The following is a 61,013-nucleotide window of genomic DNA, read 5'->3' on the forward strand; positions in this document are numbered from 1 at the left end:
ATTTGCTCTGCTCACCTCAATGGAGGAAGGGGCTAGAAAAGTGCCCCAAACATAGCCTGCTTCACCTCACCCTGGCCAGCACACCACGGCTGGCGGGGATCCTACTCAGTGGTAGAAATACAACAAAAAGATAGTGAAGGTACTCAAACTTGGCACGTGGAACATCGACATGTGGGTGTACCTTCAAAGCCCGGATTGGCCTCATCAGTTGTCTCCGGTCCCACAACCGCCACCCACCAAATTGAAGTCATGGCCATCTTCGACCCCGAAGGACGAACATGATCATCATCAACTGTACACTTTGATCAAGAGTATTTGATTCACGATGGTGTTCATGTGCCTGAAATGACTCTTGTTTTATTTCTATCAAATAAACAAAGCAAAACAGTGTGCATTTTTGGCTGAATAAATCCAAATAAATTAAATGATCAACTTAAACATAATGAGCTCTGTAGCAGAAATAGAACCCCAAACTCAGCTAAAATGCCCAAATTCTGCAGATTATTTCTCAGGCAACGTAGATCACAGAGGTGTGAAGATGGTGATGTTTGTAAGTACCAAACAACTATTTTTACATGGTTGTATAACTGCATAAATTATAATGAACGCTGGTTGTTTCATTCCAGAGCGATCGGTTGCTTCACAGGTGCAGATGATTTGTAGTAATAACCTGGGAATCTCATAGGCTCTGCATGAAAGAACAGAATTATGTGAGCAGCGTGCCCTCTATATATTTTAACTCTAGGATGTGCAGAAGGGCAGCACGGTGGTGTAGTGGTTAGCACTGTCGCCTCACAGCAAGAAGATCCGGGTTCGAGCCCCGTGGCCGGCGAGGGCCTTTCTGTGTGGAGTTTGCATGTTCTCCCCGTGTCCGCGTGGGTTTCCTCCGGGTGCTCCGGTTTCCCCCACAGTCCAAAGACATGCAGGTTAGGTTAATTGGAGACTCTAAATTGACCGTGAATGTGAATGGTTGTTTGTCTCTATGTGTCGGCCCTCCAATGATCAGCCCTGTAATGACTTGGTGACTTGTCCAGGGTGTACCCCACCTCTCGCCCATAGTCAGCTGGGATAGGCTCCAGCCTGCCTGCGACCCTGTGTAGGATAAGCGGTTATGGATAATGGATGAAATGCAGAATGTGACCTCTGGTGTTCAAATAGTGCAATTGCATTACATGCATAAGTAATGGAATGCTCATATGGCACATTTTCATGATGCACATTGTGATGCGTCATGTCATGATGTATAGTTACACCTCTACTACTTAAGCTATAGGCAAATCTGAGGAAGTATTGTAAGAAAACAAGTTGCCATTACTGCGGTGGCACCTCCCAAAATATGTGTGTGTGTGAATGCAAGCTGTCCTCAGATGGGTACAATTTTATTTTACCTTTACTTTCTGTGTAACATTACTTTCAACAATGATGTCTAGGAAATCAAGAAGAACCTGTGCAGTTCTCAGCTGCTCCAACAGTAGTGGCAAAATTCAACTTTGGAAAGATTGAATGTGAAATATACAAGCTTTTACTTCATAAAGAGTGCCCCCTGTACAACACCATACACTTTACATATCTGGGTGTTAAGAGGACCAAGATATTCTCCAGGTGATGAATGAAAATCTTGAATACCTATAAAAAAAACCTTTTTTGACAAATGTAACTGGTCTGTAATGGTTAAATGCAACTCATGAATGATTATGCTAGCTAGCTAGTTGACCTTCAGTGATGTTAGTATAGTATATTACACTTCATCACTTCAAATGTGGCCAAGTAGTCAATTTTTTCTCCATTTCTCCATCCTCTTTTTCTGGCTATTGTTATAACCAATGTCTAAATAATATGTAAATTTTGAATAACATTAAGATCGCCATCTGTATAAGGTACTTTCATCAGTAACTGAGGACCACTGCCTAACGTCGTCAATCCAACTGCCTCTGCTGCTGTTATTTTCAACTGCTGTTAGCAATCTGCCATGACTTACCACTGCAGTAATGGTGACACCACTAGATGGTGGAACACACAAATCATTCATCGGATTCATCTACAACCCTGATTCCAAAAGAGTTGGGACAAAGTACAAATTGTAAATAAAAACAGAATGCAATAATTTACAAATCTCAAAAACTGATATTGTATTCACAATAGAACATAGACAACATATCAAATGTCAAAAGTGAGACATTTTGAAATTTCATGTCAAATATTGGCTCATTTGAAATTTCATGACAGCAACACATCTCAAAAAAGTTGGGACAGGGGCAATAAGTGGCTGGAAAAGTTAAAGGTACAAAAAAGGAACAGCTGGAGGACCAAATTGCAACTCATTAGGTCAACTGGCAATAGGTCATTCACATGACTGGGTATAAAAAGAGCATCTTGGAGTGGCAGCGGCTCTTGGAAGTAAAGATGGGAAGAGGATCACCAATCCCCCTAATTCTGCATGAACAAATAGTGGAGCAATATCAGAAAGGAGTTCAACAGTGTAAAATTGCAAAGAGTTTGAACATATCATCATCTACAGTGCATAATATCATCAAAAGATTCAGAGAATCTGGAAGAATCTCTGTGCGTAAGGGTCAAGGCCAAAAAACCATACTGGGTGCCCGTGATCTTTGGGCCCTTAGACGGCACTGCATCACATACAGGCATGCTTCTGTATTGGAAATCACAAAATGGGCTCAGGAATATTTCCAGAGAACATTATCTGTGAACACAATTCACCGTGCCATCCGCCGTTGCCAGCTAAAACTCTATAGTTCAAAGAAGAAGCCATATCTAAACATGATCCAGAAGCGCAGATGTCTTCTCTGGGCCAAGGCTCATTTAAAATGGACTGTGGCAAAGTGGAAAACTGTTCTGTGGTCAGACGAATCGAAATTTGAAGTTCTTCATGGAAATCAGGGAAGCCGTGTGATTCGGACTAAAGAGGAGAAGGACGACCCAAGTTTTTATCAGCGCTCAGTTCAGAAGCCTGCATCTCTGATGGTATGGGGTTGCATTAGTGCGTGTGGCATGGGCAGCTTACACATCTGGAAAGACACCATCGATGCTGAAAGGTATATCCAGGTTCTAGAGCAACATATGCTCCCATCCATATGACGTCTCTTTCAGGGAAGACCTTGCATTTTCCAACATGACAATGCAAAACCACATACTGCATCAATTACAGCATCATGGCTGCGTAGAAGAAGGGTCCGGGTACTGAACTGGCCAGCCTGCAGTCCAGATCCTTCACCCATAGAAAACATTTGGTGCATCATAAAACGGAAGATACGACAAAAAAGACCTAAGACAGTTGAGCAACTAGAATCCTACATTAGACAAGAATGGGTTAACATTCCTATCCCTAAACTTGAGCAACTTGTCTCCTCAGTCCCAGACGTTTACAGACTGTTGTAAAGAGAAAAGGGGATGTCTCACAGTGGTAAACATGGCCTTGTCCCAACTTTTTTGAGGTGTGTTGTTGTCATGAAATTTAAAATCACCTAATTTTTCTCTTTAAATGATACATTTTCTCAGTTTAAACATTTGATATGTCATCTATGTTCTATTCTGAATAAAATATGGAATTTTGAAACTTCCACATCATTGCATTCTGTTTTTATTTACAATTTGTACTTTGTCCCAACTTTTTTGGAATCGGGGTTGTATAGTAATATTATATTTTCCAATAAAAGTATATAGCCATATTTGACTTAGACTTTTTAATTGTCATTCAGATTTGCATTAAACAATACACATCAGAACGAGATTTCGTTGCTTTGGCTCAGTGTAGTGCAGAATGAAACAGCAGCAAGTATATTACCTGAAAAAAAATTATATATGAGAAAAACTGTGTATAAAGTCCTATATACAATATAAAGTGTATTGCCTGAATATAAACTATATTGCCTACAGTAGGTGGTGATGGTGGGGGGGTTAATTCAGTTCAACAGTCTTATGGCATGTGGGAAAAAGCTGTTGTAGAACCTGGCTGTTCTACTCTGGAGGCTGCATAGCCTCTTTCCAGAAACCAGCAGCGAGAACAGTCCATGGTGGGGGTGGGAGTTGTCTCTGCTGATGTTGCGAGCCCTGGTCAGGCAGCGTTTTTCTGCAATATCCTGTATTGGAGGAAGTGAAGCCCCGATGATTTTCTACGCTGTCTTCACCACCCTCTGCAGGGACTTCCAGTCAGAGGCCCTGCAGGCTCCTGACCAGACAGAGATGCAGCAAGTCAGTATGCTCTCTATAGTGCCTCTGTAGAAAGTGGTGAGAACTGGAGGGGGGAGATGTGCCTTCTTCATCCGGCGCAGAAAGTGCATGTGCTTCTGAGCCCTCTTTACAAGGGCCCTGGTGTGATGGAACCAGGTCAGAGTGTCCGTTATCTGCATCCCCAGGAACTTTGTGCTACTGACTCTCTCCACTGCTGTGTCGTTGATTATGAGTGGTGTGTGAGTGGGCCAGCTCCTCCTGAAGTAGACGATGATCTCCTTGGTTTTGGTGACATTCAGGACCAGGTTGTTGATCTTGCACCAGTCTACTAGGTGTATCGTTTGGCTTCAAAAGCAAAATCAGTGGAGCTTGTACCCTAGTCATTATTCACAGATATTGGCTCTATTTTGCTTGTTTTACTTTATATGTTAGACTTGAAGGAGATAAAGAATATATGGTTATCCTTGAAAAAATATCTAAGCTTTTCTAAGCTAATTTCTTCAATTTGCACAATATTTGCTGCAGATTTGTGGCATTTGTGCTGTGTTTGGTGTTATTTTACAGAAACCTCAACTCACTCTAAATTTGTGTTGTTCCCTCCGACACCTCCTCGTCACAACATGCCTCGTATTAGGCAGGTGATCCATCACACTCCATCTATCTCACTCCTGCACTCAGACAAAGCCTGAGCCTGTCGCCTTGCCTTGCCAGTCCAATGTTAACACATAGACTTGAGAGCAGCAGCTGGGAGAGAAGTGTTCCCTTGTCAATTTAACGGCATTATGGAGGGTGCAGGCTTAACGGCTGTCAGGAACACTTCACACTCACTCCTGCTTTCAGATAAAGCAGCTCTGTATCCAACAATGTGGACAAAAACTATGGCAAAAAAAGAGCAACAGACTAAAATGATAGCAAAACATTGTTAATCAAAGTAGTAGAGCAGCCCAGATTTAATTGTCTGTAAATCATCATTTTAATGATAATGACAGAAGTCAGAGAGGGAAAAAAAAGGTGTTGCTTACATATTATATAACCTTGTTTACCCTGAATGTATATACCCAAATGGACAGTTTATGTTTAAAGAAAGCATGTTTCAATACTGAATATTCTGATTAACATGAATAAATGCTACAGTTATAATGTTATCATATTTTACAAATTTAATATTACATTGTATTAGAAAATAATTACTACAACTGCTAACGCATCCTGGCGGGCTGTAATACTAGCCTCACTCAAGGCTGATACACCTGGCAACACAAACAGGCACTACGGTGTCTTGCAGCAGTGTTGGAAAGACAGCAAACAAGCATCAACACCCTTCCTCTCCCATCACCCCTCTGTCCGGCAACAGCATTTGGCCGGGAAGGTGAGGGACAAACCTGGCTCATGACATCAAGACCAGACACTAGGCAGCTAGGCAGAGCATATGACTGGAAGCTGGTGACAGACTCAGGCCAGAGGCTCTTCTTCCCAGCTGAAATGCCGGCAAAAATCTCAGACCAGAACTTGTGCTATGGCCAGTTCAGTTGAGCTTGTTTACATCATTGAGCTCACAGTACCCCAGGAGGATGCAGTGGAGAAGGCCTACAAGACCTCCATAAATGGCCACAGCAAAGCAGAAGAATGCCCACTCATTTTTTATCTCACAGAGTCTACATGTTGAAGGAGCGATTTCACTGGGGAACAGTCAAACAGTGATTTCACCATCTCAAAGAGTCTAGGCAGCATACCTTTAAGGGATATTAACATCTAGTCGCATACAGCAGATCACATCATCTGGTGAACCAGGGTCTGCTGTGAAAGAACAGGTGACAACTAGGGAAAGACCTAAAGACAGCATTGAAAGACAGCTGGCAGGAGGGAACAGACCCCACAGAGGCTTCAGTGGGCTAGCTACCTGTGGTAGCAGGATCTAGCATGTAAAAGTGCTTGGGTCCAGCCACCCCTGACTATGAACCCTGTAAGAAGAAAATACTCCCTGAGTCAGGGAGAGTGGAGATGGAAGATGACTCATCAGCAGACAACCTGGCAATTGATACAGGAACAGAATAGACAACAGGACGGTTGATCTGCATACCTGAGGCTGCAACAGCAGCAGGCCACAAGTTTCAGAGTTGCATACGTGTATACAATTTGATACCCTTCCACATCTCATGTGGCCACCAACCCTATATGAAGCTCCAATGTCAAAGGTGGAAAAGCTGGAGAGACTGATCAGCTCATACATAAGAACACCTCAGCTTGGGCTTCCCAGGTGCCTCAGCAACATAGTGCTCTATGGCAACTGTGTCCTAGAGCTACCCATTCTCTCAGAAGAGAACAAGTGTACCAAACTAAGACTAGACATGATGGTAACAGATTTGAGTGATACATTTGTAATCTAAGCTGCCCCCATTTTGAATACGGGGAGAAAACAGATGCCATCATAAACAACCAAGCAGACAAAAACAGCACTCATGAACATTGTAGGCTGAATCCAAGAAGGGAGGAGTGGTCTTGGCCTTGAAGCCAGCACACCAGTCTGGAACAAGGCTTCTCAGGCTCCAACGTAGGCTTGAGCTGCAAGAGATATGTCAGTAGGAGGAGGCAGCAAGGTGCACAAAGGCCATGAATCAGGCAAAGCAAGGGCAATGGATAAGATGAGAAGGAGTGGAGAAAAGAAAGGTCTCCTGGAAAGAGCTGTGGGAGATGGAAACAGACTATGGTGTTCTACCATCTTCCAAGAATCTCAGTTAATAGTACAGAGAGGACCCCATGTGCTCCCTCTGCCCAACTCCAACAACACAAACATCCTAGTGGGCTGTAAGACCAGCCTCATTCAAGGCCGATGCATCTGGTGACACAACCAGATACTACACTGTATTGGAGCAGCACTGGAAAGTGAGCAGATGATCATCAACAACCTTCCTCGCCATCACCATGCAACAGCGTTTGTCGGAGAACATGAGGGTAAAGCCAGACTTGCCACATCAATACCAGACACTGGGTGGTTAGGTGGGGCATGTGACAGGAATATGGTGGCAGACTTAGATCAGAGGTTCTCCCAGTTGAAATCACAGCAAACAACCTCAGATCAGACCTTGTGCTAAGATTGGGCTCACTCCAGTTCATTTATAGCATCAATCTCACAGTGGGAGGATGCAGTGGAGGAGGCCTATGAGTGCAGGAATCTGAGGTATGCTGAACTTGGAGCCGATGCACAACAACCTGTTTGGATAGCAAAGGTCTGACCTTTGGTTGTCAAGGGTTTGTAGCCACATCAACATCAAGGCTCCTCCTGGTGTAGAAGGCTCACCAGCAAGTGGTCAAAGACCTCTCCAGAGCTGCTGAAAGGGGTAGTCAGTGGCTCTGGATGAAGACAAGGGAGTCCACCTATATTTTCATCTATCTATATGTTGAAGTGCACTGTGGAATTAGAAATGCTGTTGATTGGATCATCCAAGGCCACGGCAAAACAGAAGACCTTTAGTGATTGCATCATAAACAGCCACAGCAAAGCAGAACTATGTCCACTCATGACCAGATTCTAGGCAGCATGTTTTAGGTATATATTTAAGAGATATTATCATCTAGGCCTACATAACAGATCTGCGTTGGAGAAGTCTATCTGAGAGTTCTGTCCATGCAGCCTTCAAATTTAGGCAAAACAATTCACCTTAAATTACACCATTCTTTATGTTGCTGCAGTTATCTCTGAGCTCTCAATACCAATTTGCACAATTTCCAAATTAACTCTTCAGTACACCTGTAATTCAGGATAAACCTTATCACTTGTTGACACATCCCTGGTTTATACCCTCATTAGTCAAGATATTGTATTTAATGTAACTTAAGTCTGTAAAGTGATCACTTTATTCTTATAACACAAATATACTGATCTTTATGCAGAGTGCTAACCAAAAGTGCTCATATAATGACAGTATTAGGGTCCGGTTCACAAGATCTTTTATTTTTGCATTTTTGAATTATGCCTCCCTTTATGGCAGAGATTAATGCAAAGATTGATGCAAGACTTCAGCTGCTCAACAGTCCATGGTCACCACTGTCTGATTCTCCTCTTCATGATGCACCATATATTCAAAATAGGAGACAGATCTGGACTGGCAACAGGCCAGTCAAGCACACACACTCTGTGTCTACAAGACCTCTCTGTTGTAGCCCATGTAGAATGAGGTCTTGCATTGTCCTGCTGAAATAAGCATGGAGTTACCGGGAAGAGACGTCACCTTGATGGCAACATATGTCTCTCTAAAATTCCAGTATATGCCACCACATATACACATGCAACTCACCCATGCTGTGTGCACTGATGCCCTCCATACCATCACAGATGCTGGCTTTTGAACCTTTCTCTGATGACAAACTAGTCGGTTGTGTTCACTTTTGGTATGAAGAAATCGACGTCCAGTTTTCCCAAAAACAAACTGAAATGTGGATTAATCTTACCACAGCACAAATTTCCACTGTCTTTTGGTCCATCTCAGATGAGTTCATGCTCAGAGAAATTGGTGGCATTTCTGCATAGAATTGTTGAATGGCTTCCTTGCAGAATACAGTTTCAGGTTGCATTTCTGGATGCAGCGGTGGACTGTGTTAAGTGACAATGGTTTTCTGAAGCACTCCTGAGCCATGTGGCTATATTTGTCACATTAGCATGACAGTTTCTCAGGCAGTGCCACCTGAGGGCTTGAAGGTCAAACACATTCAACAGTGGTTTCCCACCTTGCCCTTTATGCACCGAGAGGTCTCCAAATCCCCTGACTCTTTTTCAATATTATATACTGTAGGTTTTGAAAGACCAAAAGTGAAATGTTCTTTTTGAATTGACTAACAATTCTCTCACAAATTTTGACACAAAGGGGTGAGCCACGACCCATCCTTGCTTGCAAAGACTGAGCCTTTGGTGCATGCTCCTTTTATACCAAATCATGTTACCAGTGAGCTTGCTTATTGTGGAATCTTCCAAAATGATCTTACTTGAATATCCTATAAACTATTCAGTCTTATTTTGCCTCTGTCCCGCTTTTTTTTTTTTTTTGAGTGGCTTGCAGGCATCAAATACTAACTTAATCGTATTCTGTAAATATAAACAAAGTTGGTCAGTAAATCATTTCTTTGTACTTCTGTCAGTTAAATAAAGGTAAACATGAATTAACAAATCACAGATTTTTGTTGATTGCATTTTGGAAAGTTTCTCAATTTTTCTGGAAATGGGGTTTGTATTTTATCTCGATAGGCCCCTTTTAAAGCATTTTTCAGAGGCCTGAGTAACTAAAGCTTAACTTTTGTAAAGAGCATCACATTCACATGTTTAAACCTATTAATAGAGAATTTATTTTGTCAGCTGAAGTTTTTATTTGATCAGGTTAGAAAATGCTGCTCATTGCACATGGTAATGATGGCTGTGTATACCTTCAGACTCTGGTCTATGGTTCCACCTGGTGGATGATCACAACGCTGCAGCTCAAAGCCACCATCATAACACTTGGGTGCACCTTCTAAATTAAAGTTTTAAATAAATTTATCCTTCATTATAATAAAAAATAAGTAACACTAGTAGCTTGAAATTTCTGAACTCGGAACCAAAAGACAGCAAATCCAATTTTCAAGGGTGACATACTATTGCTGTTTGGATCCTTTAGCAAGGCTCGAGGACAAGTGTCTCAAATGTATGGCACATGGGTTTGGCCCTGGCTGATGAAGGTTCTAATCCAACCCATGAGGTTAGAATTGTATTTGTTATCATTTTTGCACTGTCTTGAGCAACTAGCACAAGATATTCCTTCAGGATCAATAAAATTTCTTATTCAATTAGAGGCAATTAACTCAGCTACAGACAAAATGTGTTAATTTCACTCAGTACCTATGTCCTTTTTCAATTGAACCAATTTAGGGGTTTCACGGGGGGGGGGGGGGGGGACTACTTATTTGATCTTTATTAAATTGCAGTAATTTTTTGGAAACAATATTGATTTGTTTTGTTTTAATAAATGGACAAATTTAAAAGGATGTTTCTGTCAGGCCCATTAGACTAAATGTAATGTGGCCTGTTACCTAAAATGAGTTTCACATTTTGCCAAAACCTTCAGCTGACTGGTTATATTCTTAAATTCTGCCTCATTTTTTAGAGGCCTTGTAGATGCTGAAAGTATGAGAATAACCATATTTCAAAACAAAAGAGCAAACACAAGGCACAAATTAAGCAGTCATACTATTGTTCCTTTAATGTAAGAAATTAAATTTGATTATAAAACTGACCTGACTTTAAAAGAAACTAATACCTACCATATGTCTTTATTTTCTTTATTTTTATTAATTAAAAGACAATATGTCTTAAAGTAATGCTGAACTGTCATTCCTCTTTACTTAGTTGAATGGTTCTTGACATAACATGGATTACTACAGTTCTGGAATAAGGCTAGTTACTGTATTTTATTCTTCATCCTTTTATCTCCTTGTGGAGTATAAGGCGAGGCACAGATCTTACTATATTTTTTATTATTTACTAATTGATGATCTCAAGCACATTAAAAACGCAAGAAATTCCAGTAATTAACTTTTGCATACCTGTTAATTTAAAAGCATTCCAGGTGACTCACGGGGTGATGTAGTGGTTAGCACTGTTGCCTCACAGCAAGAAGGTTCTGGGTTCAAGCCCAATGGCTGACGGGGGGCCTTTCTGTGTGGAGTTTGCATGTTCTCCCCGTTTCTGTGTGGGTTTCCTCTGGGTGTGCCGGTTTCCCCCACAGAGACATGCAGGTTAGGCTAATTGGTGGCTCTAAATTGACCGTAGATGTAAGTGTGAATGGTTGTTTGTCCTTATGTGTCAGCCCTGCAATGACCTGGCAACCTGTCCAGGGTGTACCCCACCTCTCGCCCATAGCCAGCTGGGATAGGCTCCAGCTTGCCTGCAACCCTACACAGGATAAGCGGTTATGGATAATGGATGGATGTAATATAGTTTATGTCTGCCTTTAGGTTTTTTAAATCTAAATGAAAGTACTTCAGGGATGGTTGTAACAAGGCAAGTTCAGTCTCTGTACCAGAGAACCTGAAGCTCGCTTGGAAAACTACAAAGCAATGATTCGAAGTTTGTACTGAAATGCCAAAGTCATATGATCAAGTGACGAGCGAAGCTTCGTTCTGTACACAGCCACATGACTGTCCCTGTGTCCGAAATCACTCACACATTCACTACTCCCTACTCACTATATCGGGAATTACTATATAGAGGACTATATAGTGAACTCATTGGTAAAATGAAAAAAACACTTTCAGACACTACTCCGTCATGCTGTTATTTACTGCATGTCATTACCATCGCACAAGTAAAACGTGCCAGATCAGTCGGCTGGTGGGGTTTCAAAATAATAAATACATGCATGTATTTTTGTGATAAATACACATTATGCTGAGCGTATTTGCCACATTAATAAATGCAAAGTACTTTGTGTCTGCTGCATCTTTCAGTTCTTTTAAATCAAGGCTAAATGCTTTCTTCTTTGCCACTGCCTTTTATTAAATCAAATTTGAGGCTTTTGATTATTTCCTTGCTCCACACTGTAACTTTTATCTTTTATTTTATCTGTCTTATTGTATTTTAGCTTATTTTCTATTCTCTTACTATTTTTAATTGTACTTGAATGTCCATTTATGTGTTTCTTCCTCCGTCCATTCACCCCAACACACTTTTTTTTTCAGTATGACCGCAATGCATGATGGGATATATTGCTTGGTTAATGACCATTGGTTGTACACTACTTTGCATGATGCATTGTGGAATACTTTGAGTGCAGTATATACTGTAGGGTGTAATAATTCAAACTATACATTTGGGCAGCACTACAAAATGGTGGGCTCACTATATAGTGAGTAGTGGGTGATTTCGGACACAGGGTGTGTCTTCAATGGTTCAGAAGCAGTTAAAACTGGTTCAAACCACTACGTGGTGGTTTTACGCATGCGAGCATACCAGTAGTATCGAGTGCTTTAGTTTTATGACAGTTTTATTGATACAATTACAATAAACAGTTGGGTTGTGTGTCCGTGCTCTCTCCTGCTTGCAGCATCAGTCCTTTACAAAGGTTACATTTTGTTGATTGAAATAAGTGTCTCATTGATACATTTGTGAACAAAGAAAGAACTTAAAGAATGTTATCTTCTTTTCTTGAATATACAGAATTGATAAACATTGGTTTATGAATGAACTGTATATGTTTTTCATACTGTAGATGCACACAATGACAATGACATCAAGCCTCATTTTAAATATATAATTGAGCCAAGTGAATATTTGATTTTCACTTCCTTATTAATATGATGCTTTCCATGTGGACGTTTCCAGGTACTCTGAAAACCATTCTTTAAGTTGAGTTAGCACGTTGTACTTTTGAAGCATTTTGCTCTGCTCATCTGGCAATGAAAGCCATACAGTTTGCTGGTTTTCTGGCAAAATAACCTTCATAAATTGTCTATTTTCTTCCAGACCTGCAACATTGTCATACATTTTCTTTATACGTTCCCCAATATTTCTTTTCAACTCATTTTTCTTTTTCAGCTTGCAAATCATTTCTCTGTACTCCAGATTACTTTTGTCTAAGGTTTTTAGGTCTTCTTGATATTCCTGAATATGCTTCTTGAAGGTGTTGAGGCTTTTCTGCATTTCATGTCGCTCTTTCCTGATTGTTGCGTCTTTCTCCTTTCTTTCGCTTTCCATATGTCTCATCATCTCACAAATCTCACTTGTATTTTTGTGCTGTTCCACAATCTTCTCTATCTTCTCCAGCAGCTCTGAGACCTGAGAACCATCTCCCCTCTCCTTAATGTTAAGACAGTGAGACCTGTTTCTGCATTTCCGTACAAACTTCCGAAATGCCCGGTTTCCTGTTTGGATAAATTCCTCAATGTTCTGCTTCTGAAGTTCATCAGTAACAGTGAAGAGGGTCATGATGTTTCCCCAAAATCTCTTCCCAAAAATCTTTTCCATCTTCAACAGTGTCTCTTCGACTTCCAGTTCTATACGAACTTCCGAATGCTTTACAGGTATGACCAGGAGAAAGACGAGGGGTGCTGAAGCAGATAGATGGGCACAGTGTTCCACATCCTGTTTCAGCTCCTCCAGAGAGAGTTCAGGAGAGAACCAGTCAGGAGTGTCCACCACAATCACCCTTCTCCCAGCCACCTCCCCCTGTGTGCTCTCACTTTGCTGGGTGGATGGAGGTGCAGCAGCCTGGTTCCTCTCCTCTCTGCCCAGGATGATGTTCAGTGCTGCAGTCTTTCCAGATCCAGTCCTCCCCAACAACACCAGCCTCAGTTCAGTTGCAAGAATTAACTCAGAAAAATCTACAACAAAGGAAGAAATGTCATTTCTATTTTTGTTATCAATTCTGACTTTCAGTCAGAGGGGAATGTTCACTGGAGATTGGACTTAAGAAAAAAATACCCCGATATCTGCATTTAAACAAACGACAAACAAATTTGAATTTCATTGTCATATTCGTATCAAAACTGAAAGTGAACGTTAGTTGCTTCGATGGACATTTCCCCAAAGGCTGTGCTGTCCACTGAAAACAGTTCACATTAAAATGTATAAACAGTGTTGTATTGCACTGAGATGAATATTTGATATTGTGATTCATTAAGAAATTGAAATTCAGCTTGAGTGATGAATAATATAGATTATAACTGTTTCCATGAGTAAACATTTAATTTGCCACATTTTAATGAAATTTTAGCAGAGGATGAGCTTTCCATGTAGTCTTAAAAATATCACCTGTGGATCCCTCATGTGTGTGTAGCAATAAAACACCTTCCAGTAAAGTCTGACCACTTACCTGCATTCAGAAGTGATTTTATTTTATTTTCAACTTCTTCTTTTTCAAACATTTCCAGTTGTGTAATCTCCCAGTCAAGTTTTTCTGTAGGTAAAAAAGGCATGCACATTTTGAAAACTTAAATCCAGCTTATGGATTGAGATTTAATAAGTTTTCATGAAACGCCTAAACTGTACAATACTGAATGCATCTTGTAAGGTATAGAATTTAGTGCTCTATAACCATGACTTCTAAGGCTGTATTATTCTGTCATTATAGACATGAGTGTTTTTATAATATCAACAATCTCGTGTCCATATAATATATTTTTTTAAATACCCCACTCGTCCCTCCTTTGGGTGGTCTTTTCCCCTCAAGCTCAGTTGATAACATCACTGACTTAGTGCACTCTGGTGCAGGAAGTCATGGGTTCACACCCCGGTTGAGGCAACTCCAGTGAGGGCCTGTATGCAAGGCCCTTAATGCTATCTGCCTACCTCATCAATGATAAACAAAAAACAAGAGTCATACTGGCTTGGACGTCGCCCGGTCTAGCAAGATTCACGTCAAGTGTTGAGGAACCAGGGCAACCTGATGAGAAATGGGCTACTGGAGCAAGATCAAGACACTCATATTCAAGAGCTGAGGACAATGGACTGTTGGAATGCTACTACACAAGTAACCCCAGTGAGAGGGATTACATGTGAAGGATGTGGGGACCAATGGATGCTTTGATACCCAACACCTACAGTAACACTGAAACAACTAGTAAGTCAATATTCCAATATCTGCAAGCAGCAACTGCTATCACAACTACAGATTGATGAGATGCATCAAATGCTATGATGAGATGCATGATAAATGCTATGGCAAGAAGGAGCCAGAACACCAGGCCGGGAGGGGTCATCAAGTCAAGTCAAGTTTATTTGTATAGTGCTTTTAACAATAGACATTGTCGCAAAGCAGCTTTACAGAAAATTAAAGGCTTTAAACATGAGCTAATTTTATCCATAATTTATCCCCAATGAGCAAGTCTGTGGTGATGATGGCAAGGAAAAACTCCCTCAAACAACACAAGGAAGAAACTTTGAGAGGAACCAGACTCAAAAGGGAATCCATCCTCATTTGGGTGATAATAGATAGCATGATTATAAATAACTCACTTCTATAACTGTGTCCTATGGAGTCACAAAGTACAACTGTGAAAACAGGAAAATCATTATAGTTTTAACATTAAGTCTGTTTTGTTGAAGTTATAAACTGTTCATTGATGGAAACTTGAGTGCAAAACTGTTCATGGTAACCACAGTCCTAAAGTTAGCAAATCAACTGTAGTCTTCAGACATAAATGTATTCCTGTAAGTGTCCAGAGCCATCATCCAAGTGCGACTTTTGACTGTCCATATGGGGTCGTCCTCCACAGGAGCAATGTGATGAGACTCCAGCCAGATGTAGGGCAGGTCCGAGGAGCAGAAGAGGTCAGCATCTTACTGGTGTCTCAGGATCAACATGTAACTCGGGGGGGTGGGGGGGGAAGGTTCATCATCATCGCCACACTCCGAGATTGAGACTGAGAACCCCCCAGCAACAAACCCTTGCAAGCAAGAGCTTAATAGACAAGCAGCTGACCTGAAGTTGAAGATAGTAACAAAGCTGAACACCTGGAACCACTGTGCCTGACTACCCAGACTGAGTGAGGTACCTCCTAAAAGTCTCCTGGAAGATGTAAATGCAGCAGTATGAATGATCCCTACTATGACCATCACTGAGACCAGCAAGCTGATATACATCACAGCAATAGTGATCCTGGAAATGCTTGGCTATAACTGGACACTAACCATAAGGTGCAATATCCACCATGGAAGAGAAGGTTGGAGGCTAAGATCAAGGTGACCAGGAGAGAAGTTAGTCAGCTATCAGAACTCCAGAAAGGTGTGACAAGGAAAGGGGTACCTAAGAAATATAACAAGTTGTCCATACCTGAGGCTCTAGAGACTGTCAAACAAATACTCACAGCCCTGGGTACTCATCTAAGGAGATACACAAGTGAAGCTGAAGCCAGGAGAATAAATCGGATGTTCTCCACTCAACCATCAAATGTGTACTCCCAGTGGCAGGGTTCCAGATCCACCAAGGCTGGAGACTGAACAATATTGGAAAAGGATATGGGAGAAGGAAAAAAAATCACATAATGACAGTGTTCAGTGGCTAATAGACCTGAGAGCCAACCACAGCAATCTCCCTGAAAAGACCCAGTAACCATCACCATGGCAGACATCCAAGTAAGAATCTTGAAAATGAGGAACTGGACAGCACCAGACCCAGATATAGCTCAAGCCTACTGGCTAAAGAAGCTAATCTCATGATATGAGCACTTGGCAGCATGGATGAACCAGCTGTTAGTGGATGGGACTCACCCAGAAGGGCTGACTGAGGGTCAGACAGTCCTGATCCTGAAGGACCCACAGAAGGGAGCAGGCCCATCCAACTACCACCCGATAACCTGCTTCTGCACAACATGGAAGCTGCTGTCAGGCATCATAGTGGATAAGATGAATAAGCACATGACTCAATACATGAGCGAGGCCCAGAAAGGAATTGGTAGGAACACCAGAGGAGCAAAACATCATCTACTGGTAGGCAGTGCAGTAGCTCGAGACTGCAGAACCAGACATACCAATCTGTGCACCACCTGGATTGACTGCAAGAAAGCCTATTACTCGATGCCCCACACATGGATCCTGGAATGCTTGAAACTGTACAACATCAACAGGACTCTCAGAACCTTCATCAAGAACTCAGTGAGGCTGTGGAAAACAACCCTAGAGGCCAACTTCAAGCAAATAACACAGGTCACCATCAAGTGCATCATACACCAAGGAGATGCCCTGTCCCTGCTGCTGTTCTGCATAGGACTGAACCACCTCAGCCCAATCATCACCAAAGAGTGGCTATAGATACAGACTATGAAATGGAGCAACCATCAGCCACCTCCTCTATATGGATGACGTCTCGTTTTGACATGGCATACAACTTGATATTGATTCACTGATCCACACCACCAGGATCTACAGCAACAACATTGGAATGTCATTCGGACTAGATAAGTGTGCCCAGATGGTAACGAGGAGAGGGAAGGCAGTCAGAACTGAGGGGGTGGTGCTACCAGCCAGCATAATAGGAGATGTGGAAGACAACTACAAGTACCTTGGAATCCCACAGGCAAATGGCAACCATAAAGAGGCTGCTAGGAAAGCAGCAACAGCCAAATACCTACAGAGGGTAAGGCAAGTCCTGAGAAGTCAGCTGAATGGGAAGAACAAGGTCCAGACCATCAAAACCTATGCCCTGCCAGTCATCAAATACCCTGCTGGCATAATACGCTGGCTGTAGGAGGAGATAGAGGCCATCAACATCAGGACAAGAAAACTCCTGACAATGCACAGAGGGTTTCACCCCAAGCCTAGCACCCTGAGGCTGTACACTAAGAGGAATGAAGGAGGCCAAGGAGTAGTGAGTATCAGAGCCATTATGCAGGATGAAACAACAAATATCTACAAGTACAGGGAAGATGGCCCCAAATGATGAAGTTCTTAGTGAATACCTGAGACAGTAGAAACCCAAGAAGGAAGTGCAAGAGGAACCATTATGGAAAGACAAACCACTGCACGGGATATACCACCAGCAGATAGAAGAAGTGGCTGATATTGAAAAATCCTACCAGTGGCTGGATAAAGCTGGACTGAAAGACAGCACAGAGGCAATAATCATAGCTGCACAGAAACAGGCCCTACGCACAAGATCGATAGAGGCCCAGGTCTACCACATGAGGTAGAACCCCAGGTGCAGACTGTGCAAAGATGCCCCTGAGACAATCCAGCATATAACAGTAGGGTGTAAGATGCTAGCAGGAAGAGCATACATGGAACACCATAACCAAGTGGTTGGCATAGTGTACAGAAACATCTGTGCCAAGTATGGACCGGAAGTCCCAAGGTCAAAGTGGACACACCTCTGAAGGTGGTGGAGAATGACACCAAGCTAAGATCCTGTGGGACTTCCAGATACAGATGGACAAACTGGTAATGGCTAACCAACCGGACATAGTAGTGGTGGACAAATGGGAGAACAAGGATTGGGGTGATACATGTGACAATAACATCGGGAAAAATACACTTGAGAAGCTCAAGAAGTATTAAGGGCTGAAAGAAGTGCTAGAAAAGATGTGGAAGATGAAGACAACAGTGGTCCCTGTGGTGATAGGAGCTCTCAGTGCAATGACCCCCAAACTGGGAGAGTGGCTCCAACAGATCCTCTCGGATGTTTTTCTCAGTGGATCTGTTGGAGCCACTCTCCCAGTGGCTCCAACAGTACCTTGACGACATCATTATTTATAGTAATGACTGGCCGCGGCACCTACAACACCTGAGGGCTGTCCTTAGGTCGCTGAGGTGGGCGGGTCTCACAGCCAACCCGAAGAAGTGTGCGATTGGGCAGGTGGAAGTACGGTATCTGGGCTTCCACTTGGGCAATGGGCAGGTGTGTCCCCAAATTAATAAGACAGCAGCAATTGTGGCCTGCCCAAGGCCCAAGACCAAAAAGAGGGTGAGACAGTTCCTGGGGCTGGCTGGCTACTATCGTAGGTTTATACCTAATTATTCGGACGTCACCAGCCCGCTGACTGATCTGACTAAAAAGTGGGCACCAGATCCGGTCCAGTGGACGGAGCAATACCAGCAGGCTTTCTCTGAGGTGAAGGCTGCACTGTGCAGGGGGCCACTGTTACACTCCCCTCACTTTTCTCTCCCCTTTACGTTGCAGACAGACACGTCGGACAGAGGGCTGGGGGCCGTTCTGTCCCAGGAGGTGGAGGGGGAGGACCGCCCCATCCTGTATATAAGCAGGAAGCTGTCAGTGCATGAGGGGCGCTATAGCACCATCGAAAAGGAGTGCCTGGCGATCAAGTGGGTGGTCCTCGCCCTCCGCTACTACCTCCTGGGGTGCTCTTTCACCCTCTGTTCAGACCACCTGCCCCTCCAGTGGCTCCACCGCATGAAGGATGCCAATGCACGGATCACCCGTTGGTATCTGGCACTCCAGCCCTTTAATTTCAAGGTGGTCCACAGGCCGGGGGCGCAGATGGTCGTGGCGGACTTCCTCTCCCGTCAAGGGGGGGGGGAGTCAGCTGCAGGCCGGACGGCTGCCCGGTCTGAGTCGGACGGTGGGGGTATGTGGCAGCGGGGCGTGGTCAAGCGTCGGTCTGTGACCGGAGGGCGGAGTCAGGGAAGGTAAGTGGCAGAATCACTGCACCTGATGTTGGTTAATCTGTGTTTGTGTGTCTTCCCCAGTGACCGCGCCCTATATGAAGAGAGAGAGAGCAGAGGAAGGAAGCTCTCTCCCCAACCAGACGACTGGTGTGTGCGTGTGCGCGCGTGCGTGCATGACTAGAGAGTAGAACGTCTGAAAAGACTAAAAATAAAGAGTTTGTGCAAACTCTGCCGTCTTTCTGTGCTCCACCCATGCAAACTGTTACAATATTATATGGACACAAGTGTTTTACTGGGAGATACACCACTCATATTTTCCAGACAAGCTACATCCAGGACATGGAGAACCATAACTGCGACATAAATCTCTATATGTCACTTGTGAGGAAATTTTTTTTGTTTGTGAATGTGTCTATATAATAAAAAGAACATCACACATTGGCTTGAAGATATGAAGTTTATCTTCTTGTACTAAAAAACTTGCATTTTTCATGTGAAATACATCACGCCTCTGAGTGACATATTTTCCGATATTTCAGTCTGATGACGTCACTCCCAGTGTGTTCCCACTGACTAGATGTGCATTGTCAAAATGAGAAACCAGTTCAAAATAAAAATTCTTTTTTAAAAAACTTGTGTAATTTTTTGTGGATATGTCCAGTAATATAAAAAACAATTTGATGGTTTAGGAAGTTTATCTTCTCAGGTTGAAAATATTTTCACTTGTTCACATCACTCTCTCATGAATATGTTCACCACTTGAAGATAAACTTCATAAACCATGTACTAACACACACATACAGTATACATACATACATACATACATACATACATACATACATACATACACATTATATATATATATATATATATATATATATATATATATATATATATATATATATATATATATATACACACACACACACACACACACACACACACACACACACATATATATCTCATCTCATTATCTCTAGCTGCTTTATCCTTCTACAGGGTCGCAAGCAAGCTGGAGCCTATCTCAGCTGACTATGGGCGAAAGGCGGGGTATACCCTGGACAAGTCGCCAGGTCATCACAGGGCCGACACATAGACACAGACAACCATTCACACTCACATTCACACCTACGGTCAATTTAGAGTCACCAGTTAACCTAACCTGCATGTCTTTGGACTGTGGGGGAAGCCGGAGCACCCGGAGGAAACGCACGCGGACATGGGGAGAACATGCAAACTCCGCACAGAAAGGCCCTCACCGGCCACGTGGCTCAAACCCGGACCTTATATATATATATATATATATATATATATATATATATATACACACACAGGAGGTGTGGACAGCACACCTAACCACGCCTCCTTATAATATATTCATTCAAACCCTACCCGTTTTTACAACGACACTGTCTAAGCCACATAATCCCCTGTTACCAACTGTCACAAAAATACCAAGAATATACAACATTGTAGACTTATGCCTTATTGGTGAATATGTACTATGGTCATGAAAGTAGATCACCTGTAGTGCTTATTCAGTGTTTATGCTCTAAATAATGCTAGCTAAACTGTTGTATATTGCTTTGTTTAATTTTTACAGTTGTTTTACATCAGAGTTCAAACACTTACCAGAAGCACTTTTATATTCAGGTGTCTTCTGATTGGCCTGACGTTCACATGGGTCATATAGCTGTTGACACAATGGTTATTTTTAATGAATGTTCTATAATGCATCATATATCTAATAGGAGATTTAATAAAACACATTTTGTTAAATACGGTCTACTACATGGCCAAAAATATGCAGACAACTGAACACACCCATACGGTATATGGTTCTTCAACAAATTGTTGTTGGAAGCACACAATTGCAGAGATTACTTGTTCTGTTTGTTCTTGTCTGTTCCAGCATGACAATGCCCCTGTGCACAAAGCAATCTCCATGAAGACATGATTTGTCAAGATTGGAGTGCCTGACCTCACTAATGCTCTTGTAGCTGAATGAGCACAAATCCCCCACTCCAAAATCTAGTGGAAAGCCTTCCCAGAAGAGTAGAGGTTATTATAACAGAAAGGGTGACTAAATCTGGAATGGGGTAATGGCTTCCAAAAAAATAAAAAATAAAAGAAATTAATTAATTAAAACCAGCACATATGTACTCAGAGATAAAAATATAAAATCTCACTGAAACAAATGATTTTGCCTCAAAGGAATCTAGTAAATGAGTATAGTGGACCACGTATATTGATTGCTAATTGACTGAGTTCACTGATCTACATTTCTTTTCTGGAGAAAAAAAAAGACCAATAAACAACTGTCAACACAGATCCAGAGAGAGGAGGACAGGAAACAGAGTAATAAAAATGTGACCATGTTTTGTTACTGTAAGTAACCTGTGTGTTTTCATACTCACCTGGGAGGAATGTCCTTGTTCATGACTATCATTTCTGTGAAACAATCCTAAAAAGTAAAATGAGGTCGATTAACTGTTTTCCATTCATAATAATAACCTTAATGATTGAAAAAATTATTTTAGATATATTACAGACATTTAGCAGACACTCTTATCCAGAGTGAAGTCCAAGAAGTTCAAAATTTCTGCACGTCTTTGAAGTGAGAGGAAACCCACACAGAAAACATGCAAAATCCACACATAAAGGCCCCTGTCAGTTGTGAAGCTTGAACCTGGAACCTTCTAGCTGCGAGGCAACAGTGCAAACCACTGCACTACTTTGCTGCCATGTGCTATATTATATCACAAAGCACTACTCGTTTGCCTATTGTCACTCAAAATCTTGTCCTGGATTTGGAGAAAATTGTGAAGACATGGTCCATTTTTCATGCATAATTTGTTACATGCTAATAGCAGTCACTGCAAGACTTGTCCAGTGTTAATTACCTTGCGTTTTGGATCTTTATGCAACATTAAATCTGTTCAAGAAGTCAGCAATGTTCACTTGCCGCTTTGACATATTGGCTGTCATGAGCTAAACATGTGCGGTTGTTTTCGTTTTCTGTAGAATTTTACCCACACAACAAAACTTCAATACTTTTATTATGGGACCACTGTGGAAGTTTATACATTTCTGGTGCTATCCTAGGTGGTGTAGTGGTTAGCACTGTTGCCTCACAGCAAGAAGGATCTGGGTTTGAGCCCAGTGGCTTACGGGGGCCTTTCCGTGTGGAGTTTGCCTGTTCTCCCCGTGTCTGCATGGGTTTCCTCTGGGGGCTCCAGTTTCCCCCAAAGACATGTAGGTTAGGCTAATTGGTGGCTCTAAATTGACTGTAGGTGTGAATGGTTGTTTGTCTCTACAGTATGTGTTAGCCCTGTGAGGATTTGGTGACCTGTCCAGGTTGTACCCTGCCTCTCAACCATAGTCAGCTGGCATAGGCTCCAGCTTGCCTGCACAGGATGAGCGGTTGTGGATGGTGTTATCCTGTTGTCACTTTTGACTTGTACATCATTAATGACAATAAAGATCTCAATCAAACCAAGCATGTAAGGTTTTTTTTCTGTCAACAAATATGGAACTCGAAAGATTTCACTTTGATGAAGTGTAAATCTCATTTGGCGAGATAACGCATGCACAGTACTGACACAGATATGAGCAAACCGTGGTTGCTATCAGAGCACAAATACAATTCTTGCTGTGTAAAAAAGATAGCTTTTCTTAGTGAATAAAAACAAACAAAGCATGTCACATAAAATACAAAGATTTTTTTTAAACAACAACAACAACAAAAAATGTACACTGTAAAAAAAATCCGTTGTTTTTATGGAAAAATACTGGCAGCTGTGGTTGCCAGAATAATCCTGTTAAAAATACAGTGAAATGTAAACAACATTACAGAATAACTTGTACATTTCACTGGGATTCCATGTACAATTAATGATAACTAAATGTAAATTTTACACGTATTCAATGTACAATAATCAATACATAACTGTTAATTTTACAGATATTCATTGTACAATAAACAATGATTCAAAATGGTTACAAGCAATGATCTACTAGACAGATATTTTTGGGGGGCTTTTTTCACCTTTATTGGATAGGACAGTGTAGAGAGAGGAAATGAGCTGGAGAGAGATCGGGAAATGACCTTGGGTCGGAATCGAACCCGGGTCCCTGGATTCATGGTATGGCGACTTAGTCGACTAAGCCACGATGGTGGCCATTTTTTAATTTTTTTAACAGGGTAATAATGTAATTTTATCTATCACATTCTGTTTTAGTATTACAGTTTGTCTGTGTTTAAACTACAACAATTTGTAAATTCTACAAAAAAATATGATCAATTCAACATATTCTTACTGTTAAATTAACAGTGGCATTTGGTTAGGAGTTTTACAGTATATTGATGTAAATTACACACTGCTTCATTGTTTTTGTATTTACAGTTTTTTTATGTCATGATTTTACATAAATTCACTTAATTCTACGGACATTTTTTACAGTGTAGTCAGTGATGGAGCATTTCTAGGTGGTAAAATCGCTGGCTGCCAGCAGTTACTGACAGTATACTGACTCAGCCATAAAATTAAAACCACTGACAGGTAAAATGGATAAAATTGATTAAGTTGTTACAGTGGCACCTGTCAATAGGTGGGATATATATTTAAAAAAATCCTTGTATTTTATGTGACATGCTTTGTTTGTTTTTATTCACTAAGAAAAGCTATCTTTTTTTACACAGCAAGAGAAGAGTCCGTTCTTTAAGTTGATATGTTGGAAGCAGGAAAAATGGGCAAGTGTAAGGATCTGAGCGACTTTGACCAGGGCCAAATTGTGATGGCTAGATGGCTGGGTCTGAGCATTTCCAAAATGGCACATCTTGTGTTGTGTTCCCAGTATGCAGTGGTTAGTACCTACAAAAAGTGGTCCAAGGAAAGACAACAGTAAACTGGCTACAGGGTCATGGGTGTCGAAAGCTCAGTGATTCGCATGGGCCACAAAGGCTGGCCCATATGGTCCAATCCCACAGAAGAGCTACTGTAGCACAAACTGCTAAAAATGTTAATGCTGACACCTTTCTGTTTTAGCCAGCATTAACTTTTTCACCAGTTTGTGCTACAGTAGCTCTTCTGTGGGATTGGATTAGTGTTTATACTCTAAATAATGTTAGCTGAGTTGTTGTATGTATATTACTTACATAGTTTAAGTGTTACAGTTTTTATGTCAGAGTTTATCCACTTACCAGAAAAACTTTCATATCCCGATGTCTTCTGCTTGACCTGACTTAAAAATGGGATGCGTAACTGTTGACATAATAGTTATTTTAATGACTGTTCGATAGTAATAGACCATGCATCTAATAGAAGTTTTAAATTAAATACATTCCGTTTCAATAAATATCCTACATGGCCAAAAATATGCAGACATCTGACCATGCCCATATGTGGGTCTTCGCCAAACTGCTGCTAGAAGCACACAGTTGTATAAATTATTTGTCTGTTCCAGCATGACAATGCCTCTGTGTACAAAGCAATCTCCATGAAGACATGGTTTGCCAAGATTGGAGTGGAAGACCTCAAGTGGCCTGCACAGCTCTGACCTCAACCTCACTAAACACCTTTGGGATGAACTGGAACACTGACTGCACCCCAGGCCTCCTCACCCAACATCAGTGTCTGACCTCACTAATACTCTTGTAGATGAATGAGCACAAATCCTCCACTCCAAAATCTAGTGGAAAGCCTTCCTATATGATTGAAGGTTTATTACTTGTCAACACAGATTCAGAGAGAGGAGGACAGGAGATAGAGTAATAAAATGTGACCACGTTTTCTTCTTGTACATAACCTGTGTGTTTTCATACTCACCTGGGAGGAATGTCCTTGCTCATGACTACTGTCTCTGATGCGCCATCCTAAAAAGCAAAATCAAGTCGATTAACTGTTTTCAATTCATAATAATAACCCTAATTTTTAAAACAAAATTATATATGATAAAAGTAGAAATATCTACAAAGAACTGAAACAAAACCCTGGATTTGCTGGAGTCAGTCCACACCACGGGCGATTGCTCTAAGACAACGAGGGAGGCTCAGCCTCCTCTAAAAATGACGAACATCGTGTAGGATGAATTGCGCTAGGCTTATGTTATAGCCGACCTTATAACATTGCTATTTCAGATCCAGAATCATAGAAATATATGTGCTCAACCCAACTACAGTACAGTGCGAAATCATTCCGTTATAACTTTCCCCAGTTCGCCTAATGTGTGCGTGAGTTTTTCCCCCTCGTGACAGCGCGATGCAGCCCAGCCTCAGTGGACTTCAATGGCATTTGGGAGCTATGCGCTTTCAATATCAAAATGCAAGACAATTATTGGAAAAATACTGCGAAAACGCCCGCCCACGGAGTCCCACGGACTCCCAGCCTCAGTGGACTTCAATGGCATTTGGGAGCTATGCGCTTTTCAATATCAAAATGCAAGACAGTTATTGGACAAATACGGCGAAAACGCACGCCCCACGGACTCCCAGCCTCACAGTGGGAGGGACATGGCAGTTTCCGCGAGGAGACTGGTGATTGGTGAAAGCGGCCGGATATTTTCTTTGATTGACAGCTCGTTTCAAATATAGACAGGCAGCAGTGAATTTCAGTTCAGTCCCATGCGGATTCGCAAGTGCTGTGGTGTATTGTAAGAGATCAGCTTACATTTCGATTTCATTCATTACATATGGTTTCTACCAGCTTTTTTAGCTTGTATATATTTTCATTGTAAATAAAGTGTAAATATAGTGTTGTCAAGTTTGCTATCTTAGTTCCAGAAATTTCATTTATTTGAGTGACTGAACTTGAACTTGAGGGGGCTAGTCAGCTAACAAGAAAGCTGCGCACGGATGCCAAGCATTGCTGATTTAATTTTGGCGAAGCCATTTGCCAGTCTTCCTTTCGAGGAATAAATTAAAATTAAAGAGCAGGGTAGACCAACGCCTCAAATTGACTTGGTGAAAAAGGTAGGGAATAATACTCGTTCCTTTCAGCTCTCCTGGTACAAGAAAGTGAATTGGCTAACAGCAAGTGACCCACATCAACAACAGTAAAAAGGCTACTTTAGTAATATGTCATGGATGGACCAAAAATATAGAATCTATTTAAAATGTTTATGCTGAGTATATTATATTGGAATATATATTTTTCTGGATATGAATTAAACACAGCTACAATTTGGAAAACATTTTTAAACAAAAACACAGCTGAGAACATTTCACACTACAGACCTGGATTAAAAGTGAAGGGTTATCAAAATTGTCAATAAAACATTTCTCAGTCAAAATAAGTAAAATATAGGGAAAGTGTCATTGAATGAAATGTGTGGCACCCAGCTCTATGTTTGGCTCCCCAAGGTCAGTGCTTGTGCCTATTCCAGAACACTCTGCTGTTACTGCTGAGGTTCCTGACAAAGAGCTGCTTTCAATAATGATCAATTTTTAAACAACATGCCACAATTTTAAAATATAAAATGTTAAAATATACCCCCCCAACACCACCATCATGTATACTGGACAGTAGGCTAATGGGCCAAAAGAACTTGTTATTTCACAGTTTGTGACCCTGCCAACAATCAGCCAGATCAGAGGCAAGAGTATGGGCAAAACTGATGTGTTTTTTCTTTTTTCTTTTAAAATCTGGAAATATCGTAACCGACCAGCCTCCCCTGTTTGAAAGACTACCAGCCGCCACTGGTCCACACCTACCAACTTAAGACAATTCAGCACATTCATGGTCTTTTGCTAAATTCAGGTTCATGTTATTATTACAGCTTGCTGTATACTTACCAACCACGTTCTGGGTGAATTCACTTTTAGGTTTCCTCAGTTTCTTCTTCCTTTTAACCACAGTGTGTTCAGTTGTAACAGTGATTGCATCACTTTCGACTGTGTAGTCAAGTTTCCCGACTGCTCCATATTTTATTTCATAAGCAGTGCCTTGCTGAAGATCTGTCAGTGTAACTTTATCATCTTGATGGACAGTGCAAGATTTCCAGTTTGTTTCTTCTTTCGTTTTGTACAATACTTTCCTTTCCAGTGTAGCAGAACATGAGGGGCTCAACTTTACTGTTATGCTGTTATCTGTGACACCTTCAGTGTTTGGATATGTTGGCTTTGATGGAGGAACAAAACAGATCGGTTCATTACATCCATTTTCATACACGAGAATGCAAGAACTTGGATACTTTGACGTTGGAGGCACACTTTGAACAATAAATTTGGTGGATTGACTCTTATTTGAGGTGATCAAGTTCTTAAAAGTTCTCAAATGATTCTTCATACATATGAAATCATCAGAGGTTGACATTTTTTCCTGAAAATCTACATCAAGTGGATTTTCACTTATCCTTTTCATCTTTGAGGGGTTCAGGTAGATGCCTTGTTTGGTCATGAGGCAATCTGGGTGCTGAAGACAGGTAAAAGCATAAGAAACCAAATTCTCCACATTCAGGTCCAGTAGATATTTGTCTCTGTCTTCATCCACTTTTGCTCCAAGTTCATGGAGCTGTGTTAGCAGTGCTTTTACTTGGTTGGATTTTTTTTCCTTCACTGTTATCCACTGCTGAAGATCCCTGCTATTAAAAGGAGATTTCTCATGGGCTTCTAGAAGTTCATGCACAGCACTTATATCTGATTGACCACCACGGATTTCTGGCAGGAGGAACCCTAGTTTTGTCATGAAATCTCGCTTGTACTCGAAGCAGAATTTATGAAAATACTGAACCTGGCTGTGAAATGTGCTGAATGATTTTGCCACTGTGTCTTGCAACAAGTCACCACATTTCATCTCTGTGACATTCAAATCCTCTATTACTGACTCCATAGCTCGAATGAGATCTCTAGTGATCATTTTTTGAAGTTTGGCTGCTCTTGAGTCCAGCTTGACCAGAGGATAAAGCCACACCTTCACTGGAACTGCATGTTCTCCATTCTGTCCAAGCATATTTGGAAGATCAGTGTAAACCTTTACAGCTTCTTCAAAAGTTGTTGGATTAGAGGGCAACATGAAATCGCCATAAAATGTACAATTCAGTTTTTTCACTGCATCTTTCTCTTTGTCATTCAGGTTTAGTGCTACCTGTGAACCTGCAGAAGAAAGCATCTTCAGTTTATCAACAGCAATATTTACTTCTCCCTTGATGTTGTTTTTGTGCTCAGATAAATTCACCTCTCTATCAAAGACAAAGTAGGCATCCGCTCCGTATAGCACTGCTGTAACCACATGTGTTGCAACATCATGATTAAATACATCATGGTGATCCATTCTTCCTTGTGCTAGGTGGTTCATAGTCAGATGCTCAAACTTGGTGTTTGTTCTGTAGTGCAGCGTCAACCTCTCTTGTATAAATGACCTTTTATTGTCATTGAAATATCGGGCTGCACCATTTACTGTGACAAGATCTCCCAAAAGACTCAGTTTCAGTTCACTATTAACTTTTAGGTGTTTTGCCTTTTCTTGAATTGTGTCTAAAGTTGTAACTGTGAACTCTGTATTAATATGAGGACGAACAACTGTATTGTCCTGCAGCTGCTCTCGATCCCAAAGCGTGATTCCTGCCAATGATAACAAATAATAATAGTTTAGTTCATTGAAACAAATATGTTTCTGGGGCAGAAAAATCCAAAGTGAAAAAGTACGTAATTAAAATGGAAAAAGTTAGTGTTTAAGTAGCTAGTTAACTAGCATCTAGAGTTAGAAGTGTTGCTCACTTGTTACGACAAGCAATTACAACAGAAGCCTGCTGACTTCAAAGCTAATCACAGCTCAGGTGCTCAAATCATCAATTACTTACTGTTATTTTTAGATATACGGTAATGTAGCACAGATGACATCTCATCTCATCTCATTATCTCTAGCCGCTTTATCCTGTTCTACAGGGTCGCAGGCAAGCTGGAGCCTATCCCAGCTGACTACGGGCGAAAGGCGGGGTACACCCTGGACAAGTCGCCAGGTCATCACAGGGCTGACACATAGACACAGACAACCATTCACACTCACATTCACACCTACGGTCAATTTAGAGTCACCAGTTAACCTAACCTGCATGTCTTTGGACTGTGGGGGAAACCGGAGCACCCGGAGGAAACCCACGCGGACACGGGGAGAACATGCAAACTCCACACAGAAAGGCCCTCGCCGGCCACGGGGCTCGAACCCAGGACCTTCTTGCTGTGAGGCGACAGCGCTAACCACTACACCACCGTGCCGCCCACAGATGACATTGAAGAAATAATTATCACAATGATGTAGTTGTGGTTAGAAGTTTACATACACTCATCATGAATGTCATGACAATATTGGACTTTCAATGATTTATTTCAACTGTTCTTTTTCTGGGGCAGAATGATTGTACAACATACTTCTTTAACAGAAAAAAAGAAGAATTTTGTGCACGTTTTAATTTATTTTTGGTCTTCTGAATTCAACACAGGGTCAAAATTATACGCACACCCACTTAGATTATGAATTCAGTGGTGCTGAATGTTTCAAAGGCTTCTTAACTTCCGGTTCGTGGTCATGAATGGCTACAGCTGGTGGCTTGTCTGTGCCAACAGTAAAAGTTTTCTTTGTTGTTGGTGGCGCTTTTTTTTTTTGACAACACTCACTGGATTGACCAACACACAGTATAATGGGAGACTATAAGGAGCTCAGGATAGATCTGAGAATTTGATGGCTGCAACACACTCAAAAAAAGTTGGGACAGAAGCATGATTACCATTGTACTACATCACCTTTCCTTTTAATAACACTTTTTAATCATATGGAAAATTGAGGATACTAATTACCTCGCCCGGGACAGAGTAAGTGGGGCGAAGGATTGTAATCAGTGTGGTTTGTTTGTTTGTGTCTGACTGTTAACAATCTAGTGTCTAGATGGTTGCAGCGATTGACTTAAAATTTTCAGGGAAGGTGGGCAATGGTCCGTAGATTACCTGATTAAATTTTGGGGGTAATCGGGTCAAGGTCAAGGTCACTGGAAAGGTCAACCTTTCAGTCAAAATAACATTTTCCATTATAATTCAAAAACGATTGCTGATAGACAGATGTTTACTATTATGAGCATATAGGAACTGTGGCCTTTCATTTGGCACCATGATCTTTGACCTTGAGTGACCTTGAAAGATCAAACTGAAGGTCATGGATTTTCAGAGGGCTGTAACTTGAAAATGGTTGATAGTAGACAGATATTTACCATTATCAACTTATAGGAAGTCCCATATGGGCTTTCATTTAGCACCATGAACTTTGACCTTGAGTGACCTTGAAAGGTCAAACAGAAGGTTATAGGTTTTCAAAGGGCTATAACTTTAAAATGGTTCATGATAGCCAGATGTTTACCATTATCAACATAAGAAGTCCCATATGGGCTTTCAGTTGCCACCTTGACCTTTGACCTTGAATGACTTTGGAATGTCAAATTCAAGGTCATGGACTTTCATAGGACTATAATCTGACAGCTGATGATTGAGAAATATTACCATTATCAACATATAGGTATAAAATAAGTACTACCGGGTGAGGTTTGTTTTGCCTGGCAACACTTGTTTTTGCAGTTTTGCAATTGGAATTTTTGTCCATTCTTGCTTGATACAACACTTTAGCTGCTCAACAGTCTGTGGTCGCCATTGTCTGATTCTCCTCTTCATGATGTGCCATACATTCTCAATAGGAGACAGATCTGGACTGGCAGCAGCCCAGTCAAGCACACATACTCTGTGTCTACAAAGTCACACTGTTGTAGCCCATGCAAAATGAGGTCTTGCACTGTCCTGCTCAAATAAGCATAGACTTCCCAGGAAGCGATGGTGCCTTGATGAATATGTCTCTCTAAATTCCCAATATATGCCTCCACATTAATGGTAACTTCACGCACATGCAACCCACCCATGCCATGGGCACTGATGCCCCATTACCATCACAGATGCTGGCTTTTGCACCTTTCTCTGATAACAAACTGAATGGTTGTGTTCACCTTTGGCACGGAGAACTTGACGTCTGGTTTTCCCTGAAAACAAGCTGAAATGTGGACTCATCTGTCCACAGCACATTTCCACTGTCTTTCGGTGCATCTGAGATGAGTTCAGGCCCAGAGAAATTGGTGGTGTTTATGCATAGCATTGATGAATGGCTTCCTCCTTGCATAATACAGTTTCAGGTTGCATTTCTGGATGCAGGGGCGGACTGTGTTAAGTGACAATGGTTTTCTGAAGTACTTCTGAGCACATGTGGTTATATTTATCACATTAACATGACGGTTTCTCAGGGTTAGAAACCTGCCGCATGAGGGCTTGAAGGTCAAACACATTCAATAGTGGTTTTGGACCTCACCCTTTACACACTGAAATGTCTCTAAATTCTTTACTGTTCAGAATAAAGCATTAAATCATTAAAAAAATCAATCAATTTCCTAAATCTTTTCACAATATTATGTACTGTAGATTTTGAAAGACCTAAAATCTTGTGTTGAGAAATGTTCTTTTTGAATTGACTAACAATTCCCTCATGAATTTTGGCACACAAAGGAGTGAGCCACGACCCATCCACGATCCCAGAAACGATACCCAAAATGTCGATCATTGGTTTTGATTTGTACAAAGTCTCAGAAAAAAATATACACAGATCTGAAGTCAACCCAGATATTGACAGATTTAATATTCACACACATTGACATATATTTAATCCAAAATCCAACTCTGTACACCAGTGAGCAACTAAGTGCTTTAAAGAGTAGAGAAGTACTTTGTTACTGGATGGATGAGATAAAGTAAGCTGTAGCATATTAAATATAAAGAAAAAGAAATTATAATCTCAGGTCAGGTAAGTAAACAGCTGGATCACTTTATCAGACTTTATAAATAGAACCAACAGAAACAAAAGTTTTTAGTTGATTCTGCTCAGTATTTCCAGAATCTTTTGGTAAAAAAATATGGTGGCATGATCATACAGTAGCATTATATGAAACAGACCAGTATTCAATAAAACAGAGTTGAATCACAATGAGTTACAAATTGTTTTACCTGGTACGATTGCATCTTTTCTGCAGTCATACAGCATTCCCAGTTGAAATGGTCTCCCCAGAGCTGCTATTTCTATTGTATCTTCTCCCACAGTAGTCATGTTGTAGGTGCTGACTTTGACATTCAACACCAAATCAACCCTAAAAATGACACATTTGTAAGAAATGGGGTTGTGAAATAAGATAATGCAAAAACCAGTAGGTGTGTGTGTTCATCCTGATAAACCCTATGCAGGGATTGGGTTGTATGTTTATGCCAAGTTAAACTGAGATTGTAGAAAATACGTCTTTCCAGAAGTGTCTGATTGGTACGCACTCCCAAAACATGTGCATTGTTGTTCCAAGTGCCTGATCTATGCAGTGTGTGCAGTTAGAGTTTTAGACTAGTTTCATTTTAAATCATTTTAAAGGGGTATTTATTTGATGTTTGAGTTGATGTACAAGATATTTTGGAGAAAATACTTAATTTTCCCATACAGTTTCCAATAATGGTTCTAGACCAGTTCTGTTCCGGGATCCTTCCCCACATCCTTTCTATTGCAAGTCCTTTAGACTTCTGGTGAAATAGAGAATTATAATTGCATGTGGCAGTCCCACTGGAGCCCCATATTGGTCTGACCCATTTCTCCATGGGGTGCTTTAGCACCCATTGACTCCAGAATACCCTATATGCTGTCATTGCAGATCTCAGCCAGAGATAAAGGACGTAGGAGGCACCTGACAGATCTCATCTCATCTCATCATCTCTAGCCACTTTATCCTGTTCTACAGGGTCGCAGGCAAGCTGGGGCCTATCCCAGCTGACTACGGGCGAAAGGCGGGGTACACCTTGGACAAGTCGCCAGGTCAGCACAGGGCTGACACATAGACACAGACAACCATTCACACTCACATTCACACCTACGGTCAATTTAGAGTCACCAGTTAACCTAGCCTGCATGTCTTTGGACTGTGGGGGAAACCGGAGCACCCGAAGGAAACCCACGTGGACACGGGGAGGACATGCAAACTCCGCACAGAAAGGCCCTCGCCGGCCACGGGGCTCAAACCCGGACCTTCTTGCTGTGAGGTGACAGCGCTAACCACTACACCACCGTGTCGCCACCTGACAGATCATATAATTGAAATACGCACAGTGCACTACCAAACTGAAAGTGCATTTATCCATAATGGAGAAGTTTAGTGAAATACGCTCATTACACGCAGTATTTTTTTATTCCCCCCTCCCAAAACATCAAGAGAGTTAACTTCCATGAGATATCGGTAGCTGGATGTTTCTTTGTCTTATGCCTGTATAGGGTAAGTCATCTAATCTGTGTGGTTTTACATATAGAACTTGTGAATCATAGTGTCTCCACAGCTACAGTCATCTAATTTGGAAACCATAAAGGTAAAAATTCAAATTTGGAACTGCAAGGCCTCCTGTAAGCTTACAGTAAGAACAGCAAATTAATACAAGGCAAGATATTCATTTTAATGGCTGAGATTTTGAAAATTAACAAATCACTTGAGTCATTTCACTGCTGACATTTGAGTTTTCCTTTCAAACGTGTCCCCATCCTGTTTTAACCAGGCCCACAGACTGTTCAATTTCCAGCCTTGCAACTGGAACACACCAAGATCAAGACACTCATACCCATTCAGGTAAAACCGGAAAACTGTGTGTGTTGCCAGTTTGATGCATCCCGTAATTTTATTTTATATTTGCTTTCTGTATTTGTTGCGCATTGTTGGACACCATAGGAAACAGCCATTAAGCAAGATTGTCAAACAGGGTGATAAAGCAGAGGGAAATAATCCCTCATTAAGACTGTCATAAAGGCCTGCTTGGATTTACAGTAAGTTTAAGCAAGCACAATCACTACAAACTACAGTACAAACAATCACTGAACTTCCTCAACACAGTCAAGGTGTCACTGGACCTGTTCAGCTGGTTCCAACTCACATGGTGTCAATTTTGCCTGACAGTAAAGTTAGAAAATAACTGAAATAAAAATGTCTCCATGTAGTTTTGGCCAAAGATATCAATAGATTTATGGTTTTTTTTAGCAAGAAAAAAAACTTTTCTGTCAAACAACAATTTGGAACAAGTGTGGTTTTTTTTTAGACTGTCACACCCACCCACAGACCTACACTATCATGGTATATGAGATCAAATAAAATATTAAACATTATTACACGGGTCATTTGAATACTCAGTTCTGATTAGTCAGTTCATTTAGCATTCAGGTTTGTTATTTCTTTATAACAGATGGATGTTAAGTAGAACAAACTGTTACTATGGATCTTATCAGAAGCAACAGAATAATTTAATATGAATAAAACTTTTTTAAATCAATATTTTGTGTTGAATGATTGATTTTCTTTAAGTAGCCATGTAATACTGGTGTAATAATGTGCACCATCACCACCATCACCACAGAAACACGTCATACTTACAGTGACTCTTGCGTAAAACTGTGCAGGAATCGGCTTATATGAATCTTTTGTACTCATTGAGTCTCAGCTACTGTACGTCATTTGCTCTCCTTTAACCCTCTCACTGCCAGACATCATCTCATCTCATCTCATTATCTCTAGCCACTTTATCCTGTTCTACAGGGTCGCAGGCAAGCTGGAGCCTATCCCAGCTGACTACGGGCGAAAGGCGGGGTACACCCTGGACAAGTCGCCAGGTCATCACAGGGCTGACACATAGACACAGACAACCATTCACACTCACATTCACACCTACGGTCAATTTAGAGTCACCAGTTAACCTAACCTGCATGTCTTTGGACTGTGGGGGAAACCGGAGCACCCAGAGGAAACCCACACAGACACGGGGAGAACATGCAAACTCCGCACAGAAAGGCCCTCGCTGGCCACGGGGCTCGAACCCAGACCTTCTTGCTGTGAGGCGGCAGCGCTAACCACTACACCACCATGCCGCCCTGCCAGACATCAAGACGTCTTTAAATGTTCTGCCCTGTACATGGGCGTATACCGCCACCTACTGTCTACAGTGGATACTGCAGCTTCAGTAAGTTCTTCAGTTCATCTTCATTTCTGTGGAATGGAAACGCAGAAGCTCTTTTTTTATTTTGTTGTACCTCAGAAATACACCGCTGTAGGTTGTAAAGCAATGTTTTACTGACATTTTACATTGTAATCACAAAAATGACAAGTTTTGTTTATGTAAACACTTTATTTGGAGTTAGCTAAACTGAGATTAGCCTGTGTCTGAGCTCAGCTGCTGGAAAGCCAATAGAAACAAACCACAACATACTGATGTATGGGTTTATAATAAGCTTTATTTTTGTATCACATTTCAGTTTTACTGTAAAGTTAAAAAAGAGGAAAAGAAAACAGCTTACCTACAAGAAATTTTTACATGGCAATACATATTGGTTGAATAATGATACCCAACATTACAAACACCTTTTAACCCTCAAAAAAGCAGGTGCCATGTGGGAACCACAAAATGTTGTACAAGACATTTTCACTTTGACCCTCATTAATGACACTTGTTTTTGCAAAACACACCATGAGTCGAACGTTCATCTTAGAAATCATTCAAATAATTTATGGCTTTATGGAAGAAAATCTACACTAATTTGTAGTTTATCCTTGCTGTCACGTGCAACGTTGAACTTAACTGAAATCACTGAATTAAAGACCATTTGTAATGCACCGTTTCTGTAAAGCCTGTAAAATAATGAATCAACTCAAATAAAACAGTTGAAAGCATCATTTCACCCCTAATATACACTCACTGAACACATTATTAGGAAAACTGTACTAATACTGGGTAGAGCCTCCGTTCACTCTCAGAACGGCCTCAATTCTTTGTGGCATGGATCCCACAAGATGTTGGAAACATTTCTTTGAGATCTTGATTGACATGATTGCATCATGCAATTTATGCACATTGTTGGATGAATTGAAGCTGTTGGCGCCAATTTCTGACCCTTCAGAAATCGAGATTCATCAGACCAGGCTATGTTTTTTTTTTCCAGTCTTCAGCTGTCCATTTTTGGTGAGCCTGTGACCACTGCAGCCTCAGCTTTCTGTTCACAGCTGATAGAAGTGGAACCCGATGTGGGCTTCTGATGTTATCACCCATATAATGTAAGATTTGATCGTCCCAAGGCACGATGGGAGCACCAGATGGCAGTTGGTGCCACAATATGAAGGGCTAAGGTTTATAACTAGATACAAAACATACAGGCTCAGTATGTGGCAGCAGGGGTGTGGTCGAGTGCCAGTTTGTGAATGGAGGGTGAGGCCAGGGAAGGTGAGTGGCAAAGTGATCAAACCTGTGTCTTATTAATGATGGCTGTGTGTATCTTGCAGTGACAGCTGAGGGTTTATACGGTGGGAGGACACAGAGAGGAAGAGAGCTTCCTCCTCATAAATTATATATATTTTAATTAATATGATGCTTTCCCAGGTACTCAAACCATTTTTTAAGTTGAGTTAGCTCATTCTGCCATTGAATCATTTTGTTCTGCTCATCTGGCAGTGAAAGCCATACAGTTTGCTGGTTTTCTGGCAAAATAACCTTCATAAACCGTCTGTTTTCTTCCAGACCTGCAACATTGTCATACATTTTCTTTATACATTGCCCAATATCTCTTCTTAACTCGTGCTCCTGTTTCAGCTTGAGAACCATATTTTTCAGATTGCTTTTGTCTAAGGTTTTTAGATCATTTTCCAAATCCTTAATATAACGCTCAAAGGTGTTCAGGCTTTTTTGCATTTCATGTTGCTCTTTTCTGATCGCTGCAACATTCGCTTCTCTTTCACTCCGCATTTTTCTAATCATCTGACAAATCCCACTTGTATTTTTGTTTCCTTCCACAATCTTCTCTATCTTCTCCAGCAGCTCTGAGATCCATTGGACACAGTGTTCCACATTCTGTCTCAGCTCCTCCAAAGAGAGTTCAGAAGAGAACCAGTCAGGCGTGTCCACCACAATCACCCTCCTCCCAGCCACTTCCCCCTGTGTGCTCTCACTCTGCTGGGTGGATAGAGATGCAGCAGCAGCCTGGTTCCTCTCCTCTCTGCCCAGGATGATGTTCAATGCTGCAGTCTTGTCAGATCCAGTCCTCCCCAACAACACCAGCCTCAGTTCAGTTGCAAGAATTAACTCAGAAAAATCTACAACAAAGCAAGAAATGTCATTTCTATTTTTGTGATGAATTCTGACTTTCAGTCAGAGGGGAATGTTCACTGGAGATAGGAATCAAGAAAAAAAAATACCTCTGATATCTGAGTTTAAACAAATGGCAAACAAAGTTCTTTCATTCCATCGTCATATTCTTATCAAAACTGAAAGTGAACGTAAGCGGCTTCAATGGACATTTCCCCAGAGGCTGTGCTGTCCACCGAAAACAGTTTGCTTTAAAATGTATGAACAGTGTTGTATTGCACGGAGATGAATATTTGATATTGTGATTTATTAAAGTACTGAATTTCAGCTTGAGTGATGAATAATATTGACTATAACTGTTTACATGAGGAAACATTTCAATTATCACGTTTTAATGAAATTTTAGCAGAGGATGAGCTTTCCATGTAGTCTTAAAAATATCACCTGTGATCCCTCGTGCGTGTGTGTGTGTGGCAATAAAACACCTTCCAATAAAATTACTAGTCTGACCACTTACCTGCATTCAGAAGTGACTCCATTTTCTTTTCAACTTCTTCCTTTGCGAATGTTTCCAGTCGTGTAATCTCTGTGTCAAGTTTTTCTGTTGGTAAAAAAGCATGCACATTCTGAAAACTTTTAAATCCAGCTCATGCATTGAGATTGAATGAATGAGTTTTCATTAAATGCCTAAACTGTACAATATAGAATGCATCTTGTAATGTATAGAATTTAGTGCTCTATAAACATGACTTCTAAGGCTGTATTATTCTGTCCATGTTCATTAATGACCTTCTGCTCATTTTATCGTCCATGCTTTTGCTCTCTGCATTTGGTTGATATCACTACATTGAACCCCTTGTATGTTTTTAAGTGATTTGGTATTTTGGACTGCTGGTGTTGAAAATAAAAACGCACCACTTGTATTCACATCTGTTAATACAATTTAGCCTAAGTAGTAGGATAATTTCTCTAACCATAAAGGAACATTTAATCCTTCAGTTTATCGCAAACATTCAAATTCAAAATCACCAAATTTGGAGATACATGGTTTCCCTGGAAAGGACGCATATGAAAAATTATAATCTTAAAAGGACATAGTAACTACAGCTGTCAGACAAACGTAATGGGATAAAAAGTACAATATTTGCCCCTTTGACAGAGTGGAGCAGAAGTACAAAGCGGCGTAAAATGTAAACACTCAAGTAAGTGCAAGCACCATGAATTTGTACTTAAACACATCATGCACTTGGTTACATTCCACCACTGTCCAAGAGAACAGTGTTGGGATGGGGTAGAACAGGAGATTCAAAAGAGTCACAGCATGAAAGTCCACCTGCAAATCTGCAGTAATGCAATCGTGTCAACACGGACCAGAATCTCAAAGGAATGTTTCCAACATTTTGTGGAAGCCATACCATGAAGAACTGAGCCTGTTTGGGGAGCAAAGGGAGGCTCTACCCAGTATTATTATCATGTTCGTACTGAAGTGCTAGGTGCACACTCCTAAGGGTGTGGCAAAAGATTCCAAATGGCACAACATGCTCCAGGCTCGATTGAGCTGCCTACTCTGGAGCAGCCTAAATGTTAAACTTTATATATATATATATATATATATATATATATATATATATATATATATATATGGCGGCACGGTGGTGTAGTGGTTAGCGCTATCGCCTCACAGCAAGAAGGTCCGGGTTCGAGCCCCATGGCCGGCGAGGGCCTTTCTGTGTGGAGTTTGCATGTTCTCCCCGTGTCCGCGTGGGTTTCCTCCGGGTGCTCCGGTTTCCCCCACAGTCCAAAGACATGCAGCTTAGGTTAACTGGTGACTCTAAATTGACCGTGAGTGTGAATGGTTGTCTGTGTCTATGTGTCAGCCCTGTGATGACCTGGCAACTTGTCCAGGGTGTACCCCGCCTTTCGCCCGTAGTCAGCTGGGATAGTCTCCAGCTTGTCTGCGACCCTGTAGAACAGGATAAAGCGGCTAGAGATAATGAGATGATATATATATATATATATATATATATATATATATATATATATATAAAATTTGGAAAAAAATATTTAAATGAAGTTCATGCAAAATACATAAATACAGATGTGTGCTTTTTACCCTGGCCTAGTGGTTAGCGTATCTGCCTCTCAATTGGGAGATTGCGAGTTCTACTCATGGTTGGATCATGCCAAAGACCATCATAAAAATGGTACCTATTGCTGTCTGGCAAGGCACACTGCAATACAGATGTGAGTGGGGAAGTCAAACTCTTGTGGTTTTCAGAGGACTATAAGCCTAGCTGTATAGGCAAGAGGCCAAGGGCTATCGAAACAGAGATTGGCACTGCACCCATACACCTTAAATATTCAGTGAGTTTTAAAATTCAGATTTGTTTAAATTCAAATCTGTGTCACTTTGAGTGTTCACTGAGGTTATTTCATTAATATTAAAGTTATAAACTCCCCGCTGAAGGTATGTCATAGCATTTCACAGCAGAATAACACATGACTTTTGTATAGAACTGTCAAAAGCTTTGGGTGAGTGTTGAAAAGCATGTGCATTCATGAGTTTCGAATATCATGTCCTAAACTGCTAATCATGTCTTCATCCACACCCCTTTATTTATCATTAAATAACTCCTACAAAACAAATTTATCATAAGTAAAAAAAAAAATTGGGGGGGCCATATCAAAATAAACTGAGGTTACAACAATATTCCTGAATATAATGTGTGGAGATGAGGCTTAAAATGGAAGTTTGGGTTCTTTGCCATTCAGTAACAAAAATAGTTAGTTCAGAATTGTACTCCAGCCAGCCACTATAGGGCCTCAGAGACTCTTTTGTTTCACGAGTAAACGAATTTAAAGGGGGGAAAAGGAAAATTATTTTTAAACCACCTGCTGGAGGTGAAAAAGCCTTCAATCTTGAATATGATAGAAAGAATATAAAGATTGGTTTAAAAAGATATATAAAAGAAATATCTAATTGAACATCAGAAATCTGATAAAAGTCGAATTATCTACATAGGAGTGAATTTTTGCTAAATTCAGGTTCATGTTATGATTACAGCTTATACTTACGAGATACACTCTCCTTTTCAACCACAGCATGTTTAGTTGTAACAGTGATTGCATCACTTTCGACTGTGTAGTCAAGTTTCCCGACTGCTCCACATTTTATTTCATAAGCAGTGCCTTGTTGAAGATCTGTCAGTGTAACTTCATCATCTTGATTGACAGTGCAAATTTTCCAGTTTGTTTCTTCTTTCGTTTTGTACAATACTTTCCTCTCCAGTGTAGCAGAACATGAGGGGCTCAACTTTACTGTTATGCTGTTATCTGTGACACCTTTGGTGTTTGGACATGTTGGCTTTGATGGAGGAACAAAACAGATCGGTTCATTACATCCATTTTCATACACGAGAATGCAGGAACCTGGATACTCTGACATCGGAGGCACACTTTGAACAATAAATTTGGTGGATTGGCTCTTATTTGAGGTGATCAAGTTCTTAAAAGTTCTCAAATTATTCTTCATGCACCTGCACTCATCAGAGGTTGACATTTTTTCCTGAAAATCTACATGAAGTGGATTTTCACCGATCCTTTTCATCTTTGAGGGGTTCAGGTAGAGGTCTTGTTTGGTCATGAGGCAATCTGGGTGCTGAAGACAGGTAAAAGCATAAGAAACCAAATTCTCCACATTCAAGTCCAGTAGATATTTGTCTCCGTCTTCATCCACTTTTGGTCCAAGTTCATGGAGCTGTGTTAGCAGTGCTTTTACTTGGTTGGATTTTTTTTCCTTCACTGTTATCCACTGCTGAAGATCCCTTCTATTAAAAGGAAATTTCTCATGGGCTTCTAGAAGTTCATGCATGGCACTTATATCTGATTGACCACCACGGATTTCTGGCAGTAGGAACCCTAGTTTTGTCATGAAATCTCGCTTGTACTCAATGCAAAAATGATGAAAATCTTGAAATTGATTGTGAAATGTGCTGAATGATTTTGCCACTATGTCTTGCAACAAGTCATTTCATCTCTGTGACATTCAAATCCTCGATTACTGACTCCGTAGCTCGAATAAGATCTCTAGTGATAATTTTTTGAAGTTTGGCTGCCCTTGAGTCCAGCTTGACCAGAGGATAAAGCCACACCTTCACTGGAACTGCACATTCTCCATTCTGTCCAAGCATATTTGGAAGATCAGTGTAAACCTTTACAGCTTCTTCAAAAGTTGTTGGATTAGAGGGCAACATGAAATCGCCATAAAATGTACAATTCAGTTTTTTCACTGCATCTTTCTCTTTGTCATTCAGGTTTAGTGCTACCTGTGAACCTGCAGAAGAAAGCATCTTCAGTTTATCAACAGCAATATTTACTTCTCCCTCGATGCTGTTTTTGTGCTCAGATAAATTCACCTCTCTATCAAAGACAAAGTAGGCATCCGCTCCGTATAGCACTGCTGTAACCACGTGTGTTGCGACATCATGATTAAATACATCATGGTGATCCATTCTTCCTTGTGCTAGATGGTTCATAGTCAGATGCTCAAACCTGGTGTTTGTTCTGGAGTGCAGCGTCAACCTCTCTTGTATAAATGACTTTTTATTGTCATTGAAATATCGGGCTGCACCACTTACTGAGACAAGGCCTCCCATAAGACTCAGTTTCAGTTCACCATCAACTTTTAGGTGCTCTGCCTTTTCTTGAATTGTGTCTGAAGTTGCAACTGTGAACTCTGTATTAATATGAGGACGAGCAACTGTATTGTTCTGCAGCTGCTCTCGATCCCAAAGCGTGATTCCTGCCAATGATGACAAATAATAATAGTTTAGTTCATTGAAACAAATATCTTTCTGGGGCAGAAAAATCCAAAACAAAAAAAAGTATGTAATTAAAATGGAAAAAGTTAGTGGTTAAGTAGCTACACAGCAAATTCCTCAGTGTTGAATTAACACTTTCAGAGTTAATCTGTGTCCAGTTAGCCTGGGCCCGCCCATCCTAAGCGTGACGCAACACGAGGGCCTGTTGTGAGCTTAGTCTGGCCAGGCAAGCTATCTACAGCTCTTCCAAGCTCCCGAAAAATTGGGAGCCAATCAACTTTGAGCATCTCCAACGGCCCTGGGTAGAGGCGTGTTCAAGGCAGTGACGTAGTAGAACTGCGACTGGAAGCTATAGATTGTTTACAGAATCTATGCCGGAAGTGCTTCATTCACATCACGAACATGGAGCAGCGGCAAGCCTTTAACACAGCGGTATATGCTGTATTGAAAGCATTCAACGGGAAGTTCTCATTGAAAACGGAGCAAAGAGCAGCCCTGGAGGTATTTATTGAAAGGAAGGACGCTTTTGCCTTGCTCCCGACCGGCTTCGGTAAGAGTTTAATCTACCAGTTAGCCCCGTCGCGTCACATACGTCAGAGGAAAGAGTGATGTGATTGGTTTAAGCTTCGTCACAGCCTTTTCTGGCTTCGACCAGTAGCAAACTGAGGCATTTCAGGGAGGCGGGTCAACCACGGGCTCTGGGAAATGGTTGGGCTTAATATCTTGGCCAGACCAATAGCTCGTAGAGCTTTGTCGCGTTAGCCAGACTAGTGTCCAGTTGGACCTATATAAACACAGTAGGGCAGGGGTCACCAAACTTTTTTCTCTGGGGGCCACATTGTCGTTCCTGACTGTGATGGGGGGCCGGGGTCGGGTCAGCTATATAACATAGAATTGTATGACCCAGACAAATATGACCACCAGCAGGCCTCATTGTGTAGCAGAGATTACTAGCCTGGCACAGCCATCCCCACTACTATATCCACACTACTATATCCACACTACTATATCAACACTTGATTCCTGGCACATATTTGTTTATCTTCACTAGTGGTTTGCAAAAGTAGTAATTGAGTCTTCACACTTTGTTTTAATTTGAAATACCACAGATATTAAATTTATTTATTTTCTAATAAAAATAACATCAAAGCTGTCAAGATAAGAAACATCTGCCTAGTTGAGGTGATTGACACTGGCAAAGGTGAGTGGAAAATTATTAATTGTAGGTAGGTCTGTTGATATTATTAATAATATTAATAATAATTGTGTGCAGCACTTAATAAAGGTCAAATAAATAGGCCTATAAAATAAATACATTTTAAAAAACAGTGAAATTATAATAATATGAGCAATAGATCACAGCAGTTGTGCTGTGTCCTGCACGTCATTGCTCTCATCCATGGCCAAAGCAAAAAACTCGAATTCTGACGCTTTCTCATTCAGCTGGTCATACACGATGTCCCCCAAATCTTCGGTTCACCTGCTCATAGTAGGTGCGGAGAGACTCACCGCATTGAGCGCATCCTTCTTGTCGGGACACACCTCCTCGGCCACAGCAAGCATGCATACTTTAACAAAGTCCCCATCAGTAAACGGCTTTCCATGGGTAGCTAGTAGGTGAGCTACCTTATAGCTAGCTCAGACAGCAGCCTGGTTGATCTGGGTTTGGTGAAGGAATACATTCTGTTGTGCAGCCAGTCCGCATTTCATCCTCCGAATCCTGTCTTCTCTTGTTTGCCCTCGCAAACTAGCATACTCTTTGTGGCAGGTTTCGCAGTGACGATGCAGATTATATTCTTTGAAAACCGATACACTTTCTTTACATACAAGACAAACTGCACGGTCCTTACACTGAACGAAAAGATAATCAGTGGTCCACTGTTCTTTAAAAACTCTGCACTCTCTGTCAGTTTTTCACTTACCACTAGCCATTTTGCTGTCCTGAACACTGACAGTTCTCTGCGCGTGCGCTGCCTGTCACTGCTTGATCGCGAGCAGCGAGCATATGATGAAAATTTGGAAAATATGAATAGTTCATTTTATAACTAAATATCAATTTTAATTGATAAAATCAACAAAATACAAGATGCAGACATGTTATTATTTGCCATAAAGCAATTTAAAAAAATAGGCCATGACCACTTTTGGGGATTGCCTCATAGGGCCGGTTCAAGTGGTGGGGGGCAGAGAGGCTGGGAGGCCGGTCAAAGGGGGGTGGCAGGCCGGAGTCGGCCCGCGGGCCGTAGTTTGATGACCCCTGCAGTAGGGTGTTAAATCAACACTCTGGGTGTTAATTCAACACTGGGGATTTTGCTGTGTAGTTAACTAACATCGAGAGTTAGAAGTGTTGCTCACTTGTTACTACTAGCTATTACAACAGTAGCCTGTTAACTTTAAAGCTAATCACAGCTCAGGTGCTCAAATCATCAATTACTTACAGTTATTTTTGGATATCCTGTTACACAGATCATACGGTGTCATACAGTGGCATTATATTAAACAGACCAGTATTCAGTAAAAGAGCTGAATCACAATGAGTTACAAATTGTTTTACCTGGTACGATTGCATCTTTTCTGCAGTCATACAGCATTCCCAGTTGAAATGGTCTCCCCAGAGCTGCTATTTCTATTGTATCTTCTCTCACAGTAGTCATGTTGTAAGGGGCTGTTGTAAGCAGTCAGCCTTAAAAATGACACATTTGTAAGAAATGCAGGTGTGGAACAAGATAATGCAAAAACACTGCGTGTGTGTTCAGACAGGTGATTCTCACTTGTCTTATTACTGCCAGTCTATTTATGTATTTATGTGTCTTTCTTAGGAAGAGAGAGAGAAGGAGAGAGAGAGAGATAAATTGTTTGTACATTTATTATCAATATGTGGGGACATGCAGGGATTGGGTTGTATGTTGGTGTCAAGTAATTATGAGATTGTAAAAAATACATCTTTCCAGAAGAGTCTGATTGGTATACACTCCCAAAACATGTGCACTGTTGTTCCAATTGCCTGATCTAGGCAGCGTGTGCAGTCAGGCTGTGAGACTAGTTTCAATTTAAAATGTTTTAAAGGGGTATTTATTTGATGTTTATGGGTTGATGTGCAAGATTTTTTGGAGACACTACTTCATTTTCCTGTACAGTTTTCCCTAATGGTTTGAGACCATTTCTGTTCAGGATCCTTCCCCACATCCTTTCTACTGCACATTCCTTAGAGTTCTGGTGAAACAGAGCATTATAAATGTGTGTCACCTTCCCTCTAGAACCCTGTATTGGTCTGACCCATTTCTCCAAGGGGTGCTTTGGCATCGATTGACTCCAGGGTACCCTACAGTGGTGCTTGAAAGTTTGTGAACCCTTTAGAATTGTCTATATTTCTGCATAAATATGACCTAAAACATCATCAGATTTTCACACAAGTCCTAAAAGTAGATAAAGAGAACCCAGTTAAACAAATGAGACAAAAATATTATACTTGGTCATTTATTTATTGAGGAAAATGATTCAATATTGTATATTTGTGAGTGGCAAAAGTATGTGAACCTTTGCTTTCGGTATCTGGTGTGACCCCCTTGTGCAGAAATAACTGCAACTAAACGTTTTCGGTAACTGTTGATCAGTCCTGCACGCCGGCTTGGAGGAATTTTAGCCCGTTCGTCCGTACAGAACAGCTTCAACTCTGGGATGTTGGTGGGTTTCCTCACATGAACTGCTCGCTTCAGGTCCTTCCACAACATTTCGATTGGATTAAAGTCAGGACTTTGACTTGGCCATTCCAAAACATTAACTTTACTCTTCTTGAACCATTCTTTGGTAGAACGACTTGTGTGCTTAGGGTCGTTGTCTTGCTGCATGACCCACCTTCTCTTGAGATTCAGTTCATGGACAGATGTCCTGACATTTCCCTTTATAATTCGCTGATGTAATTCAGAATTCATTGTTCCATCAATGATGGCAAGCTGTCCTGGCAAAACAGGCCCTAACCATGATACTACTATGCACGTTTCACAGATGGGATAAGGTTCTTATGCTGGAATGCAGTGTTTTCCTTTCTCCAAACATAACGTTTTTCATTTAAACCAAAAAGTTCTATTTTGGTCTCATCTGTCCACAAAACATTTTTCCAATAGCCTTCTGGCTTCTCCATGTGATCTTTAGCAAACTGCAGATGAGCAGCAATGTTCTTTTTGGAGAGCAGTGGCTTTCTCCTTGCAACTCTCCCATGCACATTATTGTTGTTCAGTGTTCTCCTGACGGTGAACTCATGAACATTAACATTAGCCAATGTGAGAGAGGCCTTCAGTTGCTTAGAAGTTACCCTGAGGTCCTTTGTGACCTCACCGACTATTATACGCCTTGCTCTTGGAATGATCTTTGTTGGTCGACCACTCCTGGGGAGGGTAACAATGGTCTTGAATTTCCTCCATTTGTACACAGTCTGTCTGACTGTGGATTAGTGGAGTCCAAACTCTTTCGAGATGGTTTTGTAACCTTTTCCAGCCTGATGAGCATCAACAACGCTTTTTCTGAGGTCCTCAGAAATCTCCTTTGTTCATGCCATGATACACTTCCACAAAAATGTGTTGTGAAGATCAGACTTTGATAGATCCCTGTTCTTTAAATAAAACAGGGTGCCCACTCACACCCGATTGTCATCCCATTGATTGAAAACACCTGACTCTAATATCACCTTCAAATCCTTTACCTCATTCCCCTTGGTCAGGTCATCAGTCATCATGGTTTTTCATTCCACTGCTACGCTGATGACATACAGCTCTATGTCAATGTCAAACATGCAACTCCACCCTCCTCATCACAACTAGCCCCGTCCCAACTCACCATCTGTCTGGAGGAGATTAAGGCATGGATGGGGCAAAATTTCCTCCAACTCAATAGCGCCAAAACTGAAGCCATCCTGGTTGGCACTCCTCGCCAGATTCAATCATCACCTATACTCAGCATTGACTTCTCTGGCTCCAACATTCCCCTCTCATCTGTAGTCACCAATCTTGGTGTAAAAATGGATCCCCAACTTACCTTTGAATCCCACATAAACCACCTCTGTAAGACCTCCTTCTACCACCTCAGAAATATCTCCAAACTCCGCCCCATTCTTTCTTTCTCAGATGCCGAAAAGCTAGTCCATGCCTTTATCTCTTCCAGACTGGACTACTGCAATGCACTTCTCATTGGGATCCCTAGCAAGAGCCTGCAGAGGCTGCAATACATCCAAAACTCTGCAGCTAGGATCCTGATGAGAGTGCGCAAATACGAGCACATCACCCCTATCCTCCATTCACTCCATTGGCTTCCTGTCTCTGCCCGCATCCAATACAAAGTTTCCCTCCTCACACACCAATGTATCCATGGACATGCCCCCCCCACCTCAAAGAACTTCTTCTCCCACATAGCGCACCACGCTCCCTCCGCTCCACTCACTCTCTCCAGATCCCTAGAACCAGGCTGAGGACAATGGGAGACAGGGCCTTCTGCACTGTTGCACCTAGGCTGTGGAATGCCCTCCCTGACACCCTGAGGGCACCACAGTCCACTGACTGTTTTAAAAGACATTTAAAGACATTTCTTTTTAATAAAACTTTTAGTCCCACTTTTTAGTAGCTTCTCTTTTTAGTAGTTTCTCTTTTTAGTAGTTTCTCTTTTTAGACTCTAATTTCTCTTTTTAACCTGTAGCCCTTTGAGATCTTTGGATGTAAAGGGCAATATAAATAAAATGTATTATTATTATTATTATTATTATTATTAACTGCTAATCCTAGAGGTTCACATACTTTTGCCACTCACAGATATGTAATATTGGATCATTTTCCTCAATAAATAAATTACCAAGTATAATATTTTTGTCTCATTTGTTTAACTGGGTTCTCTTTATCTACTTATAGGACTTGTGTGAAAATCTGATGATGTTTTAGATCATATTTATGCAGAAATATAGAAAATTCTAAAGGGTTCACAAACTTTCAAGCACCACTGTATATGCTTTCATTGCAGATCTCAGCCACAGATAGAGGATGTAGGAGGTACCTGACAGATCATATTCTTGAAACACACACAGTACAGTATCATCAATCAAATCACCGAAAATAGAGATTATTTGATGAGCCCACAGGGGAAATAGAATTGGTTTCCCACCTAACTGAAAGTGATAACTTTTCCATAATGGAGCGCTTTTGTGAAATACACTCGTTACACATAGTATTTTTTCAGTTTTTTTCCCCAAACATCAACAGAGTTAACTATGATATTTCCATAATGAAGCTGGATATTTCTTTGTCCTATGCCTGTATAGGGTGAGTGACAATTTTTTGATTTGTCTGTACTGAACAAAGTTGAACTGACAAAGTATGAGTGGTCTAGAAATGTAAGTCCTCTGCCTCATGGATTGGGGAGTGACAGTCACTGACTCAGAGAGAGCTGTTCAGAGATGTTTCTCGGTTTCCTGAAAGACAACCATGAGTATATATCCATTTTCAAGAGTGTTTTGTAAGGATATGATTGGAAAATGTAATTTCAGGAAGCTGAGTTTTCTGGATGTGATAGGGTAGCTTCAAGGGATGATGGAAAATTACTGATCAGGATTGCCTTATGAAAAACAGAGAGCGGATGAATGAGCAAAGATAAGTGTGGCAATGGGGGCGTGGCTAAGCGCCAGTTTGTAAATGGAGAATGAGGCTGGGGAAGGTGAGTGGCAAAACAATCACATCTGTGTCAAATTAATGGTGCATGTGTGTGTATCTTGCAGTGACAGACAGCTGGGGGCTTACATGGAGGGAGCTTCCCTGCATGCCATGTTTGTGTGTGTGTGTGTGTGTGTGTGTGTGTGTGTGTGTGTGTGTGTGTGTAAGAAAAGCAGCACTTAAAGCTGAAAAGCATGAATAAAATTTTCCCTGCAAGTAACCCACCTGTCCCAGTGCTTCAGTGTTCCACCACCCACAAAGATAGTGTGACAATAAGTTTCAAGGATTTAACTGAAAGAAGGTTACAAGCATGCCAAACAAATATCTCTGTCAATTAGTCGTCTCATCTGTGTGGTTTTACATGTACCACCTCTCTTAGCCAGCATAGAACTTGTGAATCATAGTGTCTTCATAGCTGCAATCAGGCCCGCCGACAGGGGGGGACAAACGGGTATGTTGTCCCGGGCCCAGGAATGGGGGGGGGGGGGGGGGGGGGGCGCAGAACAGGGCTCTCATGAAGTTGCGATTAAATTATTTTATTTCATTTCAAAATGTGTTGATTTGCAATTTATTATTTGCATTCAATAAATGATTTCTAGATCTTTTGCCTTTATTGTCTTTGAAAAAGGCGTCAAGAACCCCCTACCATGCCTAATGCAAAAATGGTTTGGTCTGACTCTTTGATTAAGGGGAAAAAAACGACATCGTTCGATCATAGCGCTTCGACAATCAGCGTGCGTGCCATTTGCCAACATGCACAAGTCAGGAGCACAGAAAAGAAAAGAAAAGAGAAAAATAGAGGAAGAAACCAAGAGACTCAGGGGCTCACTGCATAAATATTTTAAAAAAGATTCGGATGATGCAGCAGGTACTAGCAAAGGCAGTGGGGCAGCTGAGCCAGCATACATGTCAACCTATACGGAATGTCCGTATTTTATACGGACTTGATTCAATAAATGTAGTATACGGGCGTACAAATAAAGTTATACGGGTTCTTTAAAAAAAACTTCAATATTTATTTAGAGCTATAATCAATTCCCACAATGATAAAGGAGCGCATAACATTTACAAACATACTGTACACCACAGCCAGCCAGTAAAGAGTCTTATGAAATCACGCGTTATCTTGTGGTAGCGAGACTTTGTTCCACTTTTGATCATGCGCACACCGCATTGCGAGAATCCCGCCAACCGTGAAGTCATAGACATACAAACATAGACGCCGCCTTCTGCGTAGAATCATACGTCATCCTTGCCACCATATTGGATGTGGCAAAGTGGAGATTTTTCAACCGTGTCTGGTATAGCGTCTAGACAGTAGCCAAGAATAAAGATGCCTCATTCATGTGCTGCGTTTAACTGTACCAACAGGTTTACCGTCCAAACGAGATCACATGGGATTACCTTTCACAGGTGAGACTGGAAAAATACTTTTCATTGTATTTGGTCATTATAACATAATTTTACGAACAGATTTTCCTGACTGTGTGGCTAATATGAAGTCTCACGCATAATAGCTGCTCGGTGAAACCTGTCTCCAAACAACGAAGTATTTCCTTCGTAACTACGCTGATAACACTGTGTTTTTGTCAAACATTGGAGCTTTGTATTCATTCTGAAGGTTTATTGTTATTATTATTGAATAAAAAGTAACTGGGATATATCATTGTTAATTATCATTCAAATTTTAGGTAAATTATTTTAATTTGCATCTTATACGGATTTTATAAGGGAAATACGGATTTTGGAGGTTGGTTATACAGGTTTGATTGACCAAAGGTTGACATGTATGAGCCAGGTAAGACACAGCCAACTTTTTCCAGCCCCGTAAAGTAACCCCAACCAAGGCATGTGCGGCATGCAATTCATGTTACAAACGAGGGGAGAGTGAACACTGAACACCATATCAAACGCACAGGGCATTGAATCATTTCATAACCATAACGGCTTAATAACATTGTGTTTCATATATCTGATTGAAGCTAAGAATATTCACATTAGCCCGCAATCATATCCCACCGCTTCTCAAGCGGTGTGTTCTTTTCTGCTTTTCGCACTGGACAGTACACACGCACAGTATACTATGTTCGCCCCCAGCCCTGCCCAAAATCCCCCATCCATCGCTGCTCCTTCAAGAGCACCCCAATCGCGTGATTATAGTAGACTATCCACGAGTTTAGGAAGGCATTGCGGGGGCTGTCGCATGCAGGCTTGGGGCGTAACGGAATACATTTAATGGCGTTCGGTTAAAGGATACAAAATAACAGTAACCGCTTATTCCGTCATAGTACAGGGGGGAAAGATTCAGTGAACCGGTTGAATGGTTTTTGAATACCTGTCATTTAAGGGTTGGAGTGAGTAGAGACTGGGATAAGAGAGGTGTGTGTGTGTGTGTGTGTGTGTGTGTGTGTGTGTGTGTGGGTGGGTTGGCCGGGGGGGGGGCCCATTCAGAGCATTTTGTCCCGGGCCCAGCCAAAGCTGTTAGCAGCCCTGGCTGCAATAGTCTAATTTGGAAAGCAGTGGTAAAAATTGAGCTTTGGAACCACAAGGCCTCATGTCAGCTTACAGTAACAACAGAAAATATCAAAAGGCAAGATATTCATTTCAATGGTTTAGATTCTGTCTTGCATAGAGACTTGGAGAGAGCCCCAACTCTTCAGATCATTAACCATTTTCCTTTTGACACCATAAAAAGTTTTCATGAACTATTTTATAAGCATATAGATTGGGAAATATCTGTGTGTCTGTGTGTGAAACTGACATTTTTGAGGAACTGGAAAATGAACAAACCACTTGAATCATTTAACTGCTGACATCCATCCATCCATCCATCCATCCATCCATTATCTGTAGCCGCTTATCCTGTTCTACAGGGTTGCAAGCAAGCTGGAGCCTATCCCAGCTGACTATGGTCGAGAGGCGGGGTACACCCTGGACAAGTCACCAGGGTATCACAGGGCCGACACAGAGACAAACAACCATTCACACTCATATTCACACCTACGGTCAATTTAGAGCCACCAATTATCCTAACCTGCATGTCTTTGGACTGTGGGGGAAAACTGGAGCACCCGGAGGAAACCCACACAGACATGGGGAGAACATGCAAACTCCACACAGAAAGGCCCTTGCCAGCCGCTGGGCTCGAACCCAGGACTTTCTTGCACAGTACACAGTAGTAACATGAGGAAAGATGAGGAAAAAAGAACACCCCCCCCACTATGCTCCTATCAGGAGTACAGTGTGGGAGCATTTAAAAACCTCCGCACAAGCACACAATAACACAAGTACACTTTAAAACATGGGACTTGAGGGGGGGAAAGGGGGGAAGGAGGGGGCAATCAGGGGTGGGGGGTAAGGGGTAAGGGGGTAGGAGGGGAGGGGAGGAGGTAGAGGTATACCAGCGCAAGCAAGCAGCCGTCCGCTCCTGCAGCCATGCAAGCGGCGCTGGTCACGCACCCGCTTGTCACACTGGGGGTGAAAAACGGCGACCGTGGAAAATTGAGGAAGGAATGCGAGAGTGTCTCCCAGCAGTGACCTTCTGGGGGAAATGTTGTCCCAGCAACGGCCTTGATCAAGGCTGGTGCTGTTCAGGGAGCCGAATGTCGATAAGATAGAGATTGTTTGGTCTTTCGAACAGACGCAGTCTTTACACATCCATATCTGTCCATTTCGTCCATTCTGTTCAATTCAATTCCATTTGGTCTCCGAAATTATGGAATCAATTTTGTGCCAAAATGTTCATACTTTTGAAATATCAAACAAAAATGACAAATCAAAATACAAAAAAAGTCAATTTTTTCAGACTGGCAAACAAATTATTCGTGTAATCGTGCAAAATATCAGTCTATTACTCTTCAGAAACCTTTTATTTTTGTTCCGCTTCTTTCTCAGTTTTGTTTGACGTAATTTATTTTGGTTGCGATTCCAGCTTTCTCGTTTGCGCTCCCTGACTTTTTGCTTGCAGTTTTGGCACAAACTTCACGTGTGGGTGGGCTGTCCAGGAATGCATTCCCATTGGGTAACTTGTGTTTGACTGACAGCTACGCTCAGCCATTCCCTACTCGGATTCTGGCAGACTGTTTGGCGAGTGACCGATCCATTGACGGTAAACAAGGATAGAGTGGACTTCAGTGGTGACTATGATATTGAATTAATTCAACAAAGTGTAAGTACGGGACAAATGTGTTGTATGTGTTGCAGTAGTACACATTATGCAGGTGCGTTTAATGTTAGCAAGACAGCTATTATATTGGGTAGTGGAGCTAAGTCTAACATTTGACTTGCCACGAAACACCTGCATAATGTGTACTACTGCAACACATACAACACATTTGTCCCACACTTACACTTTGTTGAATTAATTCAATATCATAGTCACCACTGAAGTCCACTCTATCCTTGTTTACCGTCAATGGATTGGTCACTCGTCAAACAGTCAGTCAGAATCCGAGTAGGGAATGGCTGAGCGTAGCTGTCAGTCAAACACAAGTTACCCAATGGGAATGCATTCCTGGACAGCCCACCCACACGTGAAGTTTGTGCCAAAACTGCAAGCAAAAAGTCAGGGAGTGCAAACGAGAAAGCTGGAATCGCAACCAAAATAAATTACATCAAACAAAACTGAGAAAGACGCGGAACAAAAATAAAAGGTTTCTGAAGAGTAATAGACTGATATTTTGCACGATTACACGAATAATTTGTTTGCCAGTCTAAAAAAATTGACTTTTTTTTGTATTTTGATTTGTCATTTTTGTTTGATATTTCAAAAGTATTGTATGAACATTTTGGCACAAAATTGATTCCATACGAAATACGTATTCCTTGCAAAGCTGAAAGCTGCTCTGAGATAACAACCATTTTGTGGTTAAAGTTCTGAATGTCCACAGTCCAAGTGCCAACAGCTTTGCCCACCACTCCAATCATATCGGGCAGCTTTGTGGGGCTTTGAACAGCTGTCACCGTTGTCTGATTTCCTCGATATACCAGGGCAATGCCTAATCCAATCAGCAAAAGTCCTGTAATCATGGTTCCGAATAGGTAGATATCTTCAATGTCCTCCACAGACATTCCGGCAGGACAGGTGGGTTCCCCCGAACCCAGAAACTGTCAATTTCGTTAGGAGACCAGTTTATCAAATCCATGCTTTTTAGTTTAGAAATTCAATGCGGAGAGAGTCTCTCAAAAAAAAAAGTATAGGCAGACGAGATGAAACAAAGAGCACAAGCAGGAAGGAGAGGAGAGCAGAGAATGCGACCGCCTTCCGTGAGAGCACGGAGGGGAAAAAAAAAAGTAATGTCTGAACTTCCTCAACATGGTCAGGGTTGGACATGTTCATTTGGTTGCTACTCACATGGTGTCATTTTTTTTTCCTGATAGTCAAGTTAGAAAATAACAGAAATAAAATTGTCTCCATGTTGTTTTGGGAAAATATATACATCAAATTTGAAGACAGATTTATTCAAGTGTTCTATTATGTGTTCTTCAAACATGCAGAGTCATGCACAGCCTCTTCAGGACCCACCTGCGACAAGGGTGGGATTCAAACCCACACATGCAGAGCACAATGGATTAGCAGTCCATTGGCCCACTATGTGTATATATGTATGTATGTTTGTGTTTTTAAGCAGAAAAAAAAAATCACACTTACAGCGATTTTTATCCAAACTGTGCGAGAATACAGGAATTTTTCGCTTTCGTTTTCAGTCTCAACCACGTCACTATTTTTTTAACCCTCTCACTGCCAGATATCAAGATGTCTTTAAAGGTTCTGCCCTGTACATGAGTATTGAGGTATTTCACCTGACGTCACAGGGTCACGTGACGCCCCGGTGTCCGCCATTTTGGACGGCAAGCTAGCTAATGTCAACATCATAGTACCTAGTATGTTGCTGTAGCAATGTTTACGTTCAGTCATTTGGATGACTGTTAAAACCTTTCAGTCTCAAGTTTTTCCTTTACTGTATTTACTAGTTTACTGAGCCAGCCAGCCCCGGAGCGCTAGCTAGCCCCGGCCAGCCCCGGAGCGCTAGCTAGCCCCGGCCAGCCCCGGAGCGCTAGCTAGCGCCGGCCAGCCCCGGAGCGCTAGCTAGCCCCGGAGCGCTAGCTAGCGCCGGCCAGCCCCGGAGCGCTAGCTAGCCCCGGCCAGCCCCGGAGCGCTAGTTAGCCCCGGCCAGCCCCGGAGCGCTAGCTAGCCCCGGCCAGCCCCGGAGCGCTAGCTAGCCCCGGCCAGCCCCGGAGCGCTAGCTAGCCCCGGCCAGCCCCGGAGCGCGCTCAGTAAACTAGTAAATACAGTAAAGGAAAAACTTATAACGGGCCATGTCTCAACAGACTAAGAAGTTATTTCAATGACATTTAATAACATTTTGTTTATCCTGAGGACCGAAAGTAAATGAAAATGTGAACAAATCTTAGCTGTCAGTGAACAATCCTGGTGGAAGCAGGTAAACGTCGTTCTCTAAGCCTGCTAACCTCAATTTTTGCAAATACCTCTCCCTCTGCTCGCCCTGTAAATGCCCTACGTCGCTGGATAGTGAAGGTGTTTTCTGCATCTCGCTCCTTTTTCTTTTATGTTTTTTGTTTGTCGCCTTCCTCGCATTCAAACTGATTTGAGCCGTGCCGTCCAAAATGGCAGCATCACATGACTTGGTCACATGAGTGAAATACCTCAATACCGCCACCTACTGTCTACAATGGGTACTGCAGCTTCAGTTCAGTTCATTTCCATTTCTGTGGAGTGGAGACGCAGAAGACGGAAGCTCTTTTTTATTTTGTTGTACCTCAGAAATACACCGCTGTAGGTTGTAAAGCAATGTTTTACTGACATTTTACACTGTAATCACGAAAATGACAAGTTTTGTTCGTGTAAACACTTTATTGTTTATTTGGAGTTAGCTAAACTGAGATTAGCCTGTGTCTGAGCTCAGCTGCTGGAAAACCAATAGAAACAAACCACAACACACTGATGTGTTTGTAATAAGCTTTATTTTTGTATCACATTTCAGTTTTACTGTAAAAAACAAGGAAAACAATTTGTTGTCAGCAAGCTATATTTTTACAATGCATATTGGTTGAATAATGAAACCCAACATTATGAAGGAGTAATAGGAGGTGTAAGTACCAATATGTAGACCACAGTGATGTCTATAGCTAGTTTTCAGTCACGTGACTTCTACTGTTCTTGACACCATTTTGGAGGCAGAGTTTGCATAATCTCATAGACTATTATAATAATCATAATCACATCATATTTGTTTCCAAACATGGTCCTGCAATGTATTTATATGCAGAATGGTAGAGACTTGTTGTGACACCTCAGAAAGTGTTTCAAAACAGAGATACGATGATGGAAATACGAGTTATACGAGTTCATATATCAGTTGAAGACAGTATTAGTTACAACCAGATGGTAAATGCGAGACTAAACTGTAGTGATGTGTGAGTCAGGGTTTTTTCTATCTGCATAATACATTTATTAGCCTATTGTCTCCCAGCCTAATAAACCAGCGTCTGGGTTGAGGCTACTGAACAAAATGACGAATTGTTCCAAAGGGTGTTCTTTTCTGTTAAATAAAGACATGCATGTATTCATCATTTCTTAAAGGTGAACTTTAACAAAATAGGATCCTACAGGTTGAGGTCCATAGTGTATTTTTTAGTCTGGTGGTTGGCTGCCCTGTGTAGAAAAAGGATGGAGTCCACAGTAGTGTTGTAGTACTCAAGACCGATCTTAAGACCACTTTTTGAAGGTCTCAGTCTCATCTCAGAATCGACTGCATTTTTGGTCTTGTCTCGGTCTCCGATATAGAGGACTGGGGATTTTATTTCAAGACCACAACTGTTGGGATTTCACTAAATTGCCTGTGTATTGTCTGATTTCTTAGTTAACATTGTTACTATGATGGGATGTAAATTGTCCTGCTTCAAATGACACCAATAATGTGACTCATTATCATTGCTAATATGAAATTTTTCTTCCTTTTAACAGCTGTCACCCCACCCCACTTTCACACTCACTGGTTTGGTCCTGGTCTTGACTCGGTCTCAATATACTTTGGCCTTGCCCATAACTTGGTCTCGGTTTAGATAGTCTTGAATACAACACGGTTCCAGGATTTAGCCCATTTTGATGCGCTTTGAGCACATGAAAACTTGTAAGTAAGCTCTTTATTCTGATATTTAACATATTTAATAACATCTGTACATGTAGGCACAGTGAAATGTTCATACAGAGTATAAGAAAGAGTAGCAGAATACCAGCAAGATATTCCAAATCCTAACAACATAATCTGCACAGTTGGGAACATGTAGAAATCAGACGAACTCCATGGAAGGAGTAAGATCAGGGTTGACAGAGTTAATGGTTTTTTTTCATGTGAGAAATGGGGACAATTGCGATGTTTTAACATATTGATCAACCACAGTACACCATTCTAAGTTAAATCATTACTTGACCTGGGACAAAATGGTCAGATTTTTTCTAACCCTTTTTACTCATCTTTACAAGGGGTGCCAATAATTGTGGAGGACACTGTATATGATGAAGAAAGTTGAGACTAGGAAACTAAAAAAACAATCAGAGGCTGTGTATACACACAACCGAACAATTTGTCAAGACACTAATCATAAAGAAATAGTAACTGGTTAAAGAGTTCTGGACTGAGTGGTTAATGTTCTAATGCACCCAAGGGCAAAAAAAAAAAAAAATTGGGCCGAGGTTCCGTTTGCCACAAAAGTGTTAAAGATAATTCAGAGTTAGGACCCAATTCATGCCAGTAAATCACACAACTGTGAAAGGTCTTTGAATGTGACTGGAACAACACTGTGTAAGAAAAATCACTTTATTTTAGAGTTTGCTTGTCAGTTAGTTGTTAACTAATCCAGATGGTGGGAAAATAACAGTGAAGCTGATTCACTGATTCAGGAAGTAGCTGAATGTATTGCTGGTAAATGAGTAACTGTTACAGTATGGTGAATACTTCCATCTTTCATTTAAAGTCTTTATATATTGATAAAATAAAGCTACTTTCATGCACTATCCAACAGAAATCTTTTTGCACCAGAGTGTGTTGAGCAAAAATGTGCATAAAATTAACCAACACTATTCTAAGGCAAATTAACAAGATTTGATGTGAGATTATGTGTGATATCTAAAGGTGGTCCAGCAAAATATTGTGTGACCTTTTGTTTGGGGGGGGGGCAGTCTGGGTAAATATATACATTTCCATATTACACTTCTAAACCTTCAGGGGCTCCTAAACTTATTACAATGGACGCAGAGGGGAAAAAAACTTGCTGAGAAGGGAAAGTACAGCACACATACAGTTAGGTCCATAAATATTTGGACAGAGACATTTTTCTAATTTTGGTTCTGTACATTACCACAATGAATTGTGAACAAAACAATTCAGATGCAGTTGAAGTTCAGACTTTCAGCTTTAATTCAGTGGGTTGAACAAAATGATTGCATAAAAAAAAAAATGTGAGGAACTAAAGCATTTTTTTAAAACACAATCCCTTCATTCCAGGGGCTCAAAAGTAATTGGACAGATTAAATAATCGTAAATAAAATGTTCATTTCTAATACTTGGTTGAAAACCCTTTGTTGGCAATGACTGCCTGAAGTCTTGAACTCATGGACATCACCAGACGCTGTGTTTCCTCCTTTTTAATGCTCTGCCAGGCCTTTACTGCAGCGGTTTTCAGTTGCTGTTTGTTTGTGGGCCTTTCTGTCTGAAGTTTAGTCTTTAACAAGTGAAATGCATGCTCAATTGGGTTGAGATCAGGTGACTGACTTGGCCATTCAAGAATATTCCACTTCTTTGCTTTGATAAACTCCTGGGTTGCTTTGGCTTTATGTTTTGGGTCATTGTCCATCTGTATTATGAAACGCCAACCAATCAGTTTGGCTGGATTTGAGCACACAGTATGTCTCTGAATACCTCAGAATTCATCCGGCTGCTTCTGTCCTGTGTCACATCAATAAACACTAGTGACCCAGTGCCACTGGCAGCCATGCATGTCCAAGCCATCACACTGCCTCTGCCATGTTTTACAGATGATGTGGTATGCTTTCCATGCCTTCGCCATACTTTTTTCTTGCCATCATTCTGGTAGAGGCTGATCTTGGTTTCATCTGTCCAAAGAATGTTCTTCCAGAACTGTGCTGGCTTTTTTAGCAAAGTCCAATCTAGCCTTTTTATTCTTGAGGCTTATGAGTGGCTTGCACCATGCAGTGAAACCTCTGTATTTACTTTCATGCAGTCTTCTCTTTATGGTAGATTTGGATATTGATACGCCTACCTCCTGAAGAGTGTTGTTCATTTGGTTGGCTGTTGTGAAGGGGTTTCTCTTCACCATGGAAATTATTCTGCGATCATCCACCACTGTTGTCTTCTGTGGGCATCCAGGTCTTTTTGCATTGATGAGTTCACCAGTGCTTTTTCTTTCTTTCTCAGGATGGCCCAAACTGTAGATTTTGCCACTCCTAATATTGTAGCAATTTCTCGGATAGGTTTTTTCTGTTTTTGCAGCTTAAGGATGGCTTGTTTCACCTGCATGGGGAGCTCCTTTGACTGCATGTTTTCTTCACAGCAAAATCTTCCAAATGCAAGCACCACACCTCAAATCAACTCCAGGCCTTTTATCTGCTTAATTGAGAATGACATAACGAAGGAATTGCCCACACCTGCCCATGAAATAGCCTTTGAGTCAATTGTCCAATTACTTTTGGTCCCTTTAAAAACAGGGTGGCACAGGTTAAGGAGCTAAAACTCCTAAACCCTTCATCCAATTTTAATGTGGATACCCTCAAATGAAAGTTGAAAGTCTGGACTTTATGTCCATGTGCATTATATAACTAACTTGAATACGTTTCAGTAAACAGGTAAAAATACAAAATTTGTGTCAGTGTCCAAATATATATGGACCTAACTGTACACGCATACACACAGTGCTGATACAAATACCTTTTCGCAGTCTTGACTGTGAAGACTCTCAGTTATCCAGGTCATGGTAAACCATAGGTGCTAAAAGAAGGCAACTGGACTTGCTTGAAATTCTTGAAGACGTTTCACCTCTCACCCGAAAGGCTTCTTCAGTTCTGTCTGACTAGTGGGGAGTTCCAGGTATTTATCCTCTAGTGGATCAAAAATCAACCCTACGAAGAGTCGTTAAGGTCACCTGGGTTGCTGAGTCATCCTGTAGGTGTAGGTCACTGGGGGCTAGGTGTGAACAGTGTTAGCAGCCCAGAGAGTCATTAGGGTGATCTGTGGGTCATCGATTCTCTCTGTCATCCTGTGAGGATGACACAAGAGGATAAATACCTGGAACTCCCCTCTAGTCAGACAGAACTGAAGAAGCCTTTCGGATAGAGGTGAAACATGTTCAAGAATTTCAAGCAAGTCCAGTTGCCTTCTTTTAGCACTGACAGTTTTCACAGTCTTAAAAAAAAAAGTGCTAACCAGAAAATGTTGTACTTTTTCCTTTTGAAGTTCTGCAATGACTTATTTTTGTAAAACACACCATGTGTCTTAAATTTAGTTCAGTTTCAGAATTAAAATAATTTTACAGCTTTATGGAAGAAAAATTCACAGCAATTTGTAGTTCATCCTTGTGTTTTGTTGAACTTAAAGGACCCATGGCATGGTGGTTTGTTGATGCTTTAAACGGGCTCGTGGAGGTTTCTGGATGTTATATCCGCAGGCTTTCTCAAAATGAACCCTCGGCACATAGATATAGCCTACTGGGAGAAAGCCCCATTTCAGCCCTTTTCCCAGTGCGTCGTTTTGCTAATGAGAAGCATGGAGGCGGGGAAGGGTAGAGGGTGGGGGCGGGCCATGGGGGGAGGGGGAGGGGCTTGACCAAGCTGCGGGCATGCTACCTGTGTGTGAACAGTAGCAATGGCAGGTCAAGCAACAGTCCAAGCTTTCACATACTCGCTGCTATCAGCGCCTGTAGCCACGCTGCTAAGACAAAACCCCGTTCTCCCTCGGACTTCTTTCGTAAACTCAACGTGACACAGAGAACAGAGAGTGAGAGTGTTCGGAGTGGTAGTTTACGAACATATAATACCCTAG

The 61,013-nt window shown here is 41.3% G+C and overlaps 2 protein-coding genes across 3 annotated transcripts; both read right to left on the minus strand.

Annotated features, from left to right (window-relative positions):
* Positions 1-12,179: 12,179 nt before the first annotated feature.
* On the minus strand, positions 12,180-34,797 carry LOC132876051 (verrucotoxin subunit beta-like). 2 transcript variants are annotated; one of them, XM_060913284.1, is made up of 9 exons: positions 34,733-34,797; positions 32,295-32,434; positions 27,063-28,829; positions 25,099-25,145; positions 24,474-24,534; positions 21,688-21,734; positions 20,903-20,963; positions 14,025-14,108; positions 12,180-13,533 (listed from the first exon to the last, which is right to left on the minus strand). In XM_060913284.1, exons 2-9 carry the CDS (start codon positions 32,392-32,394, stop codon positions 12,503-12,505), a joined length of 3,198 nt encoding a protein of 1,065 aa, XP_060769267.1. In that variant the 5' UTR covers positions 32,395-32,434; positions 34,733-34,797; the 3' UTR covers positions 12,180-12,502. The 2 variants fall into 2 exon arrangements, with proteins under 2 accessions (XP_060769267.1, XP_060769268.1); XM_060913285.1 differs by lacking the exon at positions 27,063-28,829.
* Positions 34,798-41,452: 6,655 nt separating this feature from the next.
* Positions 41,453-44,919, minus strand: LOC132875680 (cytolytic toxin-beta-like). The gene is made up of 2 exons (XM_060912629.1): positions 44,802-44,919; positions 41,453-42,228 (listed from the first exon to the last, which is right to left on the minus strand). Exons 1-2 carry the CDS (start codon positions 44,899-44,901, stop codon positions 41,453-41,455), a joined length of 876 nt encoding a protein of 291 aa, XP_060768612.1. The 5' UTR covers positions 44,902-44,919.
* Between the last annotated feature and the right edge of the window lie 16,094 nt (positions 44,920-61,013).

This window comes from Neoarius graeffei, chromosome 28 (assembly GCF_027579695.1).
Source record: "Neoarius graeffei isolate fNeoGra1 chromosome 28, fNeoGra1.pri, whole genome shotgun sequence".
Classification (NCBI taxonomy): Eukaryota; Metazoa; Chordata; class Actinopteri; order Siluriformes; family Ariidae; genus Neoarius; species Neoarius graeffei.

Coding starts and splice junctions, on each gene's coding strand:
- LOC132876051 (XM_060913284.1), bottom strand. CDS start 32,394: ATGACTACTGTGGGAGAAGATACAATAGAAATAGCAGCTCTGGGGAGA. Junction 24,535..25,098: donor AGCAAGGACATTCCTCCCAG/GTGAGTATGAAA, acceptor TTATGTCAACAG/TTACGCATCCCATTTTTAAG. Junction 21,735..24,473: donor GGGATATGAAAGTTTTTCTG/GTAAGTGGATAA, acceptor TTTACTTTTTAG/GATTGTTTCACAGAAATGAT.
- LOC132875680 (XM_060912629.1), bottom strand. CDS start 44,901: ATGACTACTGTGAGAGAAGATACAATAGAAATAGCAGCTCTGGGGAGA. Junction 42,229..44,801: donor AAAAGATGCAATCGTACCAG/GTAAAACAATTT, acceptor CATCATTGGCAG/GAATCACGCTTTGGGATCGA.